Genomic DNA, 71,406 nt, shown 5'->3' with positions numbered 1-71,406 from the left:
TGTCTTCCCGCAAAATCTAAAAGCGATACATTTCTTTTCTGCTTCAAACGCAATCGAGCCCCAGATTACTTTCAGTTTAACTTCATCTGAAATTCAACGTGCTTACAGTGAGATGGAGCACATCTGGTTACGTCTGGTGTTTGTGGTTGGCCTGTATAGCCTGGTCTTCATCATCTGTTCTTTTTGAGGAAAAATACATCATTGCTGGCCAGCAGCCACACTGTGAAGCCGCCTATACATTTGTCCACTGCTGCTGAGCAGACTGGTAGACCCGGACCCATGTAAACCCTGATAAAGTGAAGTAATGTCAACAAAGTTGCTAGCAACAAGAAAAAGGGAATATGAGCTGATGTTATACACCTCCTTGTAACACCAGTATTGATCCTGTAGCTATTGACAAAATGCAGCTTCTTTACAACAGTCCATGTAGTACAGATGGAGGGTCTTCTTTGTTTGGGTTGCTTCTTCAGCATCCATTATATGACTCAAACAAAAATAATTTAAATTGCGATGGAGTAACAAACTGTGCTGTTCCCATTTGAATGAGTTGTTGGCTTGATAGCTCAGTTCAATTAGGTGTAGAAGAAAAGGACGGTGGGGATAGAAATGTAATTGATTAGATCAAGAGATTTCCACTCCTGTCTCTGCTCCAGACAGTTACACAACTGAGTCTGCTGAGGATAAAGCACACCGAGCCAATGGGTCCATCATTACTCAACTCATGTTGTGTTTTTCAAAGCTACAGAACTTCATTTCAAAGTCCAGTTTCCAGTATGTCAGGCTGAAACTGAGGTAAATTATCCACACAAAAATGAAACGGAATATTTCTATTTGATGCTATGGTGCAGTCATTAAAAATATTGCTAAGTATCTGTAATACAGAGAACAAGTCAAAAAACCTGAAGCAGAATATAGGTTATATGAAGTGGTTTAGTAGCCTTAAAGAAACATCACCCGTCTACTGGTACATAACCCCCTAAAACTCTCCAGTGACGATTCTAGTGCACTGTGGGATGCAAACACATACAGGTACATTGTTTAATAATAATATTAAGGTGCAACAGTAGCATCGATAGGCTTACATCAATAATTTAGTCCACTGCACATACAGTGCATATTGAGAGATGTGACTCCTGCTGCCGTGGTAAGACCCTGTTGACACAGCGGGGGGAGCTAAAGTACCATTTTTAGCTCTGAGCCTCACATATGACAACAGAAAACACTGTCAAAATATGTCTATGCCCACAATATCTGGGATTTATCTTGAAAAACCGAGTTGTTTTTTTTTATTCGAGAGAAGGCAAACATCGCTACAGCTCATATCTTCAAAACAATCTTAATTTGATAAACAGAACTACAGGTGAGAGGAAACATGTATTTTTGCTGGTGAACTGTCCCTTTTTAAGCTGAGTGAAGCAATTTTCAAGTCAAGTAAAAGGTGTCGCTGATACAGTAGCAAACACACATGATTCATACATTTTATAGTTGACTCTCAGCTGCTTGTATTATCTACCTTAGACAGCTGTTTCCATTAAGAAAGTGCTGATAAGTCCACTGCATATACCTGCTGGCCAAACCGCAGCTACAACACCAATGCATATTTGCCTTAACAGTATCCAGGTTCCAAAATATGACTCACAATACATTTTGAATTCAATTTATTTTTGTATAGCCCAAAATTACAAATTTGCCCCAGAGGGCTTTGCAATCTGTGCACATATGACATCCTCTGTCCCGGAACCCTCCCATCGGAACAGGAAGAACTCCCCCAAAAAAACCTTTCATAACATTCAAACTACATTAATATGATGAGCACACAAAAATGTAAATGTTGTGCAGTTTTACTTTATGATGATGACAGGATGACTTTTCTGCTACCAGAATTAGCTACCTAATACGACTGATATTTTTGAGGATTAGTGTACCCTCATTAATATAATGTATGGTAACAACATCCCTAAAGAAGCCATGAGCCACTAACCACATCAATAAGTCATGCTTATGCCGTCATGCTGTTTCACTATCCTCTCCCATTTTGATTATCTCCCAATGGAATTACAATTCATTGACAAAAACAATACGCTGGTCACCGAAAGACTACCGTTAATCAAATGATAATGCATATGGATGGATAGAAACAGACATGAGGAGTGACATAAGTGCTTTCTCTTATTAAAGCCAAAAGACCAGAGCATCAGCAAAGAAAGATTCATTGAATTAGTTTTAAAGCTCTTGTTCATTTGAATTGATCTACAGGCAAGTAGCCTCCTCCTGAGGGTACAGCAGATCAATAACATCAGACAGTGAAAGAAAACATTTTTGATTTATTGCTTAATGCACCATGAATAGCTGACTAAAAATGGACAGGTAAAGCTAATATATCAGTCCCTCGGCTCCTCACGTACGCACAAAGTAAATCAGTGAAGACGTGGTCAATAGGAAGGGTTCTTCAAAACATGAACAATTAGGCTGCTTGCTGCAAACAAAGACAGGTTGGGGGGGGGGAGGAACTCCTCATCTCTCTAATAAGAAACCCGATATCAGTTTCCTGCTCAACCCATAACACAAACATCTGCATCCCTCTGCGACTGTAGCTCAGACCACATTAAACGTCCCGGTTAAAACAAAGTTAAATGTACTTCACACGTCACTTTCTCCATTTCACATGTGCTTGATATTTATTTGTAAATTTTAGCATCCAGTATAATCTACCACTAAACACTTTGTTTGACTACTGACAGTCGACAGAGTAGTATTGACATTTAAACAGGCTGATAAAATGGGACATTATGTCCATTACATATCCATTTAGCAACATTGTTAGACAGATGAAAAATCTGAAAAAGGATTTTACAGTAAGGGGGCAAACCTCCAACAACTTTGTCTACATTTGGGGTGAGAGAGGGAACATTCAGGTAACATGTGCCCCATTGGCTAGCTCATGGGCGCCGCTCTGCAGTGCGCTCAGAAAGTGATTCCAGCTGATAACGCCATCCCCACCAAGCCGTAGCACCCACCCTCCGGTTGGCGCTCAGGTAAACACTGTTAGCTCTGTCAGCACTTTCACAGGTGTTTGCAATGTTAGCACTGTTAGCTGCAAGTCGCCGGCTCAGCCGTCGCCATGTTAAGAGCCGTTGAGAGGTAATGCTCCCAATCTCGAATATAGCACCTTTAACCGCTGCATATTTTACTTACAACATATTTAATTTGGCAATGAAGTTTCAGCATTAATTAGGCCTACATCCTAATATTTACAAATATCTACAAAAGCTCTGGTTATTACTTTATTTTCTAGTTATGAATTGTTATTAATAGAAAAAGCAGCAACAGTATGAAAAACATATAATACTGATTTCTTATTATGTATACATTTCGAAAATGTTTTAAGTGATATGACTTTAAATGATACCACTGGTGTTAACAATATCACAATGACATAATCAAGTACATCAGATCAGCTAGGCTGCTAGCATAGAAGGACTTCATGTACAGATGTTCACTGCAAACATGTACAACATTGAAAAGTACTGTGGAGGCTGTTTCAGTTGCCAGAAAGTTGCAAACTAATTATTTTGTATTATATATTTAATAGATATGATATTAAATCCTTGCCTATAATAGTGACAATTTCAGCATTTGCATGTGTTTTTACATGCTTCAAAGGCTTTTACTCAAATCTGAAAAACTTTGATGGTTGAAGGAGTATCTAAATACCCACTCACAATTAATACTGCGTATAGACCAAGCAGGTTAGTTGGGATAGAAATGTTTTTAACTTTTTTTTATGTCCGAAATGGGGCTAGACAAGGTTATATATATATATATATATATATATATAGATGTCTTGTGCAGAGAAAGGTGGAGTTTTGTCTTTTTTTTTTTATGTTAGCGGATGATTTGTTTTGTAGGGAAGGGAGAGGGTATTGTATTTTACATTTTTTATGAAGGTACTCTCAAGGATGTAGTTTTCAGAAGTGGGGGAGACACATTGAAGTGAAAAGAAAACATATTTATACAAAAAATCTAAATGGTCATATTACTCAAAATCATGTTTAGTTTAATTTATAGATTCACATACAGTCTGATAGATAATGCTGAATTTGCATCTTAACTACAAAGAGCCCGGTAGTATTTAAATACTTTATATGGAGTAGTATCAGAATTTTGACCAACATTAATTGTAAGTAAAAATATTGACTGTAAGCAACCTGCGAGGTTAAGCCAAACATCTGCAGAAAGTAATAACTGATACTCATTGCTCTGAGTGCATGGTAATAACGGGAGGCGACTCAGACGGGTGTATAACATTTTTTTTATCATCTGGCACAGGGTGGCTGGACAGTGTGAGAAAGAAAATCAACCTGGAACAATAACAGTGAGGGAGGCATGTCATTAACAGAGTTCCAAGGGTTGAATCAGCTGTGCTCAATTTTAAGATTGAATTCATTTGATACATCAGAAGGAACAACCTGAAAAATTAAAAAGAAACAAGCCAGACAAACCGCATCAACAGACTGGGAATACCCACCATAGTTCAGACAGAAATACTTGTGAGTTGACAAGTGTTGATTGAAATGAGGGCTACTGACCTTCCTTTGTCGCAGTGTTAGTAATGTCAGTTTAGTCACTTTGAGTTCAAGGCCCTTATTTAAATGTTTAAGAAGTTTCCTTCAAACACTTTTTATTATTTTCAACATAACTCAAAATGCCCACACAAAAAAACAAATACAAACATTTCCACAAAATGAGTCACAATAAAGCTTCTTTGACTGAGCACAAACTTAGACATTTGTTGATACGCAATCTGTACAAAACCGGTCAACTTTTGTTTGTGTCTCTCGGCCTCTGGGGCGTCTCGACCCGGAAGTGAGCGGCTGGTAACACTTCCACACTGACAAAAAGGCCTCCCTGTAATTGTTGTTCAACCACCCATACAGGATGGGATTGACAAACGTCGAGCACATCGCCACAATATGGAACATGGTGAAAAGCAGCTTGAAGTCCTTCATATACAACACGGTGCTGTCGAATTCAACCGCCAACTGGAACGCATGGAAAGGCAACCAGCTGACTGCGAAGACTACCACCACGGTCAGCAGCATCTTCGTGGTCTTCTTGTGTTGCTTTTGACGGTCATTTCGACCTCCGCAAGTCATGCGATTCTTCAGCTTATTCCAGATCCGGATGTAGGCAAAGCAGTTGATGGCCAGAGGTAGACCGTATTGAACGAGAAGCGCCGATATGCTGTAGATGCTTCCGTTCGTGCTGCTGCCCGGCCACTTCTCCATACACACCTGAATAGACTCTTCCGGTGAAAGGTAGACCGTCTCGTACTCCCTGAAGATGGCGAGCGGGCTGGCCAACAGGGCGCTGACGGCCCACGTGATGACGATGACCACAGCGCACATGTCTTTGGATATCTTGGTCTCCATGTGGTAGACAATGGTCCTGTGGCGGTCCAGGGCGATGACGTTCAAGGTGATGGTGGACACGTGCACTGCGATGCCTTGAGCAAAGGGCAGCATGAAGCACAACACCTGACCTAACTTCCACTCGACTTCCAGAGTGTAGACGAGGGTAAAAGGCAAACACAGCGTGTTCACCAGCAAGTCTGCCACAGCCAGGTTTACAATGAAGAAATTGGTGACAGTCCGGAGAGTCTTAAACCTGAAGACAACATATATCACCAAGGAGTTTCCAATGACTCCAAACAATATGATTGTGCTGTAAGCAAGGATGAGAATAACTTGAACTCCAACCAGCTTAGTGCTGTCGTCTAGCTTCCGAAAGATCCCGTTCTTTACGGTGCCGACAGTTGAGCAGCAGTTGGAAGAATTAAGTCCAAGTTGTGAATCTTCTACTTGAGTGGCGTTGACTTGATCTGCTGTGTCCATGGCGAACAGTCCCCATAAGTCACTCTGTGAAAAGATGGACATCACTTTCAGCAATGGACACACATGATGTGAGCTTATTTATTAATTTAATGGCAACATTCTGGCAAAAATGTTTTAACTATCTCTTTAAAAACAATAAGGTGGCATCCAGAATATATAAACAATGTTGTTGTTTTTTTGGAACATTTGAAAAGCATTGCAACTAATGAATAAGTATTCTGCCTTCAGAGAGCAGTCACACTATTTGCAATATGTGTACATTTCAACGGAGTTGAAGATGCTAAGTTGGAGTATGGAATGGTAGGAATTGGGCGTATTTGACGGACAGCTTATGTTAGATGACAGATGGTTGGGACATGTGCAAAGGAGAGATGTTGGGTATATGGGGAGAAGGATGCTAAAGATGGAGCTGCCAGGCCAGAGGAGAAGAGCTTTATAGATGTGGTGACGGTGGACATGCAGGTGATTGGATAGAGGAAGATGCAGAAGACAGGAGAAGGAGAAGAAGATTTCAATTGATTCTCAATATCTAACTTGCATTACAGTGGAAGATCAACTATGATTTATGTTAAAACCACATGTTCACAAGACTTTTAAGATGTGATAGGTGTATTAAAAATGTGTTTTTAATGCTGAAAGATTCATCATAATCTATAGATTAAACATATTCACCATCTCTGGACAGCACATTGTTTGTTTGTGAATTTGAAGTCTTAAAAAGAACTCAACACACTGCAAGTGATGCCTGCAGGAGACTGATCCTAGAGCTGATTTCTAAGCAACCGGGGGGATTTTGCTGGAATGGCCACATTTTCCAATCCATAGGTCGCTATCAACAAATAAAACTCGAACAAAACATCTATGACATAATACTGCCCTCCAAACTCCACTATCACTGTCAAGAAGCATGATGCATTTTTTTTTTTACTGTGGATTTTCTCTTTAAAAGATATTGGACGATCACTCTGCAGGTATATGAACCACAGATATGTTCACTTAATACATCTTGTGAAATAAATCTGAATCTGTGAATTTTAAGAGTGAGGACGAATGACAACTGGTTGCTGAACAGGAAATCTTACATTAGTAACTAACCTTAACAGGAGCGAAGAGCAACGTGACGTGGATCAGAAGCTCTAACAAGCAAGTGTTTCCCTAATTGTCCGGATCAAAAGATCAGATGCCAGATCAACACGCTTTTTTTACTCACCTCCATCTGCAGAGATTTTCAGATTCCTCTAATTGCTTCGTCCTGTGGTAAAGTTTGGTGACAGCTAAACCGACGGATTAATCTTCTTCAAGGAGGATAAACATGCGCTCAACGACAGCAAAGCGCGCACAGTTTGCCAGTGCGCTCTGCAGCCCGTTACGTTGGGGGTGCATTACAGTACCTGCCCTGCGAGGCTGTGAGAGAACAACAAAGGAGGGAGGCTGTGTAAAAGAGAGGAAGCAAGTCCTTCCTCGACCAACATCCTCCACCCGCGAGATGATTGCTCTTTGCCTCACAATGGGTCGGTTTGGTACTTTCATTCTAGTATACGCCTCTGCTCGTGCTGAATGGAGAGGGGTATATATAAGACAGAGGGTTGTAATTAATACTGTAAATTGAGCATTTGTCTTGGACTCTCACTTAATAACCAACAGTGTAAAGAAAGTCAATCTAATCCAATTGAGAGATGTTTCAAACAAGAATCAAATGCGGTTGAATCTGCCTGTGCAGAGCAATTCTTCGGTAAGGAGCAACAGGGGTTTGATGATAACTTCCTGCTGATTAAAAGAAAAAAATAACTTAGAAGTCAAAGCACAAACTGCTTCATATGTCATCAAGTAGAAATTCAAAACATGATTACATGAATACATGATTGTTCTACATTTCTTTGGAGAAATAGCGTGATTGCCAGCAGATAATGCAAACATAATGTCACCTAAAGGCCTGATTAAATTTGACTCTTGAAGAGGGGGTCGAATACATGAGTGCACACGTCTGTGTTTGCTTCTTTCCAACGTTTTGGGCACTGTGGCTGGTAATTCGGCTCATGATTAGATCACCACTGTTACAAGCCAAGACACCATGTGGCCGTTGGAAATTGAGTTACTGTCATGCAGCCTCCTTGGCAAAAGCTCAATTAGCCCATAATGCAACGACACAGATGGTGAAGTAATGATAAAAAACAGGAATCCCTGACTAGAAGGGCATGTCAAGAGTGTCCCCAATGATTTTAGGAGGCGGAGTGGACTGTAAATGATGTCCTTGTTTTCATGTGAATGTCAGCACACAAACATATTGTTCCGTTGTCAATAAAGAATCACAACAATGTGTTTTTAAGCTTTCAGCTCTTTAACTACCGTTTATAGTCAACATTTTTTACTGACCACTTTCAACACAATTTTACATTTTCTATGTGTTTTTTCCTTCAATTCTAGGACGCTATTGTTCATGACTCATGATCTCACCGAAGTAATCCAACTATATTGTAGCCTTGATGTTCCCTGTGATGGACACGACCCAAGAAAGTGAGAGTCTGCTAATAGATATTTTCTAATAGAAAAGAATGGAAACCAATCGATGTCTGGAATGGTTAAAAAAAGACGTAAGTTTGTATGAAACATGTTGTCTCAGAGAGACAGAAGTCCTTCAACCTGATTTAACTGATTTTTTTTTTTACCAATGGAGGCAGCAGAACAAGCTGTAAACACGCATTTTAACTATATATAGTGAACATGTTCGCAAATATTTGCCTATGCTCACATCCAGAAGACATGAGGTACATTTTAATTCGTTTTCATTCACTTCATTCATTTGGATTCATAGTTTTCTGTAACTCTAATAATCACTATCCTTTTTGGTCAACTCCTGAGAACAAACATCTGGCTGGTAAGGCCAATTGTCCTAACTATGTTTTGCACTCAGCGGCTCACATTACCTCAGTCTTGAAAAGGGAGAAGTGAGCGAAGGGGGATCCAGTTGGTTCCAATCTGCACCGACGCCACTAGATGTCGCTGAAGCACACACTGTCCCTTTAAGAGTCAATCAAAATGGTAAAACCAAAGCAATGAGGTGAAAGACATTAAAAAAGGGGATTATTCTCTGTCTGTTCATCACTGAAAGTGATTTTCATATTACACATAGTCATTTGAACGTTTTTTTTGAAAGACACTTATTAATAAGAGCAGCTTTAATGTATTTTCCTTGGCTTGATGTTGAGAATGGATCCAACACATTTTTACTCCCAAATCGTCAACTACTGACGCTTGGTCAGTGGCTCTGAGCTTCAAACTATGACGCTCTATGTAGCCCTCTAGTATCAGTTGTGGATGTGTCAGGGACGGAGTGTCAGTTTCCACTCGTTGCATCGTGTCTTTTTAAATCAACTTTGTCTTTATCTTTGAAGGAAGTTTGGTTTGGGCAACAATACCACTACACTAGGATTAAGAAAAGAGCGTGGTTGACTTTAACGTGACTGGCTCACTACTGAGTGACTAACAACTCACATGAGTCTCGTGCCTAACTACTCATGTGACAAAATATCACGGGACACGATCAGCGGTCTCCTGCATAAGTAATGTGTTAGGTTCACCTTTCCACCCCATCGGGCTCTCTATAATGACAAAGGTGGGTTTAAGTTGGACTTATCAGAATCGGTTTCATGCATCGGTAACAGACGCCGAGGGGCACTGACCAACTGTTGGCATTTGAAGAGTTGGGAGTTGGGAATGAAAAATAAGCATCCACACCGTTTATTCAGATTATGTAAAACTTAAGTCTATATTAAAGCGTTGCTGCTTGTTTTGTTGTCTTGGGAGGACAAGGACTCAGTTGTCCAAATTCAAACCCTTTTATAAATGATGTATTTAATTTTGATGTACATAAAATAAACAAGGCTTTATTTTGATACTGGCAGTAGAGACATTGAGGGTGGAGAGGAGAGATGACATGCAACACAATTACATGGACACCCCTTCTGTGGACAAATGTGCAGATATGTTATGACAGGCAATGAAGTGCAATGAAAGATTAAAGTTATTTTCTATTCATATGGATGAGCAGGTTTCACTTAATTAAGGGATGCCTAGGTGTGTTTACTTCAAACTTTATCTGTATCTCCAGACACACCAGAGTATTTTTTGAATCTAAATGAGATGGTCATGAGGCAACCTCAGGCATGACTGCTGGGAATTTGTAATCAAATACCAATAAAGCTTGGGCCTTTCTATTGACACACGCAGGGCTTCCGGTGTTGTTGGGCAGCATCCTCTCTGTCCAACTGTCCCATGAAGGTGGAGTCTACGTGGTCCAAGATCTAATAATAGGCTGCTATACAGTGTAGTTGAATCCACACAGTCCACATTCAAAAGCAGAACATTTAAGGGCAACACACACTTGGCTTATTCGTTTTAATCAGCTATGTGATCCTTGTATCTAAATAAAGAAAACACCATATGAATATTGATATGAAAATCAGAGTCCCTTCAGGGAATCCACGCTAAAGGCTGAAAGGTGCCAGTTTCAGAGGTGACAAAACTCAGTGACTCTTCAATCTCAGCAGGACTGTGCACCTGCAGTCTACTTAATAGAAATTGGGGGCTTGAGCCCATTACATCGCCCTCAGTTGAATCAATACACAGCGCTTCCCTGCAGGATAATAGTGTAAAGTGCAATGGCAAGGCAATTATCCTTAATTGGCGCTGGTCTTTTACCTGTGTTGCTCAGGTTCAAGGCAGAGATAAATTTAGACAGTTTGACCCCAGTGACTTCTTACATCGAGCAGGGACACATGTAGTGAGATGGAAAACATCCTGACATATTTTTGTTTTATCTGAGCGAAGAGCTTCTGATCATTTAGAATCTATTTCATATGTGGAGCAAGAGGTTCATACTTCGTCATGCAAATTGTAATAGACAAACACATGAACAAGATGGATCATCAAAACATTAAAAATGTCCAAATGGTTCCATTCATTTGAATAAAAAAGATGCGAAGAGCAAGATGTGCGTTATTTCTGTTGTACCTTTGTGTTTATCCATTATGTAATACACAATCAAACAAAGAGACTGAATTTTATGTTTTTATTTCTTGGCACTATACCCTAGAATCAATTAGTCATTAGGAAACGTGTGTGTCTGTGTGTGTGTGTATATATATATATATATATACACACACACAGTTGCTTTGTGTGTGTGCTTTACACTTCAAGACTGCAACGAGGCAAATCAGTCACTGAAAACAATACAAAAACAAAATGGAATAGATTTAATTTGATATAAGATAAAAGTATCGTACAATAAATGCAACAGGAAGCAGGTAGAAATACATGTTTAATGGACTGACAAACACATATGACATTTGTTGTTTACAATATATCTGAATTCTACTGTATTCCATTGAGAAACGTATTGCACTTTGTCCAGGGCAACCTTTTATATCACACTGAAGAGTAAAACATTCCTACAACATCCATGTTTCCATGTCCGTCTCTTCTTTACACATTTCTCTGTCTAAGTCCTCCTGAGTTCGCCACTGTGCTCAGTCAAAGTCTATAAAATCTATGAGTTACTGTTAAATGAGATTAATGTTGAATAGAGCCTGGTGAACATTAATGATGAGTAACTTAGGAAATTATACTATTAGGAGCAAACTATCAAGGCAAAGAAAATTAAAACATGCGTTCATATATCAAAAAAATCAACAATTATCCAAAGAAGGTAAAAAATAAAATACTGACGTTCTTATTATAGTGAACACCTTTGTTTCCCAATGACTTAAGTCATGCAGCTGAACCATAGGACTTCATTTCTGCTCCCGCCAGCGTGTTAAATGAGTCTTTCTCATGAGCCGTCCCACCCGAGGTCGTTAGGCTGCCATCCAGATGGTAAATGAGATGAGCAGGGTCGGTAAAACTGTCAGTGGTGTCACGCAGCCCACGTACAGCATGGCTCCTACACCACACAGTGCAGTCAAATAGGCACTCATCCTGCTGCACACAATCTTCCGTACTGCTGTGCAGAACTATAAGAAAGAGTGTGAGAATTAGTCAGTGTTTTGAGGCTCGATTAATCACACAAATTGTCAGTGCATGTGGAGGTCTGCCGTCAAGGGGAAAGGTCTTCATTAGCTCCAGAACGGCAGTCATTTGGGCCTGAAGTAAAACACTAGATGGAGCTACTCGCCTGATGAATAAGTGAAGCCAATTTTCACTCCAGTGGACTGAAGCAAACAACTGTGCTGTGAGATTTCAGGTTTAACGCCACTGAGTAATCACACACTATCATAAGAACATTGACTGTGGATTAACCCCACTTCACGTCACTAAATGTAAATACTAAATCCATGGGAGGAAAAACTGACGGCATTGCAAATGCTACACGTGCATTGAACCTAAAAGCTTTGGCTTTTGCATGTGACCTTTCTTATTCAGTAAGTCTCTAGGATGCAAAGAGTCACACACTTGACTTGGCCTGACACACAATTAAAGATTCACCTAATCACTCTTAAATCATTGCTAAAAAAAAAGCTGTTGACAAGCTGTTCAGCCTTAACATAAAAAATGATTTATATACATTCATAAACTAAATTAATTGATTAAAAGTACATTAATTGATCTTATATTAAAGTATAGGTACATTTTTTTTTTTTTGCAAATCTGCTCTAAAACAATACTAACTCCTCTTTATATCCTTAAATAATTGGTAGCCGGCCGTGAAGAGATTCCTTCTTAACGTATTTACAATGTAAGTGTTTGAGGACAAAATCTACCGCCCTGGTTTCAATTTACACTGCAAAAACATCGTAGCTCAGCAAGAAAAGTTTGTCAAGGGAAACAAAATAAGGGAATTTTTTAATAAAAATAAACTTACTGAACCACAATAAACCACTACTTTTGGAAGTTACCTTCTTAGAATGACAAACTCAGACTGTTAGAGCCTCATGTTAGCTTTGGTTGTACATTGCAATGCATTTTTTCATGTGATGAGGACTGTGGAATTTGCTCGGAAAAATGATGTTTTAGTCTTTCTACTGACAGGCGAACAGAGACCCTACCTGGTACGTCTGGTAGCTGATGGCCATGCCATATCTGCAGTACATGACATAGTGTTCACAGTTGTACCACAGTAAGCTGTATGTGACTGAGCCCAGGTATTTCTCAGCCCTTCTGGCCACCTCTTCCCCGTCCAAAGGAGGCTGGCTGCACACTTTGTCCATGTGGTTGATCAGAATCTCAGAGCCATAACCAAAATCTGCCACAGAGTCCACTCTGACGCTGGCAACCTTAGTGATAACCCCCAGCAGGAGGCGGTTATTTGTTACCAGCGTTGCAATTGCAGATTTATTCTTAGAAAACACAGGCAGGATGTCCGGGATGAGATGAGCCACTCGATTGTCCCCCAGGTAGATGCCAAAATGTGTGAATAACGTCCTGGGGACTTCTAATAAATCACCACGCTTGTAAAGGGACAGGTCATATTTAGAGTCCTCCTCCTTTTTGGAAGCTACGTAGAAAAAGTTGAGTAGCTGGTAAAGGAACATGATGGCAGTGTGCTGCAAAGTGCCGTGAGACCCGTTTTATTTCAGTCGGTATTGGGAGGGGCGTTTGGTAGGATTAGATATTGGTCAACGTTTCAGTAAGATTTTGACAGAAATAAAGGAGCTTTCTCTAATCACTTGGCTGTGTTGTTGCTTTTTAAAACGCAGGTCTTGTTGTATTCGGGTCAAGGGTCCTCATTAAGAAGGCTGCCTTGGCTGCAAGTTAAATCCTCATTTAAAAGGTCATTGAGCCGTCACACTCAAATAAAAAGCCTTTGTTTTTCGTCGACTAGATTACTCTGCAGCCCTTTAAATGCTTTTCATCGTTATTCAGCACTTTCTTGGATATTTAAAAATATATATATGCAGTATATATACAGTATATATTGATTGAAATGTCAGTCAGTACAGACGAGGTGAAAAAGACTCAGCAGTTTATTGACACTGCTTTCATGTGATTGATTGAAATGTTGCCATTATTACTCAGCATGTTTTCCAGAGTATCTACAGTGTAGATTGTACACATGCTGTGTTACTGTTTTACTGCTAATTCAGGGCTCTGCTTTCACTGGCGTGTGGTTGGAGATGTATGGAGAGTCACTCACACAAGGTACACAAGTAAAAAATAAATTGTTTTATTAAACATTTGTCATATTTACAACATTATATTGAGGACACTACTTTAAAATACCCATCATACTGTATATACATTAAGATATTACTGTAGTCAATGCACCACTGTTCTGCATATACATTGTTTTTGTCACTCAAATGTTAGCAAAAATGAATCGCGAACTATATTGTTATATCAAAAATGTTATGTATTTCCCCACACTTTTATGAGAGGGCAGATATAAGTCATATAGCAAACTATTATTGCATTTATGAAAACATGAAACATTGTCTACACAATCAAATGAAAGTATAGTTGTAAAGCAGACTCATGAGGCATCGAGGGCACCGCACTGACCGGTTTCAGGTCAGCCCAGGCCAAATATAAGTTCAGGTGCAGGTTCTTTGTGTTGAACACCTTTAACCAGCCATCCACAGAGTGAAGGGAATAAGGACTGTGGGTAATGTAGTTGAGGGTGCCATGCCGAAACAGACGATGGAGATCATTCCAAGCAGGCCGGTGACAATCACGCTGCGCTGGTCTCTGATGATTGATTTCAAGCACTCACAGAACTACAAAGGAAAGACAAAGAGTTCATTATTCACTGCATATTGTTCTTTATTGTGTGTATTACCTATATAATGCACTTGACTAGGCTAAATCTGTGTATAGCCCTACAATAATCATGTCGTTCACATGATCACGACAGCACTTAAGACAGATGTTTTAATTCTGCACTCATTCACAGAAAAGTGTTAAGAATGATTTACCTTCTCCGTTTGCCGGCTCGCTGCAGATCCGTATCTGCAATGTGTCGCAAAGTGTTCGCAGTTATACCACAGCAGACTGTACGGAACTGCTCCGATGAGTTCCTCCGCTCTCTCTGACACGTCTTCATTGGGGAACGCTCGATTCTTCATCAACTTATCCATGTGGTTGATCCGTATTTTGGAGCCGTACGCAAAGTCCTCTAATGCGTCCACGCGCACCGTGGCACACCTGTAGATGCAGCCGAGGATGAGTCTCTTGTTTGAAATGACGGAGCTGATGAGCTCCTTGTCGTTTGAAAACGCCGGCAGGATGTCGGGGATCAGGTGAGCGACTTTGTTGTCGCCTAAATAAATGCCGTAGTGGGTGAAAACGGTTCTGGGGACCTCCAGCAGGTCTCCTCTTCGGAGGGGCTGCGGGGGACCGCGCTGCGCGTGCCGCTCGCGGTCCTCACCGGCGTCCGCCCAGCTGGCCTCAAAAAGTTTGAAGATGGAGAATAGAGAGAGTTTCTCCACCAGGAATGTCAGCAGCTGCAGCATCTTGAGAGTTTTAGGGGGAAGTATCCTAAAGTGCTCGAGTGAAGTGAGCTTTTTATCCTCACTGGCACGAGGAGGAGAGAAAGCTCCGAGGAAATCACGAGGACACGATTGTACACGAGTGCGACCTATTATATATGTTTTCTCATTAATTATATCCAACCGGAGGCACATTGCTTTCCTATACATACTTGAATTAATCGGCTCACGAATTGGAGCAAAGAACAGAATGAATATGGGTCAGTTTAGTTTAAAGAAGCACGTTTAAAGAACTAAAGCAAGGCAATAATACAAATAAGAGTAATAGAATATATATTCATAACATGGATGGAAAATGAAACTTACCTCTAATCATCATTTCCAACATTAACAGGCAGATTTGTTTAGAGAAAAAGCTCTGATAAACCAATTGTAGGCTACCACCTGGCCAACACATGGCAGATACAGTTGACACCTGTAGCTGAAATACTGGAGCATTTGTCAGTTTAAGAGTCAAATAGCTCCCTCTGATGTTGTGGAGACCAAAACCAGAGCTAAGAAGAGAGTGAATATTGGACTTGCATTAGTAAGAAAGCCCAATAGTGTGTTTTAGTGTCCATTTTTTTTTAGTTTCAAAATATCTCAAGCATTTCATGATAAGGCTGCGTTGAAATCATAAAAATAGATTTCTTGGGATTTCTTAGAATTACAGGACGAACATTTTCTTAGGTACAGCTAAACTCTATGAGAACATGGATAAGTGGATGACTGATTATTGACCACATGATTTAATCATTTTGATACAATAATAAATGTAAGTTATTAATCCATACATCAGGGATCACATTTTCTCTTTTGGGTTTGTTAATGAATTGATAGTAGGTTGATTTCCTGAGAGATTATTGCTATTACAGGGGTGGAAGAAGCAATCACTATAGTAAAAGTACCAATTCTGCACTGTAAAATATATTAAAGTACTTGAGTAAATGTACTTAGTAACTTTCCACCACTGATCTTTAAAAGCTCAAAGCATAAGGCCATAACACATGTAAACATTGTTAGGTGCTGCAAAATGTAAACAAATAAAATAAAATAAGAGTAAAAACCAACACTTTCATTATTGCTAAACTGATGGTTGCCATTTTATTTTTTTGTTTGTTTGTTTTTCGAAGTTTTGTTTAACCTTTTGGTGATTTGACTGTGTGAAATAAATTCCTAATTAGACTATTGAGCCGATTAGCCTCCAGACAATGACAATGTGCAGAGGACTTTGTTGACCCACAGTGGCTCGTCTGTTCTGTCCCATCATCAATCCAGGATCAGTGTTGGGAAAAATCAGAGTGTGCTGGATGGTCTGCACCTTCTCATATGAGATAGAACATTCCTTTCACCAGATTACCTTAATCCTGTTGGCTTCAGTCACATACTTATCATTTGACTCAGAAAATACTTTGAGAAAGCCTTTTTCATCTCGTGTCTATGAATTCGTTAAATTTCCTTACCAAAACCCTGGCAAAAGGGATACATATATTTGCTGTATATATTTAATTTGCTGCTTTTTTTAGTATGAGAAAACTAGTTTGTCCCACAAAGCAAAGCAATCTGCAAAATAACTAACTAGAGCTATCAGATAAATGTAGTCAAGTAAAAAGTTTGTGTAATTGAGTAGATGAATTAAGTAAAAAAAAATAGAAATATTCAAGTAAAATAGCATAACCTTGTACTTCTCAGGGTAACAATGACATTAGCATGGAATTTAAACATGTGGTTTTACCTAATATCTTTTTTTTAATTATTCTTTTTATTTTATGTTATTTTAAAGGAGCTGTATTTAACATTCTGAGCATTAATATAGCAGCAAACAATTATAATCGGTGTAAAATATAGTGGACTAGTCTACCTGCAGACAATGAAGTCATTCTCCCTCTGTGTGTGTTGTAATCTGAGCTTTTCCTTGCTTAGTTGACATAGCTGGGTCAAGCCAAGTGCATATAACATGATGTGTCTGTGCAGGACCCAATTAACATGCACCCCAAAATGGGTGTTAACATGGAAGCCAAGCAGAGAACGATTCATTAATATGGCAGTGCTAATAGTAAGGTATCCAGGTCAACTAAGTTCCTTTTGTAAAACAATCATTGAAAACCAGAGACATCCCAAAGTCATTCATGGTGTGTGAACAACCTCGTTGTATGTTTTTCCTTCAGTCAGCTGAATCGATTTACCGTCTGTAACCACAGGTTAAACCCTAAGGTGGCATTACAACAAACCTTTGCCCTCTGTCATTGGGGAGATTTACACCATGGTCAAATGGCTCCAGACTTATAGTTGTTACCTATGGGGGACCCTAACAAGGCTCTTTAAATGTAATTCCTGGTCAGACTTGTGAACTATGCTGACTTTGTTCTTCGGCCTCAAAAACTGAAGCTGATTACTGATGGACGTATTTCCCAAGTCTTCAAGAAATATAAAGACGTGGCAACATATTACAATATAAACTAATAAACTTTGTCTTGCTTTTCTGTTGTTTTGTGTCCTGATACAGTACACACAATGTAAGCATCAGTGTCTGATTGCATCAAACAACAACAACAACCCAAAATGCATCCATCGTGGACACAGCGTTCACAGAGAGTGCCCGTGTCTTCATGGCACTTAGAGAAAGAAAGAAATACTTTCCATCTGGTGTTTTTTTCCACAAAGAGGCCAGTTCAGCAAAAGTTCAGCCCTGTTTTGGTTCATGAGCCTGGCAGTTCATTCTCAGGTCAGCGAGGTTTTGTATCCGTCCTGGGCCTGTTTTTTCCACATCATAAAACCAGGTCACACAGAGGTAGTTTAGGTACCATTTATCATCTAACGTCAACATGGGGCCCACAGATGAAGCCTTAGTAAGATTTATTTCATCACATGTATCTCCACTGTTTGTTTTGATGTAATAAAAAGATGTTACCTGAAGTAATTGCCTGAACTATTATGAATAGCTATATGCATGTGGTTGTAATTTAACTGTGCAGCACACTGTTCAACATATTGAACACCAGTGGCCTTGAACAGTATGGAACTGCAAACATTCCTCAGTCACAAAAGCAAAACATTGCACTTGATACCACCCTCATTTTCACCCAGCAGTGCTGAAGAACGTTGAAGTGAAAGATTCGTTAACCTGTTGATATTTCGACCTTAAAACAGCAGACAAAGATTTCTCTTTTGAATGTGAGCTTCTTGCTAAAAAAAAAAATGAAGCCTCAAACTCATCTGATACAATAGACGAGGTGTATTTCTATTTAGTGTGACTCAGACAAGCACAACAGCATGAAACCATGAGCTCTGGTGAAGGATGGATTACTGAAGGGTCCAATAGTATCAGGGGCAAGAGACACACAACAACTACAAAGAATTGCAAATCAGCTGCAGAAACAGAAATCAACTATATAGAGACACAAAGGACCACCAAATGACACAAAGATACAAACAACTAAAAGATTTGCAATACAGTTGCAGAGACAAAGAGACTACAAAAAGACACAAATGTCCACAAAGAGACACAATGTGTAGAATGTAAACTCTGAGGTTGCTGAGCCCCTCAAGAACATGACCTCAGTGTCCTGAATAATGAGAAATAATTATAAAAAGTATTGTGGAATCTTCAGGAAAAAGCTATGTGAAAATACTCACCCTTCTTGCAGATTAGCATAACATTCCTAATGAGATTATTCCAGATTTCCCCCCTTACTTCTGTTGTTTTCGTCCATCGATCTGTCTCGTGTCTCGAGTGTTTTGCTCCAGTTCTCTAAACAATAGGTCAGCTGCACATTTACTTCTTAAAACTTAAGCCTGTGTAAAACATTCTTTGTTTTCTCAGAGAGAAAAGAAACGCTGACGCTCATTTTCCTGCAGACTGCAGAAAGCAATGTAATACTCTTCTGTGTCTAACATGTAAACTAACCAAGAAGAACAATTTTTATAAAGGTTGATTTTGTATTATCTGTTGATAACTCCACCAGTGATTCAGTTGTCTTCCTTATGTGCAACAAAGACATTTACACACAGCTTTTCAGCTGAATTCATGTCTTAATATTCAGTGTACCAATTATATTCTATAGTTGTAAGTCGTATTTAGCTTTATCTCACAGAAAATGTCCTTGCAAACAGTCAAATGTCTCTCAATTCATTCCTAATTGTGCATGTATGTTTTCTCTTAACCTGAACTACAAAATTGGGTTCTGAATGCTCATAAAGTCTTCAATTTGAAGGTGTGCTCTCTGAGCGTTATGTTTGGATGGCTGTGGTTCCACTCCCACTAGTGGTTTTACCTCACAGTGCAGCCAAGTTTCAAATAAGAGGTCGACATCATCCACCGAAGTTGTAGAGCATAACAAGTGAAGAAGCAAAACAGGTTTTGCAAAAAATATAAAAAATAAGATGAATAAATCATAACCACACACCACAAGCAAAAAGAGAATTAGTGTCTCACCAATGATACCTCTACTGTTGCAAGTAGCAACTTTTTTGAGTACTGTGTATTTGACCCACCCGACTTGGCGTGAAATTACCACTTTGTTCAAGTAACTTTCGGTCAAGGTGAAAGGAAACATAGACGGTCGGTCGGGAGCAGGAAGCTAACAGAAGTCTCCTGTGTCGAAGTCTGACATTTTGTCTTGGAAGGACAGTTTCAAAAGTTTGTACATACTATCTAAAATGTATGACCTAGGTCAATTTACAATATCATCATACTGACTTACTAATGTGACTTTATTTTGAGTTACATGTGAGAGGCCTACAGATTTATTTTTCTTCTGAATTTTTCATTTTTTTATTTACCTGGCAGAAATGGGCCAGTTTCAGATGTCCTATAATGATATTTAACAGACTTCTGCTAGCCATTTAAATTGATTTATGCTGAGGGCTTGTTTTACAAACAATGTGCCCATCCAGTTTTCGTTGCCACATATTTATTGACAACACACTGACGTTAATGTTTTACGGGGACATGTCGTTATAACCACATTTTGTCCACAAGAAATGACTCATGCTGTCTTTTTTTCTTTGATTTTTATCATGTGATGAATAAGTATAGTAAATAGTCGTAGTTCTTAACTGGAATTAACTCTATTTGACTGACAGTCAAAGTCAATTAGAATAAAATGCCATCAAGAATTTGATCAAAAAGGCAACGATATACAAAGCTGAGTCATCATACTTGTTAACTTCCTTTGTCATAACCGGCACTGTGTTACACTCATACAGTTTATGTTAAAGCCACATGACGCTGTGTCCTGCTAGCTCAACTGCAGTCCTCATCAAATCTGGGAAATGATCAACGTTTGAGTCACAGTGTTGTCCCAACGCAGCGAGTGGGATGTTTGCGTATGAACCCCTTATCTCACAGTGAGCGGAGGACCTTGTTCAGATAAATATCCCACAGAGTCGAGCTGCTCGTCACTCTCCAAAGAAGACGAGATCACGACTGGTGTCCAAAGCAGCATGGCTCCATCTCTTCTTGCAACGGCAGGAGGACTCCTGCTACTTTTCTCCTTGTCATCGGCAGTAAGTCAATCAATTTAGATTTTTCACAGTTCACAGTTTCACTGCCACAGTTTGCTTGAGTGCAAACATCTAGATCATTGTGTTGTTGTTGTTTTTTTTGTGTAGCAAATCAGAGGAGACAACCTTGCAACATGCACCACAAATGACGGCTTTGTAAGTAGCTACAAATAATACAAAATAATAATGTATTTTTTTTCTGTATGGATTGTATGTGGCCAATAAATGTCTTTGTACTTGTACCCTATCTGAATTCAGGGAAAGTACTGTCCTACAACATGTGGAGTGACTGATTTCATGCTGAGGTACAGGGATGCAGTGGACGACGATTTGGATGAAATGCAAAAGCTACTTGACACAATTGCCAATTTGACCCAGGGGGCTGACGAAACAATTGTCTACATGAAAGATTCTTCTTTTTCAGCACAAAAGAGTACCCAGCCAGGTAACACGCGTCACAGCTGTGTTTGAGTCCCCTTATTAATAGGACTAGATCATTTTGTCTGTTAGAGTTATTCACCTACTTTAAACTCCTCTGTACAAACTGTTAATATATTCAAAGTATTACAAAACAGAGGTAAGTGTTCTGAAACTGTGTTGAGATCATTAATGACACAGACTTTTTTATTTCAGACCCGTACCACAAAAAGTCATCAAGTATGCTGGAAGATATCGTTCGATTTGAAAAGACCATCACTGCACAGGAACAGCAAATATAGTAAGTTACCATCAGCAATGAAATCAAACCATTTGACATCAACCTTTATACCAAGTGGTGGAAAGTAACTCGGCACATATCCTGAAGTACGGTGCAATTTTGAGCTACTTCAATTTCACTCCATTTCGGAGGGAAATGTTGCACCTTTTATAATCAAATAAACATATTTGACAGCTGTAGTTAAAAATTATTTTTGAGATAGTGGTGTAAAAATATAGAAAGTACAAAAAATAAAAATGCTGGGTAACATGTATGTTGATGTTTGATGATGCGATGGTGTGTGTGTGCCTGTGTGTGTGTGTGTGTGTGTGTGTGTGTGTGTGTGTGTGTGTGTGTGTGTGTGTGTGTGTGTGTGTGTGTGTGTGTGTGTGTGCTCCATAGCTAGGAACTAGCGTGCACTAGGGTCATAATACTGTGTACTGTGGCCTGTCCTAACTAACTGTTTGCAGATTAGATTTTTTATTTTATCACTTTTTAAATTTTTTTATTTGATCAGTGTATAAATGATGAAGAATTGTTATAGATTGCACGTGAAGTGTTTCATACCCACGAAAACATCAGAAATAATATTCAGATAAAGCTAATGTTAATATAGAATATCAAAAAACACTGTGTACTTTTACTTCTGATACTTTGCCGTTCCTCGTCCCAGCCGCCCACACACCTTCAGGTCAATGCACGCCGACCGTCCTCGCCCACACAGTCAGGACTGAGCAGAGATCACGGGGCGATTTGCCGCCCACTCATAGACACTGGAACTCACACTCGCTCCTGACATTTAACAGAAAACACTTAACAATTGTCTTTAACGTCTTTTTTCCAAATTTGGGTCGTCATGGGTTCCTTCTATTTCATTTTTTTCCTGAATATATTTGAGCTTCATGTCTTGTACTTCTCACTGTGTAAGAAACTGAGACAGGATTCACTCAGGATACAGCTCGTACAACTCACATTTTCTCCCCTCTTTCCAGTGATCTTCAGTCTTTAATTTCATCCAACGAGAGGAGAATGTCAGACTTGAAACAACTCTCCATTCAGCTGCAGCAGAAATGCAGTGAGCCCTGCAAAGAATCGGTTGAGATCCAGCCTCTCACAGGAACAGGTAGAAAAAAAACAAGAAAAATGAAATTCATTGACCCTCAGGTCATTCCCATTTCACAAGAGGTTTCTCAATCATGCTTCATCTGAACCACATTTGTCCTTGTTCAGTGTTTAGTTAGGGACTAAAAATCAATACGGTGCATCAATGCAAAGTAAACAGATTTTTTTCAACATGAAATCTGTTGAGAACATATTTCAAATAAGTTAATTCTCAGGGTTATAATTCAAATAAATTTGGACACAATTATGTAAAAAATAAATCCAACAACCAAATATGTTTTTGTATTGATTTACAAAAGTCAGCACTAGTCTGGATGTATAAGGTTTTGTTGTGACATATTCAATATGATGTAGAACTAACTAACCTCTTTCTTCTTCATCTTCTTCCCTTTTTGTTCATCAGACTGCCAGGATATTGCAAACAAAGGTGCCACCATCACTGGCCTTTATTATGTGAAGCCAATAAAAGCCACTGAGCAGTTCCTGGTCTATTGTGAGATTGACAGCTTTGGACGCGGCTTTACAGTAATACAGAGGGTAAGCTTCACTTCACTTGTCTGTCTGTCTACATGTCTGTTTCCTGTCTGTTTTCACTGGCTCAAAATCAAATTTTCTCTGTGGATTAATAACATTGAACTGATTTGAATTGAACATATAAGGAAAATGGCTTTTTGCTGTCTTCACCTTGCACTGGATGGTTCCGATAGATCTTTTGTCAAAGAAATATAACTTATACTGAGAAAAGCAAGTTGTAATTTGCCAATCCTGAAAGAAACAAACAGATATCAGGGACCGGCTGAAATGTATTAGGGGCTGAATCATATGTTTAGATTAAAGCAAGTGTCATTACCACTTTCTTTGGATATCACTTCTTCACATCCACAGAGACGCGACGGCAGCCTGGACTTCAACAAGGACTGGATCCAGTACAAGAATGGCTTTGGCTATCTCTCACCAGATGACACCACGGAGTTCTGGCTCGGTAACGAGAAGATACATCTCCTGTCGACTGCTGAAGCCATGCCAACTGTGCTGAGGATAGAGCTTGTTGACTGGGATGGCAACAAAAAGTACATATGCACACAAACACACACACACGATAACAGATTATGTAGGAGGCGAGCAAAGGGACTCGCTGAAAGGGCAAACATGACCCGACGAGGAGGTTCCCTTTGAAGAAGAGAGACAATGACTCAACAGGTTACCAAAAACTGATCCCCCCCCTCTCCTCTTTTTGGCCTCTCAAGATATGCCGACTACACCCAGTTCAGTGTTGGAACAGAGATCGACATGTACCGTCTGCAATACGGCTACTACCTTGGCGGCGATGCTGGAGATGCTTTCAACGGCTTTGACTTTGGCGATGATCCCAGTGACAAGTTCTACACATCTCACAATGGCATGCAGTTCAGTACCTTCGACAAGGACAACGACAAGTTCGCGGGCAACTGTGCTCAGCAGGACGGCTCCGGCTGGTGGATGAACAGATGTCACGCTGCACATTTGAACGGCAAATACTACCAGGGTAAGACCACGTGGCTAAAACCAGTGCCAAGTCCTATAATTGGCCCCTATGCACATAAGATAAAACTCTCATCCACATACATAAATAAGTAAAAATCATTTCCAGTCTAAACTGTCTGTGTTCTCTCCGTCTAGGTGGCAGGTACACAGAAAAGGATGCAGGTGAATTCGGCTACGACAATGGCATTATTTGGGTTACATGGCACAACCGCTGGTACTCCCTGAAGGAGACCACCATGAAGATCATTCCCCTCAGCCGCCTCACAGCGGGCGGTGGACAGCAGGCTGGGGTCAAACAGTTTGCCGGACTTTCCTAAAAAGTGGACGCACAAGCTTTTTAACCTTTTTAGGGTGCAGTTAAGGTGTTCAGCACAACAGCACCGAAACTGCCTTAAAGGGAGAGTTCATCACAAAATCTAACATTTTCAAAATGTCATGTTTTTCCTCGCCTAGTTTTGGAGATATCGGCCATAGAGATTTCTGCCTTTTCTCAAATTTAATAGGACTATATAGCTCTCGGCTTGAGAAGCTCAAAGTGCCAAAAGATACATTTGAAAAACTCAACAGCAACGTCTCTTTCCATAAATCATAACCTGGTTACTCAAGATAATCCACAGACATTGTTGTGAGCACTTTAATGTGTGAAGTTCCATGAAACTGCTCACAACAAGGTCTGTAGATTGAAGAGTAGCACCACCTGTGAGAGGGAAAATATGTGTTCATGATTTTGGGATAAACTCTCCCCTTAAATGAAATGTCATGTCTCCATGGAACCTTTCTGGCTTGATGATGTGTAATGCTTGCGCATGTTTTACTGATCTGACGTAGCTGGACTCTGTTTGTCCTCAGTGTTGTTTTTAGCACTAAATAATGTCTTTTCTTAAAATGGTCGTTACAGCATGACCTTGGACTCAGTTGACACAACCAGTAGAGTTCATATGACAAGCAGCTGCTTGCAAAAAGAAGTCATCAAGAATGCTACAAGATATGTGTCTGAATTGACTCTGTAAAAACGTTGTCATCGTGCACCAGAGTGACCGGACATATACACCTGTATGTATGTATGAATGTACAATACAACAGTCTTGAAATAAACACCATCTTACATGTAAATAATGTGTCCGCTTCATTTGCTGAACAACAAATTCAACACCACTGTGGTAGAGTGTCAATATTAACTATTAAACTAACTAACTATTAAAATGATTAAAGTTTCACAAATGTAGTATTTACATTATGAGAATATTATGAATTAGAGGGTTTTTAGCTTTCTGATTGTATTATTATATTCTTATAGATCACACACACACACACACACACACACACACACACACACGAGAAAACAGCGTATTTGCTTTACATCAAAATGTGTTGCTTTTTGCATTATTGATCTTGCTTGAGGACCTTTTTAAGCAAATTAAATGGCAGGTTTAAAGGAAGCTATGGCTAAAATCAATTTGCTTTATAAGCAACAAAACACAAACAATGGCCTATTCACTCCATACAATGAATAATTGAAAAATATTGACCGAGGGAGTGATCCTCAAAGTGCTTTTAACAGGCACTTGGAACAATTCCAGTATAAGTTTAGGAAGTATGTAATTTAATTATCTAAACTGAAGTGCTCTTCAAAGAGACTCCTCATTGGAAAAAGAAAATCCTCTCCTTGAAAGAACGTTTAAACGTAGGGTAATGTGCTGCTCAGCATTGACCTTTATTTATTTGGACAACAAATTAGTGAGGGTTGTTTTTTATTTTCCTCACTAATACCTTAAGGTTACGCTGCCTCAACAGGTTATACACAATAGGAAAACATTTCTGTGGCCAACCCTCAAAGATGATTAGTCAATATAACTTTCAGTATCACTCAGGACACCAAGTTCTCATCAGGGCATACCGTGTTTATTTTGAACCACATTTGGACAGTTTTATGTACTTTGCATCGAGTACTAGTACTTGTCCTCATGCATCATCACACTCACCTCAATAACGACATGTGGAGTCCAAATTCCATCTGTGGAGCAGACGGTTGTGTCAAATAAGAAATACCTTTTAGCATGGCATAATATAGGGGAGTGTAATTGTGCAAAAAGGCTGATTTGGGGCCCCCCTCACTCTCCAAAGTCCCTAAAGTCAAAGAGTGTTTTTCAAAATTGGTCTCACATTAATCACAGTAACAGTTGCAAGAAGAATTTTAGTCCTAAACCAGATTGTTTGGTTATAGTCCTACAATGCAACGGTGTGGCCACCCACACACTTTGCACCAACTACGTTTGGTTTTTGGGCTATAGGATTATATAACCATTAATCAATGTACTCTGTTAGGCAAACATGGCTTGGAACAGGAGGCAAGGAAACCAAACTTTGGCCTGTTGTGCTCACTACAAGTTACATTTATTGTATCAAAACGTACACACAATGATTGTTAGTGAAAAAAACTGTTAGTCGCCTAGTTTTGGAGATATCGGCCATAGAGATTTCTGCCTTTTCTCGGATTTCAGATATTGACTCTGCAAAAACTTTTTAAAAGTATTTTTAGTCCCAAACCAGATTGGTTTATGTCCTACAATGCAACGGCGTGGCCACCCACACACTCACACACTTTGCACCAACTATGTTAAGTTTTTGGGATTGGATAACCATTAATCAATGTACTCTGTTAGGCAAACATGGCTCGGTACAAGAGGCAGGTAAACCAAACTTTGGCCTGTTGGCACTGCAAGTTACATTCATTGTATCAAAACTTACACACAATGATTATTACTGAAAAAAACTAAATGTGATTTATTTAATCATGTCATAACACTATCTTTTGCAAGCGTATTTTTAAAAACATGTGTTTTGGTTGTTTTGCAAAATTGCATTGGCTTACACCTCCTGGCCGGCAGGTGGCGGCAACAAACTTCCAGATGCGGTTGGTACTGTTTACTTCCGGGTCTTACGGTCACCGGCTTCTGTGTTGATGGCCATGTTTTCAGGATTGTGATACATTTTTGAGAGCGACCAAACAATAATCCGAAAAGAAAAGTAGTTTCTTCAGCTGTGGTGTTTACTCCGTGTTGATACCACCACGATGGCCGAGGTAAGCCGAGGTTGGAAGTCTTATGCTGGCTTTTTATTTTGCTCCCGCTCAGGCCTCTCCAGAACGTATACGGTGTCGGGCCCGGCTAATTGCTGGATAGCGTTACGTCCACGATGCGATTTATTGTCCGTATAACCTATATTTAAGGAGTAAAGCCATTTACAAATGTTTGCCGGTTTTGTGTAAGTAAAATACAATGTTATAAAATGGCTATTTCATTGTGCAGGATGTCCAGAAGCACTCAGTCCACACTCTGGTCTTCAGATCTCTCAAAAGGACGCACGACATGTTTGTGTCCGACCATGCGAAGTCCATCGCACAGGATGAAGAAAGGTAACTCCATTTCCTCTGTTTCTACAAGTAGTGTTATATTTTATTATTCATACATCTTAAACTGGATTAAAAAAATGTACCTTTTTAATAATATTTATTCTTCTCGAAATAGCTATCATAGTAGCTGTTTGATAGTTATTTTAAAGATGTGTAACAAGGGAGAATGGACAGAAATAAGATGTCCCTTCTTAGCTTTCTACAAGCCTCAATGTTTGTTTACTTAACAAATAATGTGAGTTTATAAGAGGCACTTACACTCAGGGCTGAGCAACATCCTTAAAGATCATTGATCAGGACATTTGTCCAATATTACCTGTAAAATATAGGCTTGTCTGAGATATACATGTAATATATCGTGAGACTGTTTAATGGTAATATTGATCTTTTAATGGTTTGTCAGGTATTTCATTCTCTGGCTTAACCAATACAGATAAATTGTTTTTTTAATGTATATCAGTAATGATGCTCATTATGCCGAGTAGAGTGAGAAAATGATGCACAATTTCGTGTCTTGTATTTGCAGCCACAAGATGAAGATGGCTGTGAAGCTGAAAGCGGATTACAACGCAGTGTTACACATGCCTGTCCTGAAAGAAGGGGACAGGGTGTCACAGCTTCCTGGCAGTATGCTAGGCCACCAGAGCTACACACAGCCAGGTGAGTTCAGTTTGATAACAGTTGATTCTTGAGAAATACAGCCATGCAGACTTTTTATTCCTACGCCTCCAGTTTGGAGAAGGTTTTGTTATTTATTTGGACCGATTTTAAGAAAACGTCCCTGTTGTTGATGCTCATTTAAGGGGTTGTTTTTTTCAGGGGATGACCCAGAATACCTGATCACCGGGACACATGCTTATCCCTCTGGACCTGGTATGCGCTGTGCTATTCATTCAACCAAGCTGCATGCAGCCCGCTCATTGAACTGCGTCAGCATTATTCGAGTGTTTTTATAGCATCACTTTTCTCTCAATAGGCGTGGCCTTGACTGCTGACACGAAGATGCACAGGAATCCAAGTGAGGGAGGAGTCCACTCCATGGCGCTGGCTTTGCCACCATCACAAGCCAGGTAAACCTTTTGTCTCCTTCCACATTGTTTAAGTTACTGGTCCTAGTTTGGCGTAAACACTGAAGTTGAAGTTTCTCATCTTTCTAAACAATATCCACGTGTTGTTGGCTTTTAGGCAGGACGTCAGCCGCACTGCAGCCAGCGTTGGTGACATCCATCGACATGCAGGAGGAGCCGAGAGATCTCACCCCCAGTCGACTGCTGTGGTAGGTTGTAGTGTGTTCACACCTGATGAGATGTCTCGTTTACACGTGCTGTAAAATCCCTGAGAGAAGTGCAAAGCGGACACAGAATTCTTTCATTTCTTTTAGTCGCTGTTGGAGGGAGGCGGCACCAGAAATTCTACGCTCGCAAGGAAAGCACCAACCATGCCTAAACCCCAGTGGCATCCACCGTGGAAGCTGTTCCGGGTAACTACAAACACTTTTAACTTATCACACCGGCGACAAAACGAGGCCTGCGTCTGGGATGCGTCCTCTGCGTTATGTTGAACAGTCGTGTGTTTCATCTTGCAGGTCATCAGTGGTCATCTTGGCTGGGTGAGATCCATCGCGGTGGAGCCTGGAAATGAGTGGTTTGTCACGGGGTCTGCTGATAGAACCATAAAGGTGAGTAAAGCTGGAAATCACCATTTTAAAAAAAAATTATTTTGTGAATAAGATATCTGAAACAATAACACATGTAAACCACAAGGTTTATCCTTTTGTTTGTCTTGGTTTATAGAAACAATAAAGCTCCTTTTCAACCATGTGAGCAGTAGTTTGAGAAAGTAATCGTGACTCAAAGTCTTCTTTCTAACTCCAGAGCTTTTGACTACGCCTCATGGTCTTCATCAGCAAACTAAAGTTGGCTCAGTTGTCTCGAAATCGTAGAAACTGAGACACTTTAAACACTGATCAAGACTCATATGGTTAAATGAAAATCAACGAAAAACAAATATGACGTCTGAGCACCTTTTTAAAAATGTATATTTTCCCCTCACCTACCCTGGTAAATTATGTAATAATACGATATTTAATCTTTACAAATCGCCTGTGTGATTGATGAGGAATGTTTGTTAACAGAGTGTACAATGATGCTCCTGTTAACAGCTACATATCGCATGTTTTCTTTCAGCTTTTATTGTAATGGCCCCCTCGAGACACCACCTCTGGAAATGTTTGATAATGCTCCTACTACATCATGAATGCTGTTTGTCTCGATAGATCTGGGACCTGGCCAGTGGGAAACTGAAACTCTCCCTGACTGGACACATCAGTACAGTGCGTGGTGTGGCGGTCAGCAACCGTAGCCCTTACCTGTTCTCCTGTGGAGAAGACAAGCAAGTCAAGTGTTGGGATCTGGAGTACAACAAGGTATGACGTAATGTGAAAGAGTCAGTTGAGTCTTAAAACGCCATAAAAACGGATGATTTCTACGGTGGTTGGTATGGTCCTGATGATGTCAATTTGTGTATTAGGTCATCCGGCACTACCACGGACATCTTAGTGCTGTGTATGATATCGACCTGCATCCAACTATCGACGTGCTGGTGACGTGCAGCAGAGATTCCACCGCAAGGGTAAGCTCACACTCTGCATGTTCGCTGTTGAATGCAGCTGTTGCAAACTCTGACGAGCAATTTAGCCAAGTCATCCGACTCTCAGTCTCATAAGTAGTTCAGCATCTGCTGGATCAATTCATGCAACTGATCGGACTTCCTCTCTGTCCCCTGCAGGTGTGGGACATCAGGTCAAAAGCCAACGTGCACACACTAACCGGCCACACCAACACTGTGGCCACAGTGAGATGTCAGGCTGCAGAGCCACAAATCATCACCGGTAAGTTGAACGCCGTCATTGTGAAAGTTGCAGCTGATTGGTTGGTTTTTGAGCTGCTAATCTGACAACTGGTTGTCTTCTTGCAGGCAGCCACGATTCAACCATCCGACTGTGGGATTTGATCGCCGGGAAAACCCGAGCAACTCTGACGAACCACAAGAAGTCCGTCCGAACTCTGGCGCTGCACCCCAGACAGTAAGTTGCATAACCCGGACATTTGGTGTTCGATTAGTTAGCAGGGCTGTAGTCCAAGACCAGAGTAAATCAAGTCCTTTTCAAGACCATCATAGGCAGAAGTGTGTTTCCATTGCTAATCCTCTTCTCTCCTGCATAACCGCGCACATAGAGCTTAGATAAAAGAGCATTTAATGCAGGCAAATATCATAAATGGCAAATGTAGCAAGTTAAAAGCTTACAGGCCATTAAAACGCACTCAGTTGCGTTCTACCCGTCCATGGTGTTATTTTCCTTCTTAAACAGAATATTACAACTGTGCAGCTTCGGAATTCAAGTTTCTCTTTCTCCAAACCAAAACTAGCTTCATTTCTTATTTTACAGACTTAAAGCCTAATCGGTAAATAAATCAATGATAAAAACTGATAGTTGATCAAAGCCCTTTTTGAGTTATTAAGAACATCAAGATGTTTGACCGTAGCTTTTATAAAGTGCTTAACATGTCGTCATCCTCCTCCCCGTGTCCCACAGATACACGTTTGCCTCTGGCTCAGCGGACAACATCAAGCAGTGGATGTTCCCAGATGGCAACTTCATCCAGAACCTGTCGGGCCACAACGCCATCATCAACACTCTGGCTGTTAATTCTGACGGCGTGTTGGTGTCTGGAGGTATTCATAACGAGCTCCAGCGTCACTTGTTGTGTCTTCAAAAAAAAAAATATCTTCAACTTTTAATGCGGAATAATAGATTTATTTTCTTATTTGGGTTAGTGTCACAGGTACAGATGCAGGCGATTACAATACTGGATTAGAAACGCATTAAGATGATCCACATTTCTGTTCTCTCTCTTTAGCCGACAATGGAACCATCCACTTGTGGGATTGGAGAACCGGCTACAACTTCCAGCGGATCCATGCGGCTGTGCAGCCCGGATCTCTGGACAGCGAGTCGGGCATCTTCGCCTGCATGTTCGACAACTCTGAGAGCAGACTGATCACCGCCGAGGCCGACAAGACCATCAAAGTATACAAAGAGGACGACACCGCTGTAAGTTGTACCGTGATATTTAAAGTTTATGTTTTAGTGTTCATTTAAAGATCATTTAAAAACTCTTGTTTTCCTTTTTGCAGACGGAAGAAAGCCACCCAGTCAACTGGAAACCAGAAATCCTCAAGAGAAAACGATTTTAATCTATTTTCTCCTCTCGTCACAGTAACATTGTTTAAATTGTATTTCTACCAAACCGCTTGTTGTAGATACGCCCATCAATTCTGCTTGCTACTGCTTTTTCATAACAGCGAATGCGTCTTTGACGTCTTTATGTCCCTTTTTTTTTTTTTTATTCCAAAAACCATTTGCAGTCTTCATTGTACGCTTTTAGTCCAATAAAGTCGCCATTCTGAACTGCGAGGAACCTCCCAGAGTGTCTGTTCTTGATGATGACGGCTCTCTGATGGCTCTGGTCCGTCTCATCCGCCAACATCAGCCACTCTTCAGTCGCAGACGGACTGAGCTCCGAGTGGAGCTGATTGCTGCTGGGGTCGAACCCTGCAGAAGGGACATGTGGTGTGTTTTCGAAAGTTTTACAGACACTGAAACAAACTGCCCTTTTTTTCTGGTTTGCAATGTGAATTTTATTTCCGTTTAATAAAAACTACATTTTTCACATACGTTGCTGTTTTGTTTTCTTTGTTCAGTAAAGACATGTTTGCGTACTTACCCAGGTATCTGTTGGTGACAACGTTCCGGTAGTACTTGCAGCCGTTAGCCTTGATCTCCACCCAGTAACTATAATCTCCAGGTGTCTCAATGAGCCCCACTGTGTTTCTGGTGGCACCAGTTGGGTGGATTATCTGCTCATCATGCTCACCTGTGAAATACAAGGCACAACAGGAGGCTTGAGTTTCAAAGATTAAAAAGGTTCAACACAAGTACAAGAAATACACTAAGTGCTATCCAGCCATGTAGCGGCACTGATAACAATACAGGCACCTCGGCTCCGGGGGTTAAATTAATGAGCTGTGTGCTTCACTGCATGTAAGAGATTAGGATCATTCGTTTATGTGTCAATCAACATCAGCCTTGACTTAAAACATTGCTGTTCTAACTTATTAAAACTAAATGTTTAGCAAATATACACCTAGATATGAATGTGCTGAATTGTAATCTATTGAGATAATATCTGATCCCTGATCCAGCTGTTTGAGTCGGCATCACACCGATATCTGTATCGATGCATCTTTAGATATTTCAGCATCATGTTCACAATGTCCACCCTTAACCCTGCACATGTCACCCACCTCAGTGTGAACCGTTATTGAAGCTACTTTCTACCAAACAGTCAATGTGAAAACTTTTCCAGTGCGTCGGAAACACTTCAGAGCTGGCAGTTGGTCCATACTGAACTGTTTAGTTTAGTTTAGTTTAGCCGGGGCCGGAGGCGTTGTGTCTTTTCAGGTTGTCCGTCCGTCTGTCTCATTGTCAGGAATACTTTAAGGGAATTTCTTTATATTTGGCATCAACGTCCACTTGGACTAAAAGCATGAACTAAGTAGAATCTGGTGGGCAAAGGTCAATGTAATGTACGCTTTTGGCCATAGTTCAAGAATCGATATGCTAATTATGACAATTTCCCACACGTGCCTAGCGAGGCGGTTATTCTAGTTTATTTTGTGTCTCCTATCATATTTCGTGTTTACCTGACTCGTGGATGTAGAGCTTTGACAGAGCATGGCGAAACCCTCGGCCCGGTTTCTTCTTCAGGCGAGGTTTTGACGCTTCTGGTTGATCCACCACCTCTCTTGGAGGTTCTTCAACTGCCAGGAGGTGCCCGGCGTTAAACATGATCTCCTCCTCCAGAGACCTGAGACACATCTCAAAGTGCTCCTCGTCCCTCTCTGCATTTCTAAAAGGACACCGTTGATAGTAAGACGTGAAATATCTCTGTAGCAACATCAGTTTTCATCCATGTAACCTGTCGTGAGAGGATGAAGAGCGTCACCTGTCCTTTTTCTTTTTTACAAGGCCTCCTCACCTGAAGTCCACCCACAGCAGGCCTGCTGTGATCAGCCCCAGCCACTCGCTGGCCTCCCAGTTGTTGGTCAGCATGACCGGCACGATGATGACCTCCCTGGTGTCAGCATAGTTGAGCTCCTTCTTACAGCTGCGGGACGCCTGGTAGGCCGGAGTCATGAACGGGCAAATCACCACAGCCTCCTCCACACCTGCAGCCATCCTGAAAACACACACACACACAAGTGTTTTCATTCATCCAACTCATACATTTAACTTATCCCAATCCGTGGTTATGACTCCTATGTACTCACGCGTCGTTTATGTTCCCCGTCACCCCTCCTTCGATATCCATCCACACCGGCAGACCATCATCTTTGAGGCGGGCGTATATGTTTCTCACCAGAGCCTGGTCATCCCACTGGTAGGAGAGCATAATGTGAGATGGCATGTTCCCTCGTCTTCGTCTGTGAGAAAGCACTCTGTGGTGGAGTTTTTTGTGGAGTTGCTAGACGAACTGAGACAAAGGGAGACTCAGTAGCTATGCTGCTTGTTTACTCAGGTATACAGCTCAGGTTACCTCTGTCGCTTGGTTACAGTCGCTGGCAAACACCGATGGGAGGCTGCATGATGGCTACGAAGCCCCGCAGGACCAGTGGGGGCTGAGCAACGACGATCAAGGTGCTGATAGAGCTACATGACCAAATAATGAATGTGAAATGGAAGGATTCCTATAATTTGTTTATTTTTTTGAATCCGTTATTCTTTCAGTGTATTTTCTTTAGTATATTTTATAATAATTGAGAAAACCTTTTGAACCTTTTCCATGTTCTGTGTTTTTTTTAACTTGATATAATAAAAGAAATAACTGAATTTGTAATTCAGTTGATTTCTTGAAAATATATTCTATTTCTTTTCACGTATAATGATTTGATACGTTACAAAAATACTGTCTATTTAAAAGTAAAAAGCAATCACAACGTGATTTTCATTTTGAACAGTTTGATGTTGTGTTATGTCTACATCTTTATACATGTATTAGTTTATAGTTTTAGATTGTATTCGTATTATGCTTCATGTTTTATTAGGCGGATGTTGGTTAGTTTCAATGTTCTGTCACAATTTTAATGGCTATAGCCTCAAAAAAGGGTCATGACATCATGAGTGTGTGAAATAATGAAGATTTCAACACTAGTAGTAATATGCGTGCACTTATATGACTCTGAGATAAAGGACAGAGTCAAAGTTGAAAACTGTGTGCGAACCTTCCCTCTCTAACTTCATCAAAGAAATGCAAAAACTCATAACCTAAATATCCGTGTGCATGTACAACTTCAGTGTCACATACAAACGATTGTTTTTGTGCAGAAACTTATTGACAAATTCTTTCTGCAATATTTTTTCCCAGGTTTACAAAGACAACCACAGGTTTTAAAATCATTTCCAAGCATCAGTTCAGATGTTTAGAATACACACTTATGTGAGCCACAGATGTGCAAAAGGCCCACCACCTCTCCAACATCTTGATAATAAACTTTATTGTTGTCAAGCCTTTTTTTTATGTTTGTGTCCATATAGTCATTTCAGATCTCTTTGTGGTTGTTTTGTTTCTCTTTGTAGTTGTTTAATCCTTCTTTGTGGTCAATAGTCTCTTCCTGGTTGATACGCGTCTCTTTGAGTTGACATCTTTTAGGTGAAGTCCAGGGGGGCCTAACACTTTGGGGCCCTGGGCCTTTCAGTAACCCATCCATGATTTGAGCCCATAACTGTCCAGGTGAACTATATTGAATAAAAGATAGTGCTTGTGTTTCTGTTTGGGGTTGTGTTGCATCAACGACTTCCACAGTGCAGTGCCTGCAGTTGTCATTCTTTACCAGAAGAGGGTGCCACCCCAATACTAAATGGCAAGACTGAACCTCGTTAAACGGTTTATTTATCTGATTTATTCAAAGCATTTCACCAAAATCAGGCGGGCTGAATCACACATTGCATTTGCTCAACTTTCTTTCAGCAGCTCACTGTGCTCACTTTTGTTTTTTGTTGTCCCTGTTTTTAATTTTTTAAATATATTTTACTTTTTTTTTCTTTATATTTGTAAATTCTGTGTATGTACGTGGAGAGCAACGAAAGAACGGAGCGGAGTCAAATTCCGTGTATGCGTACATGGCCAATAAAGCTGATTCTGATGAGTTTCATCTTGAGTTCTACTTAACCTGCACACTTGATCTTCAACAGGTCAAACTCGGGATACTACGGCACGTTTCAGCACTGGAGGTAATCTCTCGGCCTCATTAAATCTTAAGCAATCAGGGCCACAGATGGAGCCGATCAGCGTGGGACGTGCAGCCTGCCAGGAGGTGTGTTCAGTGCGCACAGTTGGTGCTCTGTGGCCACTCGGTGCCACGATGTGTGAAGAGGCAGCCCAGGGGATTTGCGCTGCTAGATGCGTGGATATCTAGCCTCCAAAACCACGCAATTAAGCTGCTGAAATATAGTGATGGAAAATGACTGCTGGCTGTTTCCCCGCGCGCAAAAATGGACGGTGCGTTTACCTGTTGTCGTTTGGAGAAGTGTTCTGAAATGTGATTGAGAAGCGTGACTTTAACACGGTAATAATGTAGCCTAACTTCTACTCACAAACTAAGAGGTTAAAGCCATGCGGAAAGGAGCAATGGGTCGCGAAAGTGCTGCGACGTGGTTCCTTCGGACGCTCGCGCTGTCGCTGCTTTGCGCGCGGTCGCTCGGACAGGTGTTCAACCTGACGCTGTCTGTTAAAGAGGGCCTGCCCGCTAAAACCATCGTTGGAGATCTGGGAGCGGGGTTAAGCAGGCCAAGCACTGGATTCTTCATCTCAGAGAGCAGAGACTCTTACGTGTTCAGAGACTTGGAAATAGACGCAGACACGGGGATCATCTCCACGGCTGTGATTCTGGACAGAGAGAGCAGAGATAAATACGAGTTTGTGGCAGCCACTCTTACAGGGGAGATGATAAGAGTGAAACTAGAGGTGAAAGATGTGAACGACCATTCTCCTGTGTTTCCCTCGGAGGAGGTTGACTTGAAAATCTCAGAACTGAGCCCCCCGGGGAGTCGATTTCAGCTTGAGGGTGCTAAAGATGAAGATGAGGGTGAGTTCGGTACCCAGGGATACAGGATCACAGAGAGTGAGATGGGGGAGCTATTCCACCTGGAGTATCGCAGTGGATCTGAGGACCACCCGAGCCTGGATCTCATCCTCACAAGCAGACTAGACAGAGAAACACAGGACTTCTACTCCCTCGCCATTGAGGCCTTTGATGGTGGCGTCCCGGCCAGGACGGGGACTCTTCAGGTGAACATCCACGTCCTGGATGAGAACGACAATCCTCCCGTGTTCGACCAGACCGAATATCACGCCTCGCTGCCCGAGAACGCTCCAGTGACGTCTGCTGTGTGTCAGGTCCACGCCACCGACCTCGACCTGGGCGACAACGGCAGAATCACCTATGAGATCAACAGGCGGCAGAGTGACCCGAACGAGGTCTTCTCCATCAACGAAACCAGTGGGGTGGTGTATCTCAACAAGCCGCTTGATTATGAGACTCAGGCTTTTCACGAGCTGATCATCAGCGCCAGAGACAACGGGGCCCAGGCTGAGTACAGCAGCACGTTTATGGGAGTGAAGGTGCTTAACATCAACGATAACAGCCCCACCATCAGTGTGCTGTTTCTCAGCGAGACGGGAGACGCAGTGGTGTCGGAGGCTTCGGCGATCGGGGACTACGTTGCCCGGATCTCAGTGTCGGACCCCGATTTTAAGGAGGAGAGGGTCACCGTCACGCTTGAGGACGATGAAGGGAAGTTCACGCTGACGCAAACGGATGATTTTCTCTATGCTTTGTGTGTCAATGCAGAGCTAGACAGGGAAGAACAGGACCTGTATGAGTTGAAGGTGCTGGCATCAGATTTTGGGAGCCCACCTCTGAGCAGTGAGATGGTGTTCCTCCTGAGGGTGACTGACACCAATGATTGCCACCCAGCGTTTGAGAAGGATGTGTACATCATCAGTGTTTCCGAGGACGCCCCTCAGGGGAGCTCCCTCATCCAGATGCGGGCCCGAGATGCTGACGAGGGCGTCAACTCGGATGTCAGGTACTCGATCCCCAAGTCCAACCGGGACAGCCTGATCAGCATCGACCCGGAGTCGGGCCTGGTCACAACAGCTGCAGCTCTGGACAGAGAGACGCAGACGGAGGTTTGGTTCCTGGTGGTGGCGGCTGATGGAGGGGAACCGGCTCTGTCATCCACGGCTACAGTCACTGTGCTGGTGGAGGACGTCAACGACAACGAGCCTGTGTTCCAGCAGCAGCTGTACAACGTGTCCATACCAGAGCACAGTGACGTTGGGAGCTGCTTTTTACAAGTATGTTGGAGAATGACAAGTGAAGAAAGTGCACAAAAAAAATGTCTCACTTACCACATTGTGAATAGTAGTAGTGCCTTCACACCAGTACACTTTTCAAGTTTTTTTTGGGCTCATTTTTAAGCCTTTATTAAAAAGGGTGTAGTCAAAAGGTGACAGGAAATGAAGATGTAGGGAGAGGAATGACAATGGCATGCAACAAAGGCACCTGGGACACTAGAATTACATGGTCAGAGTCTGAAACTCTTAGGCCGCCCCGATGCCCCACACCCAATAAGATTTAAGTGATCATAATTTAACTTTGGGTGGTCGAAGCTCTAAAAATTATACTTCAAATGTTCAGCAACGATGTGTCTTTACAGAAACTCTGTCCTGCTTACGCTTTAGAATCCACAGAACATACTCTTAGCAGTTTTTATAGCGACTAGTTCGCTTTGGATTATTCAGAATAACTATGACAATGTTCCTGGGAAGAGATTATGCTTTTGAGATTTTTAAATGTCATTTTTCTGTGCTGTGAGCACAATAAAATGTCATTCACTTCAATGCTATTGGGGTGGAGGCAGAAATTGCTCAAAAACCCAGAGACTAACTGAAACAATTAGTCAATCGACAGAAAATGTATCTAAAATTAGCAGCCCTAAATGCAACCTGATTAAAACTGTGAAAATGTATTTGGGAATTTAAGTGAACTGACCCTTTGAATTATTTTAGTTTGTCTAGAGAACCGACTAGTTTGGTTTTACAAAAAGTTCAGGATTAGAGTGCAAACCAGAGCAATTTAAAAAAGTCTCCCGTGTGATCATTCAACATCTTATTCTCGCTGTCTCTCTTCTACACTACAGACAAAAGTACGCCTTCAGTCTGACGACACAAAGACACCAGTGTTCGTCCTAAACACACAGAACACAACAAACGCACCCTTTCCAGTTCGGCACTGTGACTTTAATGACAGTTGCGATGCCTGGTACCACTCATGCAGCCTGGCACAAGCTGAAGCCCATTACAAAAGATACACTTACCGATGCCTTTTCTGTAAACATAACAAACAGACTGAATATTGACTATATATACAGCATATCAATATTTTAGCAATTGCTGAAAAACAAATTCTGAAACTAGGGGCCTCTTTGTCGAAACTACACACGAAAACCAAAAACATTTTCACGAAATATGAAAAATATCTTGCATCACTTGCTAGAAAAAAAGATGTGCTAAGAGTAAAACACTTATCTAGAGTATTTGCCATTTTTATTTGCTGTAAATGTTTATTCTCAATACTCATATACTCATAACAGCATCAGACACAACTACTTTAACTGAAGATGCCATGAACTTAGTCACAAGCTCCGATTTGTAAGTGATCTAATTGATAACAGGTGTTTTCACAGGTGCATTCTGGGTGCAGGTGTTTGTTAATGGAGTGTGGTGTCTCAAAAGCTTTTAGTGTGTAATGGAGATAAGAGTGTGGAGTTATTTGCAAAAAGTGTGTTTTTAGAATTTTAAACTTAAAGCAGAACATGTGCTAATGGTTTAGCATACCTGGTCAATAAATAGGCAACATGAGTTATTTGTTTCAGTAATTGTTCAACAATTACCAGTTTGTGTGTTTTGGCAATTGCAAAAAAAGTTAAATCTTTATCCCCTGTAGACTGAAAAAGGACACTTATAAGCCTGAGTTTAAGAGTGTGTGTTGTTTTGCATACGCACTTAATCCCTTTACTTTTAGTTCCGCTTTAAATGTGAAGAACTCAGACTAAGCATACTCACCCTTACTGTGCAACAAATAGCCAACAGTGGATCTCCAGCTGGTGTATGAAAGAGCTCAGACTCTTCATCATGGCAGAGAAGTGAGATAAACGTGAGAGGTGAGAATGAAAGCAACTAGACTAGCTTTCATAATCAATTAAGATTTAGTTTCAGATTAACCATTTAGTATATAAAATGCCAAAAAATAGTGACAGATTCCTGTTGCAATTTCCCAAAGATAAAGGTGATTTTTTTTTTACCAACAGTCTAAAATGCAAAGATAATAAATGTACAATCATGTAGAATAGTTTTCTTGGCAGTCCTAAACCGATATAAAGTTGGTTCAAAGTCAGTTTGTTAGTCAGACCTTGACCCGTGTCTGTAAGAGTTCATAAACTCTGAGATGATATGATCTTTATGGCTGGAAAGTGAGCGCTCTATCCGGTCTCTTGTCAGGGGGCACGGTGAGACATGAAAGGATTTCTGTCCGATCTGAGGCGTGTCTTTGCTCTGCAGTTTAGCCGCCTCTTGTTTTTCATCTCAGTGATACTCTTCACCCTTTGATTGTGAGGATTTTTTTATGCTTTTATTATGTTGACCTTCTCTGGCAGAACAAGACGAGTATTATGATTCACGATTACGACGGAGGTTAAACCTTAACATTGACAGATGACGCTGACTTCAGTACGGCTCTTCTGTTGATAACAGATGTGCAATGACTGAACAACATTGTCTGTTTTAATTTAACAATGTAAATGAAAAACTGGGGAAGATATTGAAATATATATTGACACAGTCAAAAGCTCTGGAAAAAGCTAGTAAGCGGCCCTGTTGGGTTAAGAATGTTATCATAAAAGACTTACTACTATAAAATATGAAATAATATAAAATCTATAGATTATTATAATATAAGTCACAGTTTTTGTGGTTTTAAGGCATTTTTGTCTTGAGATTATTGATACTATATTTTTATATTGACTGTAGGAACATTAAGTTAATATTTTTAAGTCTTGTGTTATATCGGTATTGGTAATCGACCTGCCATTTAAAAGAAACCACAACAAAATCAACTAAAATATTGTCTGTTTCCTTGATATAGTATGCATGTATACGTGAATATTAATGGGGTGGACCACTGCTGCTTTAGCAGACATAAACTTTATTGTTTGAAGACAAAACTACGTGAAATATTATCCACGTTTAACACGCAAAACAGCTTTAAAACAGCAGGTTTATATGTTTGTATAGTATACACAGCAGATGCTCACAGTAAATAACACCCTCAAATAAGGCTTTACAAGTTTAGGCATTGGCCGTCATTTTACATGGACAAGTCACACAACTCCAAAATCCTTATTTATTTAACATGGGCAATGCATGTAGACATTGAATGCAGTAACAGGATGTTTGAGTGAAATCTATTTCGGATGACATAGGATTCCCTCCTCCTGATACTTGTATTTTTTCTTTAATGCTCCTCAGATGTTAATAACGGTGTTTTACCACTTTTTAGGTCGTCGCCACAGATGCAGACGGCCCCGAGTTTGGCGCACTGCTCTACTCTTTGTCTGACGGCTTTGACATGCAGGACAAACACCCTCTCTTCCAAATCCACCCACGGACTGGAGAGCTGTGTGTCTCTCAGGATATCGACCGAGACTCCGGGCAGACGGTCCACGACATTCTGATCAAAGCCGAAGATCCAGTGAGTGGACTTAATTTAGGAGCAATTAGTTTTGACGTACTGTTCTTACTTGAAGCGTCATCCTGCACTGTGATGGTGACAAGACAGCGAGGTTGCATTTTACTCGCAAACTGCAGCTTTGCATTACGTTTCTCAAACAAAACTCTCTTCTTTCCTCACTTTTCGAATGTCAGGGTGGCCTGAGCGCTCAAACCTACGTGCACATAGAGGTGGAAGACCTGAATGACAACGCTCCGGTGTTTAACCCTGATGAGTACACCATGAGCATCAGCAGCCACACACAGCCCGGCACAGAAATCCTCAACGTTATCGCCACCGACCGAGATTCTGGCAGCTTTGGACAGGTCACCTACGATGTCCTTCCTGGGGACATGTCCAGTTTGTTCACACTGGATAAACAAACAGGTAAGCTGTCTGTCCCAAGTCTGGTGGTTTGGGGGGGCAAAACACAACAACACTGGACGCAAGACATTAACAAAACTTTTAAAAAATCACAAAACCGCAAAGGTAGAGACAATAACTCTTGTTTGTCGTTGACTACCTGGGCCAACGGGTTTTTTTTTCCCGATTTTTAAATGTTTTCTAAAATGCTGTGTTTTAAGTAATGTCATTAAGTTTAGTGCAATGTTGTGTTTTTCCCCTCTGGGCTACCGAACCTTTGACATTTCACCAGTCAATGAGCCTTTCATAATCAAATCAAAACTCTGCCCAACATAATAACACAACAATTACACAACACTGTCAAATAAAGGTGAATACCCCCCCCCCCCCCCCCCCCCCCCTTTCCTCCTCCCGCAAAAAAACAGAGAGAGAGAGGTATGACATGCAAAAAAGCCCTCAAGACCTGATTTGAACCCAAGACGATGCGGTTATATGGCGTGAGCGTTAACCACTCGGCTACCAAGGAACTCTGGTTTTCAGGTGGATGGTTACACAGTTTTTATTCTAATTTGACTTGTCACAAAGATTTATTGAACTTGACTTGTCACAAAGAGCCACTCACGAGTCCTTAAGTAACTTGTGTGACTGGCAGTCCCAGCATTCAGGGATCAACAGCTACTTACATTGTGTAAGTCCCCGTGATCGCCAGTGTCACTACACAGCAGGGGGTGACGCAGAAGGCTCAAAGCTTTATATCCCCATGTGGCCGAGAGTAACGGAAGATTTGCGCACAGCCACGCTGTAATACTGAATAAAGCATTTTAAACAAGTAGAAAAAGACAACCATTTTCAAAAAAGTGTATTTTTAAGTAGTTCTACCTGCACCTGAATGCTTTTCCAAAGTGGATACTGTCTGAGCAGAAGTGTTGGTTCTCTGAAGTAGTGACGGGATTGAAAGGTGGATTTAGGTGTCAAAAATGAGTCACGTTCCCGACCCATCTGTCATCATGTCTGTCTGTTAACGCGGTAAACAAAGTATTGAGTAATGTTATTTCCAGTGCAGCATGTTGCAAAGTCTATTTTAAAGAATTAGTAAAATATCTCTCGTGGTCATTGTTTTTAATTTACGTGGCTGTTTTTTGACATTCAAATACATGTAGATGTATCTTAACTAGACTATCTGAACCTTTTCTTTACCCTGTTTTTGTCTAAATTGTATTTTTTTCACAACTGTTTATGTGCTACCTATTTTATATAAGGACGTTTTATTTTTCAGTGAAAGATACAACCAACAGTCAGTTGATGCATTAAAATTCTTTTTCCAAAAAGAAGAACAAATATTTGAAATCTGTAGATTACATTTGAGAAGCTGAACCAAGAAAATCATCAAAGTCATTTTTGCTTGAAAAATGACTTTGATGATCAAATGATTGAAACCGTTATTTTGCAGATCAACTAATCTTGGCACTAATTTTAATGAAACTTGTACCTGGTTAAATAAAGGGAAAATAAAGCAGAAAAAGTTAAATTCAATTCAGTGGTGTTGTTGAAATAAAAAAACTAAAAAGAAACTTGAAATCATTGTATCCCCTGTCTGAGCTGACTAATAAATGTAACCTTTTTCTGTCCCTGTAGGAATGCTCCTGCTGACCTCCACTCTGACCCACCTGGGTGCCGCCAGTGTGAAGCTCTCAATAACCGCACAGGACGGGGAGGGCTGGACCTCTGTCAGGCCCGCAGAGATCACCATCAATGTTTTACGCAGCGCTCAGGCTCCAGCTGTGTTCAAGAGGTCTCGCTACACCTTTACGGTGCCCGAGGACGCACCGCCAGGGACTCCTGTGGGGACAGTGGAGGCCATAAACCCAGCAGGTGAGTGCATACGTGTTTCCACAACCGCGTTTTCTGGTCTGAGAGCAGCTGGACGTGTGAAATGACTAAAATTCGGCATCGTCTGCAGGTAGTCACAATTACTAAACTGTGTTGTATCTGCACTCAATTTAACCGATCAAGTGTCAACCAGGAGTGATAATTTGTATTAAAATACTGCTTCTTTGTTACTTGCTCTGTAGCTGTGTAGGAGATTTCAAACTCTGACTCTCACAGAATCGAGTTTCTGAAATAAAAGTATGCTAATTAGGCAAAAGTATGCCTAGTTAGCTGTTAGTGGTTTGTGTTTGCAGTGTACCCATTGATGTACAGACAACTCGTCACTGGATTACTTTGATACTGAAGAAAACAAGTTCTGGAGTTAGAGTCTTTTTTTATATGCTTTTTAACGTGGATTTATGGATGTTTATTTGTCCTGAAATAACACTGAATTTGAAGTTATGTTTATCATGTCTGTGTTTTGAGGTTTGATGCAAATTAAAGCATTCCAGTGCTGTTTTTAAGGGCCTTATTTGCCTCCATGAGCTGCAGCTCCACCTGCTGACTGTGTTGAGAAGCAGCTGGCCCAAATCAGCGGGACAACTTCTTCTTGTTTGTAGAACACCAGCATGCATCTCCCATTTTATAGACCCTCTAGATCAGGGGTGTCAAAGTCATTGTTGCTCTGGGGCCGCATCGGCATCATGGTTGCCCCCAAAGGGCCGGTTGTCGGCGGGGGGGGGGGGGGGGGGGGGGGCCGGTGCTGCCACATACGCTGGTGGAGGTGTGTGCGCGCGGATCGGGGAGGAGCTCCGCCGTGCGCGATTTCCATTTTTTTTTTTTTTTGCTGGTAGATTCGCGGGCCACATAAAATGACGTGGCGGGCCGGATCCGGCCCGCGGGCCGTATGTTTGACACCCCTGCTCTAGATCAATACAATTCAACCTTAAAAGGAGTATTGGTGGATGAACATCTCCCTCTTCTAGTTAAGAAGCACTTGGATATTATTAATTTAAATAGTTTTTTTTGTTGTTGTTCCATTTCTTGTAAATATCCTGAAATGACCTGGAGACAGATGTAATCGCTGTCACCTCTCCTTGTGTGTCTGTGCACCAGTTTCCTCTCACAGTCCAAAGAAATACAGGTCACATCATTTGGAAAAAGAGATTAATTATTAATTTAAATGAAGAGGTTAAACAAATGTACTTTCATTATTATTTCTTCTTTTTTTCGAGTTTACCCAGTCCAGTTTAAACAAAAATAATAAAATAAGGTTAACGAACTGATTTAAAAGCCATATTTGTCAAACAGGACGTTGCAGGAATGCAGTATTAAAGCAGGATTTGTCAGATGACAGATGATTGTGACAAACACAATTGAGCGATCATTGTCATTGTTTAAATCTCCTTCCAGACATGAAGAGGCCAGCAGTAAAGAGGAGGTTTAATCATTAATCCTCCTTAAGCCACATGCACAGATGATAAAGGGTCAAAGACAATTGTACACTATATTTTGTATCGTTATTCTTAGAGTTCAAAGATGGTCATAAACTTAAATATACACCTGGACTGTGTAGGATTTATTGTTATTATAAATATATTTATCATAATAGCATTTGTTTAACGAGCGTTTATTTGATGTGTTTGAAGGTAAAAGTGAGTTTTACATATTGTAAATACAAATAGGCTAGACTAGAGGAGATAAAGATGCTTGCATTCTGCATATTTGATCTAACATAAACTAGATACTCCGGGATTATCCTTTTATTGTCCATTAGTTACGTGTCACTAACTCCACTTAGTCCCCCCAGCAGCTAAATCGCTCCACTCCACTAGACAGTCATTTAAGGTTGTCTCATCAATTAACAGATTAACGGAAACAACAGAATTGGGCCTGTTCGACAGGATCGGGTGCCCTTAAGCTCTCTGCGTGTTTCAGTGTTTTGTTAGTTACTGTTGAAGAGCACCAAACACTTGGAGGGGATTAAAGAGATCTTCTGAGCTGTACTGTAATTACTTAATGCTGCTTACTGTGTGTTCCTGTTGGTGTTCTTATGGTCATATTTTACTACATTGGACTACAAATGAATGTACTCATTGTAAGTTGAGTTTAGTTTATTTCTTTCTTTATTTCCCTTTCTTAATTTATTTGTTTCTTATTTTTCCTTTTATTTGTTTTCTTTTGCATTTAGTAGAACAGACCCTTTACTGTTGTGTTGATCATCTATTAATAAAAACTCTTTGCCTTTCCAGACTCAGAATCAGTGTCCTACCGAATCTCCTCTGGAGACCCTCAGGGTTTGTTCTCCGTTCACCCGAAGTCCGGCCTGATCAGCAACGTCAACCCTCTGGACCACGAGTCTCAGCCGTACGCCCTGCTGGTCCTTCAGGCCTACACTGACACCTCTCCGGTTTACAGCACCACACAGGTCAACATCACCGTTGCCGACATCAACGACAACGCTCCCGTTTTCCCCAAACTCGGCGACACCATCACAGTGTCTCAAAACACACACCCGGGCACAGTGTTGTTCATCGCTCATGCACACGACTACGACAGCGGTGCCAATGGGAGGGTGCAGTATCACCTGAAAAGTACTAAAAACGGGATGTTTGTTGTTGACCACAACCTCGGGACGGTCACATTGAATCAGAGTTTACAGGTGGGTCATCAGCAGAGGTACAGCCTGGAAATCGTGGCTAAAGATGAAGGGGAACTGTCCCTGAGCTCCACACTGACCCTCATGGTCAATGTGGACCGCACCGCTGCTGAAGACAGCCTGGCCTTCGAGACATTAGTCTACCAGGTGGAGATAGGTGAGGGCTACAGGAAAGATTCGAGGGTCATCCAGGCCAGGGCGCACCGTAGCCGGGGAGCTCACATGTCGAACTCGGGCCTCACCTACTCCCTGGAGGCAGAAGCCGGATTTCCTCCGGCTCCGTTTCGGATTCACCCAAAAACCGGATGGTTGTTTCTCTCCCACAATCTGGACTTTGAGACAGAATCCTCGTTTCGTTTTCGAGTGTTGGCCACAGCCGGGGAGGCCTCGCTAGCGAACGTGACGGCTACAGCCACGGTGATAGTGCTGGTGCTGGACATCAATGACAACCCACCGGTGTTCAGCAGCGAGGTCTACTACTTCACCGTGTCAGAGGGGTCGTCGCCTCAAGGCCTGGTGGGAACCGTCAAGGCCATGGATAAGGATTCTGGGAAAAACGCCCAGCTGTCGTACATCCTGCTCACAGATGGGAAGTTCTTTCGCATCAACACTAAAACAGGTATACATGGATATATATGAGTGCTTATGACTTATAAAATGTATGTTTTTGTTGTTTAAAGTGCAACCAAAGAGTCACATCGATAGCGCCACCTTGAGGTCGCATTAGGCTTTACTGTGCATCCTCACCTTTTTGTCCCTTCTCTGTACCCTTCCAGGTGAAATTATCAACTGGGTGGCTTTGGATCGGGAGCAGCACAGCCAGCACAGTCTGAAGGTGATGGTTACAGACCAGGGCCACCCTCGCCTCAATGCCACCGCCACCGTTCACATCCTGGTCACCGACATCAATGACAACACCCCACAGTTTACACACCTGCCTGCCAGCAAGGAGCTAAACGTTCAGGTAAACGTGTTAGAATCCTACCTGGATATTGTACTTCAAGAGATTGTGTGTTCCTGGTAGACGGACACATTTTTGATGGAGGTAAGAAAGATTTTCTTATAGATTTTAGCACTGTAAAAAAAGAAAATTCAGTGTGTACTTTTGTAAGAGCGGATTACTCAACATCTTTTATCACTCTTGAATTATTTCTTTTTCTTTTTCTCACACAAACATAGGGATGTAAAAAAAAAAAAAAAATACATCAGCAAACTTGCAGATATGCATCTTTAAAGTGTGCAATGTGGTTGACCGGTTGTTACATATCCAATCTAATTCACTTATTGCAGATATGGGCTGGTGTACCAGCTGGCTCCTTGGTGACAAACATGTTTGCCAAAGATTTAGATGCAGGAGAAAATGGAACAGTCACCTTCTCGTTGGTCACAGGTGAGTTACATACATTATGCACTTGCACTGTTACAATGTTATTGATGAGTTCCTAGGTATCACTATTTTGTGTTTCTCTCAGCTGATTTACAGGTTGAGGGTTTCGGACACTTTGAGATTGACAGTGAAAGTGGAGACATCCGAACAACGGAGCTGTTCACCGAGAACTCTGAGTCGTTCTACACTCTGAAAATAATGGCCAAGGACAGCGGAGTCCCACCTCTGGAGGACACTGCAGTCCTTCATGTGCAGGTACAGACATCGCTCGGGGGAGATAGCAGGTCAACAATAGACTATTTTTGACCACTCTAGAATTGATAAAAATGATCAGAAATCCCTCCAAAATACCACATTAAGACATCATGATCTTAAGGAACACCATGGAAAGAGTCATGCTGTGATTTGTTATCTAAAACTTTGGACATTTGGAGATTTCTGCAAGAATTGAGCTTTTCGGCAGTTGGACGGCGGGCACTGAAACTTCTCAGTACAGCTAGGGAAGCCATATATCCCCTAAATCCCCGAGGTCTCTAATTTGTGGTTGTAAAGGTTTATGAGGCTGTGATTATCAGGTCATTTAATACAGTGACGTCAAGTTTAAAAAAAAACGGTCTCACTATGTGAAATGGCCACTATGGGGACTAACATCATCTCACATGAATACAATCGGGCTCATTGGATCCACAAGAGTCACAGCTTTCTTCTCATACCCAAAGAAGAAAGGGTGTCCACACACTGAATACTGAAGGTTCCTAAATGTATGCATACATACTCTACAAAAACAACAGCTCCACCTCCATTCAGGGGACAACACGATTCAACAAAACAGCCATTGTATACATGTGAATATGAACAAAAGTCATCACCACACCTCGGAGATGTTGTTTAACAGGCATTTTGTTTGTTCTTACTACCTAATTCTTCCCAGTGGTTTAACTTGTTGTGTCGCATTTTTGCTGTGAGTTTTAAAACAGTATTTCACCCGCAGGTTCATGGATTAGAGGCTCTGTATGGCCACTCTGAACACCAAATTATGAGGCGTTTTACGGTGAAAGAGGACACTGAGCCAGCGACCGTTATCGGCTCTGCGGCTGTTTCGTATAAAGGGAGAGTCCACTATTCCATCTCTGAGGGCGACGGGAGCATTCACTTCGGCATCGACGGCTCCTCTGGTGACATTTATATCAACCAGCCGCTGGACTACGAGTCGGCCATGCAGTACCACCTCATGGTGCGAGCTGAAGATGTTGGACTCTCTCCCGGAGCGAACATGTCTGTGCTGGTCAGCGTGATAGTGGAGGATGTCAACGATCACACACCCTGGTTTCCAGACAAACTGGTGATGTTCGGCCTGCGGGAGGATGCCAAAGTCGGATCGCTGGCGTTCGCTTTTCACGCCAGGGATGCTGATGGGACTTTTCCTAACAGTGCCCTCTGCTACTCGCTGACCTTGGACCCTGAATTCAGCAGGTCTTCCTCACGCTTCCCCTTTCAGATAAACCCTCACACAGGGAGCCTGACTGTAACGGCACCTTTAGACCGCGAGACCAACCCCAGCTTTGCCTTCACTGTAACAGCCACAGACCAGGCGAAGAGGAAGGACGAGCGGAAACGGACGTCTGTCACGGCTCAGGTGTTCCTGCTGGATGTCAACGACAACAGGCCGGTGTTCATATCAGCGGACACAGTCCAGGTGATGGAGGATGCAGAAGTGGGGAGTCTGCTGCATCATTTTGTGGCCATAGATGGAGATCTCGGTGAAAACGGGGTCGTCTCCTACGTCATCATGGCTGGAAACAAGGAAGGATTCTTCACACTGGAGGAGAAAACGGGTAAGATTCTTATCTATAGATAAGACTGGGCCGATATATCGACAGATATTAGCTACGGTGATATTTGTGCTACTGTATATGTTGATGGTTAAGACAAATGAAATTGCAGTGCAGGACATTTTGAAGCAGTGTTTCCATTACACTGTTTTCCATCCAGTGCACTTGACAAGTTTAACTGTAAACCGGTATGTTGTTTTGTTTTATTGTATGTTACTCTAGACAGTTTAAAGCAAGATTAAAAGACACCTTCATCATATTCAAAGTTCATCTTCTTCCATCGTCTACAGGCCTCTTGTTTCTGTCGACCCCTCTGGATTACGAGACACAACGTTTCCACCGTCTGACCGTCCGTGCAGTCGACCACGGCCTGCCCTCGCTCTCCTCCACCCAGACTCTGACGGTGGAGGTGGGGGATGTGAATGACCAGACACCCGTCTTCAGTCAGAGCATCTACAACGCCAGCGTGGCGGAGAACAGAGACCCTGGAGAACCAGTGATCCGGGTCTCTGCCACTGACAATGATTCAGGTAATAATTATTAGAAGTTTGGGTGTTAATTATGTGTTTGTGAGTTAATGCTATCATATCAAAGTTAAAAATGGGAGAAAAGAATTCAGTTAATTGTTTGACACACTAAAATATAATCACTAGTCGCACTAAATATGTTCATAATAATAAGTAATCTACAGATTATCATTCAAATCATTTTATAATTGTTTGGCACATTAAATGTCAAAAGAAATTGAAAAATTCCCATTACAATTTCCAAAGACCCAAGATGATGGTCCAGATGTGCAACATTTAAAGACTAAAGATATCAGGTTTATAATCCCATTAGATGAATGATCGCACCAAATACTCACAATTGAGAAGCTGAAACCTTTTTGCATAAAAAATTACCCGAACAATTAAACGATTAACGAAACAGGTGTTGTTTTCAGTCAATTGAATAATTATTTAATCGACTCCTTCTTCTTATTTTTATAAAATCTTCCAGATATATTTTTAGTGTAAGGGAAAATCTCCAGACAAATATCTGACATTTTGAGTGGGAAATGTGATGTGATTAAAAGCTGTAGGGGAACAAATAGTAATTGAGTTAAGCTAAGTACACAAGTATTTTGATACATACATAAGTAAGCTTAGCACAAGTTACAGAATGTTTTCTCCTCGTTGATTATTTTCTGGATTGCTGGGCAAGCCTTTTAAGAAAAGTAAGGTTTTTATTCACTTTAATAAAAAGGACACTTACATCTCTAGTTTTTCTAATGTACTGGTTTTACAAATATACACACTGTATAAGTTTGGCTCGACATAAATGGGTTTTTTTCCAAGTCTGAGAAAATAAAGATTGATCTGAATGAATCGGAACACCCCAACAACACCTCGGCTCCTATTGATGGCAGAATAGAGGATGTTGAAATCCTTCTGTGAAGTGGAGATCGCAGTATGCCTCCAAAGAGCCTAGATGGCAGCACTAGCTTGTCTCCTTGAGGCCTAACGGCCTAAAACCACAGACTCAATATGCATAAAACCAAATAGTGCCAAATAAAAATAAGATTAAACACATGAAAAAGTAGCTAAACTCAAAAATAATGGTGTATTTTATCATAAATAATGAAGACATGAATAGTTTTAATAATAATAATAACAGTAATCATTTTTTATTTAAACCTGGAAATTCCCCTTAAACATTTCTCAGTTTTAAGCAGTAATAGTTTTATTGTCTTTAAAGCAAAGTACCACATGACAAATGGCTCACTCTGCCATGTTTTGGTTAAACGTCAGCGCTGCAGTGACTCAAGGTTGTCGTCTGTTTTGTTTCACTCCATTAACGGTTTAATTGAAACCAACCCCTGCCCCCTTTTTCTTCACGTGGTGTTCCATTTGTTTCTTTTTTCATGTGCTATATGTTCACTGTGCATCCCAGCAAATCTCATTCGTCTAACCCCATAATCACGTTCACAAATCTACACATCAGTCCTGTTTATTTAAACACGTTGTGCTCGGGGGGGCCTCCTGAATCCCACCTCATCTCGTCATGTTGACAGTGCGAGTCCTTTTAAATACTGGAGGTGGAGGGCATGTGGCAGGAGGATCTGTAACAAGAGGGGTTTTGATGTGAACTGGGGGTGAGAATTGTCCAAGAACAGCAAGCACACAGCTCCTCTGGGAGATTTGAAAAGGTCCTCTCTCATGATGATTTCCATAATCCAAGCCATCTGTGCCAATAGGCGCCGTGTTTTCATCTGTCTCCTCAAATCGCCTCGTCTGGCAGCTCAGCCCGCTCTCCCACCAGTCTTATTTGATTATCATTTCTGCTGCTTTTTTCCCCCACCAACGTTCCCCAAAGATGACCATTGTTTTGTGCCCGTGTCAGTCCCTGTATCTAGTTTCCATGTGTTGGAGTCAGTCAGAGGAGAAGTGCAATATCAACGAGTGTGACAGCTAAACTTTGTGTTACTCAGGATTTCACTTTGTTGCGCAAATGTTCAGATGTTCTGAGGGATTTTTAAAGAATAGCCGTGTTGTCCTCTGGGTCAAAAATGGGATTAAAAATACAACCCATATCTTAGGAAATGATCAAATATCTAATATCATTCCAAAGTTTCACAGTTGTGTGAACAAAAGAGCTTCTTGGCATTCATAAAGGGTCACACAACACAATTTTCAGACATCGAAAAAACACAGTTTCTAATGAAATGAGAGTCAATCCAGTTATAGAACCACTGGCAGTAATGTTGGTTTACTCAAATTACCAAAAAAAACACATTTTCTCACTTAGATCCAGGAAAAAACACAGAGCGAGCAAAGATTTTCATAGAGCAGTATTTCTTTGTGAGAAGGTTGTTCCACTGAAAACTGATCTCAGTGAGGAGAAGTAAGCCTTAATGACTGCATGATGCGGGTATTTTTTTTTATTTTTTATTTGTCACCGGCCTTTTTTTTTGTCTCCTGCGTTTTCCTCACCAGCTCTCACATTGTCTTGTATCCCTGAACACTGCATCCATTCACTGTCCAGTACAGGTAAACGGAGGACAGTTGTACAATTTCTATACAGTTCCTCTGATACTGAAATGATGTAAAACGCACATATTGCTCTGGAGCAGCTGCAATGACCACCACAGTTTGCATGCAACTTGACAATGTGTTGCTGCCAGAAGAAGAGCCGTGTACAAGCAGCGGGGCCGGACTACTGCAGCAAAGGGCTCTCAGATTATGGTTTCGCTCCTCTGTCCGTTTTTTTTTAAAGGTGATTCTGTGATTTACTGAACCTCGTGGTTCTGTTTTCAATATGACATTTGTTTGAAAGCACCTGATGAGGTGCTAAACTCAGCCCCGGGACTGATGTGAATGCTGAGATTGAAAGAAAACATGATTAAAGTATTATTTTAGTCGTTTTCCACACATTTTATGAAGTAAGGTTTTGTTTTGAGGTCTGTGACAGAGCTCACAGGGCGTGTTAAACAAACATTAACATACCGTGTTCCTCCCCCAGAGGAGAATGCCGTGGTGTGGTACAGTCTGTTGCCCGGCGCCGGCTACGAGCTCTTCAGCATCAACCCTTACACCGGTCTGATCACCACCACCTCCTACCTGGACCGAGAGCAGCAGCATCACTTCACTCTCAGAGGTACAACACAAACCTGTTACACCTGAGAGACACACAAGTGCGGATAGAAATAGTGCTCTGAAACACACTCTTGTCCTTGGCAAGCAGTTTGTCGTGATCATGTTTGTCACTTCACTTGTAATTTAATAAAATCAGAAACCCTGTTGAAGAGAAAGTCAAAAAGACATTGAGAAAACAGCTGAAATAAAGCACGCCTCTGCTAGTTTCATGAATACAATTTTAAGCTTATTACGCTTCATGGAAAACGAGCAGTGGTAATACATCACAACAAATTTAATGAGTTTGTTTAATTGAGTTTTTACAAGTTGGGAAAAGTAGTGACGATCCATCCCAATCAGGTGCTGCTAGGTAAAGAATAAAACTCTTCATAATCTCCAGATGGACAAGGTTTAGAGATTAAGTTTAAAGTTTGTGTTGACCAGCTAGACCTGTAGCATCAACGGCTGTGATCAGGATCTGCTGAAGGAAAAATCTTCTCCAGTGTGAAGCTCAACGACAACCAACTGTTTGAAAGCCTGTGATTCTAAGGGTTATAAAAATATCCCTCTAAAAATGTAAAGCTGCCATATAAATCCTCTATCAAACACAGACATTTCTCTCATTCTGTTTCTCATTCTCTGCCTTCTCTCTTGACATGCTTCACAGCCAAAGTCGTAAAGAGTTCGGGCTTTTGTATGACGGCAACATAATTCAGCAGATTGATTTATGTTAAGGAAGCGGTAGACTTTTAAAGAGCTGAGGTACAATATATCTAACCTCCACTGACTGCTCCCTCTGCCTTTTAAAGTGTTTGCTTTCACTCTCTCGTGGGCACACACGGCTATTACATTCACGCTATTCAGCCGCGTTTGATGATGAACTGCTTTCAGATGTTTTATTATAATATTTGTACAGTCAGCAGTATGATGAACAATTAAATATAATAACAGAAAAGCATGAAGGTCTTGAAGTTGTGCCAGAATCACGCAGGTCTGATTGGGAAATATTGAAATATGTGGGGACAATTTTCTCTGCCGGCAAATGAATTTGGAAAGAAATAGAAATTATTTTTAGCCATTATAAAAAGCTGTAGCAGTTTATGTAATGTTGACGGAATTGCTTTTTCATTCTTAGTCTGTACTGCTATTAAAAATCAGTTCAGTCCTTGTGGTGTTTCAAGACTGAAACTGCTGAGGAAAACGGTATATTACTGATTTCCCATGACTATCAAAATTAGATAAAATTCGACAGAGATTTCTGCAGTGAGCGTAAGGTGTGAATTTCTTTTGATTTATGTCTGCAGTCCAGGCTCGTGACAGCAGCACGCGGCCTCTCTCGGGTACGGTCACAGTGCTCTGCTCTGTGCTGGATGACAATGACAACCCTCCGGAGTTCATGCAGTCCTCCTTCCAGATCAGCCTGCCAGAAAACCTTCCTCCAGGGGTGGTCCACACTGCTCAGGCCTCTGATCCAGACCACGGAGAAAATGGAACTATACACTACTCCATTTTAGGTAAGGTGCCCCGGAGAGAGCTCTGTATATCAAGCTATTTGGATCATGATTTGGTAGTTTTGGCTACCATTTCTATCGGTAATGAAAATTGTTCTCGGCAAGCTAATCGCTGAGATCTGGGAACTCATCGACATTGTGAAAAAGAAATCCAAAAGGGGAAAGAAACTAAGCGATCATACAGGTTTTTAAACAAACGCTGAAGTAAGCCAAACTCATTTGGAAGATAAAAATGATGATAAAAAGTCATTACTTTGGTGAGTTAAATGTTACCATAATGGATAGAAATGAACCAGGAACATCCTATAATTTCTGTCTTTAGGCGAGGACTACAGAGGTCGCTTCACCATCAACAGCCACACAGGTGCCATAAGCACCACACAGGTCCTCGACCGTGAGGAAAGGCAGAATTACACACTTACCATACAGGCCCATGACTATGGCCCCACCCAGCTCAGGTCCTCCACCCAACTCCAGCTGGTGCTGCTGGACCAGAACGATAACTTTCCCTCCTTCACCCGTAAGAGCTACCACGCCTCTATCAGCGAGGGCCTACCTGCAGGAGCGGAGGTCCTGCGTGTTGGCGCCTTTGATCCCGACGAGGGGTCCAATGGGGACCTGACCTACTCTCTGACAGAGGACAGCAGCCAGGGGGCCTTCTCGGTGGACGCTTTCACCGGAGTGATCCGCACCACGAGGTCTCTGGACAGAGAGAGTCGGGCGCAATACACCCTCAGAGCTGTGGCTGCCGACGGCTGCGCCCAAGGGCCACTGAGCTCTGTGGCATCGCTGACCATACAGGTGGAGGACGTGAACGACAATGTGCCAGTCTGTGAGCAGAATCCCATCAACGCGTGGGTTTCCATGAGGACTCTACCCAACCAGATAGTTACAACGGTGACGGCAACAGACGGTGACCAGGGGGACAATGGGACTGTACAGTTTATGTTGTCTGATGAGGAAAACCTGTTTGACATCAACGGCGAGTCGGGGGAGATTTCATTGAGAAGACGAGTGAGAGCAGGTTTCTCTGGGAGGAAGCTGCAGGTTGTGGTTTCAGACAAAGGACAACCTGTTTTAACCTCCACCTGCCTGGTTTTCATTCATCTGAAAGGAGAACATGAAGGACTACAGTTCACAAACAAAGTGTACAACGCTACCATCAAAGAGAACAGTAGAGCTGGTAGGTTTTTCCCACCTCTATTCCTTCTGTTTTCATTGATGCCATTAAAAACCCTCATCGACCATTTTACTCTCTTTGTCAAGGCACTTGGATTGCAAAAGTGGAGGCCAATGACCAAACCAACAGCAGACAAAGGATCACCTACACCATATTTAGTGGCAGTGAGAATCATATTTTCTCCATCAACCGTCACACGGGTAAGAAACAAAACAAAAACATTGCCTTTGTTCCTTTTTTCCTTGAGTTCACTGGTGATGATTAGCAGATGGGATTCTTGTTATGTATCTGCAAGAAAGTCATGCATGCTTTCAACAATTGAGTTATGCTAATAGCACAAATTCTCATTCACTCATCCATTTTATTTTCCACTAAAGCATCCAGAAAATAACTTTTAATTTCCAGTCCTCGCAATTATTTATGTTTAACCCAAAATATTTTCTATTCCACTCATTTTGAGCAATTGTTATTTTCTGTGTTTCTTTTCAAAATGTCCTTTCAGTTTATCTGCTTCATCTGGTTGTTTATATACAAGAATTTCCTCAAGAATTATGATTGTTGCCTGCCTGATTTTATCATATTCTTACCCCAAACTCTTTTTTTGGATTTATGTTTCCATAAAGTAATGAGGTAGACACAGTTTCACTTCAATACACATTATTATACGGAGATAGGAACAAATACTTTTTTAGGCTTGCCAAAAAGTCTTAAAAGTGCTTCTGTCAACACCTTTTTTTAAAGACGAAAAGTCATGTTTTTCTTTCCATTACTGTGACTTCATTTTTCCCTGATCCGATTTAAAAAAAAACTAAAACTTGAAATACGTTGGGCTATACTAGTCTTTCATGTTGTGTTTGCACCGTTTTTGACTTACAGTGCCATATATGTTTTCCTCTCATCTAGGTGAGATCCGTGTGCAGAAGGACAACTCTCTGGACTATGAGGTGAGCCCTCAGATCCAACTGGTGGTGCTGGCTGACAACGGGCTGCAGACGGCTCACTGCAGGGTCTCCATCAGCCTGCTGGATATTAATGACAACGCGCCAGTGTTTGAACACAGCAACTACAGAACAGCTGTCTGGGAGGGGCAAGTGCACAACACCTACATCATGCAGGTAGACACTATAAATATTTATGCCCTCTTTCACATTGGAAATACCGTGCCGGTATGTCATATAATCAGTTGTGATTATTGCAGATAAGATTTTATTAATATTGATCACTTGTATGTATTTTCTGCAGGTGTTTGCGTCCGATGCTGACAGCGGGATAAACGGGCAGATTGAGTACTCCATTGTGTCCGGTAACGCCAACGAAGCATTCGTCTTAGACTCTGTTCGTGGGATTCTTGCTACCAAAGTCTTGCTCGACCGCGAGATCGCCTCCTCATACAAGTACGCTGACGTCACGTATTAAAAAGTATAATGGAAACATTTCCAGAATGTATGATAGTTGAGAACAAAGTGGATCTCTAAGTTTCTACTTACACCTGTCGTAGCTAGCCTCTGGGAAATTGTTGTCCGTATTCCAAGTAATCTGTATACTATCGGATATTTCAATGTAATCATCAAGCCATTTAACAACAGTTATTTTGTTTGCATTCAACAAACACATCCCATGAGTCTTTGCCATTGGCTCAGCTGTGGAAGCTGTAGAGTGCTAACAAAATAAGTTTAAATGGGAAGTCATTAAATGTAAAGTCAATGTGTGTGGTCACAGTGAGAGGGCCATTATGGCACTGCAGGGAGATCGCAAAATGGCTGCAGCGCTATTATGTTTGACGAATCATTGTTGCTCTCAAATTGCAGAACAATAAGTTCTTCGGGGCTCTTTCAGGTTCATCCATGGTTTACTAGTTTAATAAGTGAAACTGTCGACTGTAAATGAGTGAGAGGAAATGATCATGTGTTGCAAGTTTGATGAAATGGGCCAATGAGCAATTTTATTATGACAGTGCGCTGGCTATATCTTCTTTATTAGAAAGCTTTCTGACAGATTTCTTTGTTTTTTTTAAATAAGTCAAACATCTGCACAAGTAAAAGTAGAATTACTGATTTTAGAATTTACTGAAAAAGTACAAATACTTAAAATATCTGCTTAATTCTATTATTGCGACTCTATAATTCATACGTTTCCAGCCCAGCATAATACAATGATACTCCATCCATATTATGCAAAGTGGCATCATTTGTTTTCTGCCTTTTATATTACAGGCTGGTTCTGCAGGCAGCAGACAGGGGGAACCCTCCTCTCAGCAGCACCGCCACCATCAGGGTCCAAGTGGTGGACGTCAATGACAACGGCCCTGCCATCCCCCCCATGGAGCCTGTGGTTATAGCAGAGAGTAAGACCAGCCCCCTCTGCTCTCCGACTGCTTGCCATGATCAACACTCATTCACATATAAACACTGTCTATGTTCGTTATCTATTTAATGGACTTATTACGACGTTTTCTGTTTCACTTCAGATCTTCCGGCGGGTTACATGGTCACCCAGGTGACTGCGAACGACGTGGACCTGAGCTCAACCATCACCTACAGCTTTTTAGACAACAGTAGCACCAACTTCCCCTTTGCTATTGACCGATATACTGGTGTGGTCACCCTGTCTCGAGCCCTGGACTATGAGGAGCAGACAGAGTACACGTTGACAGTCTGGGCGTCTGATTCCCTCCACCAGACCACCGGAGAGGTCAAAGTTGAAGTGCTTGACGTCAATGACAATGCCCCAGTCTTCACCAAGGTCTCCTACCAGGTACAGATGAGATATTTATCAGTCAAAAGGTTCAAGGCCAACAGGCATGTCTTATTCAGGATGTATACATTGTAAATTAAGTTGTTTGTTAATGCTTTGATAAAGTGATTAAGAGGAACTTTTGGGTTGAAAGGTTGTAAAAGCCTTTGTGCCTGATGTACTCGCTCAGTATTTTTGTCTTTTTACCGTAATCCTTTATTAATGACTTACTAACATGTACTCCAGACTTGAGGGCTTATTGGAAACTAAGTGTTGAAAGACGTGCTTCAGTGATTTGGTCAGTAATTTCCGTAATGTTGGAGAATGCACATAAGGCAGATTTAGAAAAGAATAAACCAAATTGAAGCAGAGCAGGTTGATATATCCTGACTTTTAGTCCCTTGCATGGGTCCATCTACAGAAACACTGGATGCTACATTTCACATAATGGAAAAGTATCGCAGTTCCCCTTTTAATAAAAGGTCACAAGGTTCTCACGTTGATAAAGGGTTCCACCACTTTTGATAGTTGAACTTTTTAATTGATAATGTATGAAGTTTTTTCCAGATTTTCGGTGCAGTATTTTTACTCAGTTTAGTACATTTGAGGGGTCATAAAATAAAGAGTTAACTATAGACAAATTCTGCTGAAGAGATTTTTCAAACTTGGCAACCCAAGAGTTGCGGAGTTATAAAGCAATAATAAATGTTTATTAACCGTATAAGGAAGTGGTATCTGACTGGATATATAGAACATACATTATGATCTTGCTGCAGATGTGAATCATTATTTATTCTCTCTTGAAGGTGGAGATGTCGGAGTTGGTTTTAGCAGATACGTTAGTTTTGTCAGTGTCTGCTACCGACAGCGACTCTGGACTCAATGGGAAGATCACCTACAGACTGCTTTCATCTCCTTTACAAGGCTTTTACATAGAGCCAGACAATGGTAAGAACAGCTTCACTGATGGAAAAGACATCCTGCAATAGCTTTGATATAAATGTCTCGTTGACAGTAGAACCTCACTGTATGTATGTAGAGTATATTCATATATAGAAAAGTTGGAGGTTAAGAAGTCGGTAGAGGGTTAAAACAATGATCCAAGATGTATTGCACTTCTTCTGTAAAACAAATTACCCCAAGCTTTACAAGTTGTATGACTTATGACTGTATGGTGGTCTGATTTTCATATTCATCCCTCTTATTCTCTCCATTAAAATCAGTTTTTCTGGCATAGTTAAAGGGGCACATGCCAAAGAAAAGGGCACAGAGAAAGACTTTGTCTTATTCTGAGCAGTATTCAGTATCAAGGGTTACTGAGAGTTGTCATTCTGCCAGCAGCATTTCTCCAGTGTTTATATTTCTATAGTCTTGGATGTGTGAGTGAGTTCCTTGGACAGGGGGAGAGAGAAGCAGCAGAGAAGGCAATTAGAAAGCATTGAGATAAAGTGCTTCAGAGGAGCCATGCCTATCCTATTATCTCCCTTTTAAAAATGTCTAAACCAAAGAAAGAAGATAAATCGCACAGAGCTGAAATGGAACCACCCCTCCTCAGTTCTGGCCAGTCTTTTCCACTCAAGTGGGATTTATGGGCTTCTGTCATGTTTGAACTCCAAAGTCTAATATCAAAGAAATGTTTTTGCCCATATTTTGCCGTAAGGAGCTCAAATGGAAAGGGAAAATTGCATCAATGTTGACTCTCTAAATCCAGAACTTTAATATGGTGCTTTTGTGGTGCGGTGCCTCTCAGTTTTTCCAGACCTATTTGTTTCACAGACAACGAATGGTGCTGCTTTAGAGTAGAGCCTCAGAATTAATAAAGTCACCATGTAGAAAAGTTTAAGTGGCAATGAAGTGGAACAATAAATTGAATGGACAAACACTTTATTGTCATCCAAAAAGAACATTTGCTATTACAGTCTGCATATGGAATGCGTTAAAGAATAGTCACGCAGGAAATTATGTTGCATTGCGGTGTCTAATGACAAGCACAATTTAGATTTAACAGTCAGTATATTGTCATACAAAGAGACATGTTTTATAGTTACTTTTTCGAAAAAGAAACTAACCAGAAACAATCAGTGTATTTGTTAAACCATCTGTTAAATCAATCAAGAAGACTTTTATAGCTTTACATTGGTGAGACCAGATGTCAGGTCTTTCTAAGTTGTTCTAAGGAGTTTCATTGTAGAACAAAATCAACATGTTTGCATGAGGGCTTGATGTATCTGCAATATAATGGTTTGATAAAAGTGAAACAGTTTTTAGTATTAGTAATTTTTTTATCATTTAAATTTGATGTATTATTTCCTGTTAAATTTGTTCTGGTAAAAGTGTTTGCAAACAGTTTGCACATCCAGCAGACAGCATTCTTTTGGAGTCACGTCTATTACTACCCAACAATACTAAATAATACAATAGTCAATCATTTTTTAGCTATATTTTACTTTCTACCAACTCCTGAGAGAAATTTAACTTTAGATGGATATGGTGGAGCATTTAGGGTGCTAGATGCTCCCCTCCGGTCAACAGCAACAATTGGCTAAAAACAGCTAAAATCTCCATAGAACTGAGGTGTTATCTGTCTGTGGGTTTGTCACTATATCAGCAACTTTCACACTGTAAAGTCATTGGATCCTTTTTTTACTATTTAAAAATGGTTATTGCAGCTTCAGAAAAAAACCTATTTGCTTACTAACACATGATTTGTCTTGTAGGGTCTGTTTTCACCAATAAGCCCTTGAAGGCCATCACAAACAGCAACCTGATCCATCTTCTGGTCGAGGCCAGAGACGAAGGCGAACCTGTGCAGTGTACTGTCACCGCCATAGACGTGGTGATTCTGGACACCAACGACCATGCACCTTTGTTCCACCAGGACATCTACACGCTCACCGTCCCAGAGGACACGCCCACGGACACCACTCTGCTGACGCTGTCGGCAGAGGACCAAGACTGGAGCCCTGAAAACACCCACTTGGACTACGGCATCATCAGAGGAAATGAGGAAAGGCGATTTTGTCTGGAAGTAAAAATGGTTCAGGTTGAGAATCAGATGAGAAATGTAGGAAAACTTGTTCTGTGTAACCCTTTAGACCGTGAGACCACGGAGAGCTACGCACTGACAGTGAGCGTGTCAGATCGAGGAATGCCTCCACTGAACAGCTCTGCTGTTATTATGGTTACTGTGACAGACTGCAATGACAATGCCCCCGTCTTTTCCAGCACAGGATACCACGCTCAGGTGAGTGAAAACAGCCATGTAGGTACCAGGCTGGTCCAGGTCAGTGCTCAGGACCCTGACCTGGGAACTAACGGCCTGTTGCGGTACGACATTATCTCAGGGAACAGCAAAGGTCACCTTAAGCTCAACCGTCAATCTGGCCTTCTGGTGGTCAACCACTCGCTTGACTATGAGGAAGACTCAAAGTACACCCTCACCATCCGAGCATCTGATGGTGTTGAATCATCTGAACAACGCAAAGTGGCTTTTACAGTGGTCTTCATCACAGTGTTGGATGAAAATGACAACACTCCATACTTCATGTTCCCTACTGTTAACTGTTCTGTGCTGGAGAACCTCCCAGCGTTTACCCACACCTGTTCTCTCCATGCTGTTGACAATGATTTGGGCATCTACGGCCAGCTCTCCTACTCTATTCTGTCCTCCTGCTTCATGGACTATGGCAGTGGCAGCCCTGAGAAGAAGGAGGCCTTTGCCATTGACCCCTTAACCGGCGACATTCACACCAGACAGACGTTCGATTACGAACGCGAGACTGAGTACTGCTTTGTAGTGGAGGCCAGGGATAAAGGTGACAAAGCAGCTACGGTAAAAGTGCAGGTGACCATCAAGGGAGTGGATGAGTTCAGTCCCGTCTTCACCCAAAAGCGGTACCATTTCCTACTGCCAGAAAACGCCAAGCCTGGAGAGACAGTCGGTTACGTGATGGCGATGGACCATGATGGAGGGGTGGACGGGCTGGTGGAGTACTTCCTTGTGAGGTCATCGCCGTTTTTCTCAATAAACAAAACAATTGGTGCCATTTTCGTGTCAGGTCCTGTATATCGCAGAAGAGGCAGCCATGCCAGTGAGGACATGGTGGAGCTGGTCGTGTCTGCAGGTAGTCCCAAATTGGCCTCCAGGACCACCGCCTGCCTAGTTTTCGTCAATATCTCCAGCTCAGCCCAAGCACTCACCGGGGTGCCTCTTGATGCGCACATGCTCAGTTTGAGTGTCTCACTAATCATGTTCCTCCTTGTCCTCCTCCTTTTTGTGGGCTTGGTTCTCAGGTACAAGATCAAGGAAGCGGCAATCAAAAAGGCTGCTGCAATTGCTGCAAACTTGAACCATGGTACAAGCTCGTTTGGTAGATCCAGTAGCCAAAGTGCAATCTCTTTGCAGGAGATGAAACAGCCCAGCATCTTGGTGACCAAGAGTGACGTATCGATACCATACAACCAGTCAGACTCGAGCGGCCGTGGATCAGCAGAAGGGGAGACCGCTGAGGACCAGGAGATCAAGTGGATTAATCAGTACCCCTGCCGTAAAAGAGACAAATCTGTGCAAGGCAACCAGGCCACTGAGCTCCCAGACTCTGCTTTACCTGGGGACAATATCTCCTGCCACTCTATCGATGTAGGGCCAGAGCACATTTTATCTGTCAAAAAACGTTTAGTCACAGGGATGGCCAGCACAGAAAGTCTCCATCACTTCAAAGAGGAGGGAGGAGGTGAGGGGCTACTTCCTGCAATACTCAGGGTGAGGGATTTGGAGGATAGCATGAGGACAAGTGGGTATGCTCCCCTCTCGAAAGCCCATGCCTCTGCAGATTCTCTCTCTTCACTGATGTGTTTTGAGGAGCAGATGCAGGGCAGCTACAACTGGGACCATGTTTTGGACTGGGAGCCAAGCTTCCAGCCTCTGGCCTCGGTTTTCACCGATATCGGGATGCTCCCTGACGAGGAGCTTCAAGGCGGCCGCGAGGACTTGGCAGCAGAGGCAATCTGTCTCATGTACCCACCGCCTCTCATAACAGGAGTAGCTCATTCTGGCATTAGGACTGTTCCTCCGCGAAAACCGGGGCGCATGCCAAGTCTGAGAAGGAAGCCCTCTTACCCCAGATATGCGTATTCCCCCTTAGCAAGGAACACAGGACTTACCCCTTCCGCCATGACACCCACTTTCTCCCCATCACTGTCTTCTCTCACCATTAGAACTCCCAGTGCCTCACCAGTTGTCTCTGACACCGGGGTGGGGGGTTTCAGGCTTGACTCAGGACCCCTTACTGCAAGCCTATTAGAGGCAGAAATCCAGGTATAGACACAAACTTTGATCAAGTTTATCTAAAATAATCTTTCATTTGCCATCTGAAGGTAATTCCTTTAGTATTTTAAAGAACTATAAGGGGCATAATTTAAGTAAAACTTTTTTTATTGACAACTTCGTTATTGTTTTAGACTCGTGGGTGTCATGGGTTTAGTCTGAAAAGGGCAATATCGGGCAAAGTTGTTATTTGAACATAATGTAGTCATTTAATTACTTGAAGTTGATTTCATAACTAAATTCTGTTATAAAATGTGTATCTGGAAAAGCCTGAACTCAGTTTTGCATTACATTCTTCTAATGCAGCACTTTGAATAAGAGCAATTAATTATTGAATGTCTTATTGTAAACATGTTTAATTGTGGAGAAAGTGAAACAATTTATTAATGTGGTTGGTTGCAGCTTCTAAATGGAAACCTTTCAAGGTTGGTTTAATAAGCAACCAATGTCTGTAGTTAATCTCCCTGGAATCATAAAAAACAAGATTTTAAATACAGACCCATTTTTGCCTCCCTCTTCTTTAATATGTTTTGCCAATAAACTGCCAGGAAAATTGCTTGTCCAACAGAACTTATTTTATTCCTTCAATCTAGGACCGTTCTTAATTTTATGTTATATTGTGTCTTTTAATTCTTTAAAAGTCAAGGCTAGTGCAGACAAAACTAAAATATATGATTGATTCTTCACTAACATTAATTCAGTACGGATTCAATAAATTGGATTTCATTGTCCTGTCACTGGTCAGCATTATAGCTGATTCTTCTCATAAACCAGTTCCAGATTCTGGCTGTTTTTACTTTTTTTTTGTCATGAACAGAAGTAGTCTGTTCCCTTCATGATTGCTTTTGTGTGTGCTAACTGTAGACTACAGACAACCTGTTAATAAACAGCACTTAATGTACAATTTCCAGAGAATTGTATGAGTTTAAATATTAATACATTTGCAAACAAGTCAGCAATAAAGAAACTTTCTTCTGAATTTTTCTTGGATTAAGTATTTAATGGTGTTGTTGTACTGCTTGTGGTACAGGATTTCTTAGTGTACATTACATTTACTAAAGTAAACAACAATAATTCAGATTTTTCTAAACTTTGGGAAAATAATAAAAGAACAAAGAAAACGGGTTAATAGATCAAGGACATTTTACCACACACAGCTGAGACGTGACTGCTACATAAAATATTGGAATTGAACTGTCTCTCTTTCAAATGTATCATATAATTGTATTTTACTTATAATGAGCATTTTCTCCTGAATTAATTTTTTCCATGGCCACTCTCTGTCATTTCAGTCATTCAGTATCCAAAGTGAAGCAATTCATACTGCATTTCAAATAGAAGATGGGAATGCCATGATTCAATTTCTGATCTTAACCTCGTGAACTTTGATGTTTTCCTTTAAAAATCGTTTTAAGTAGCGTAGAGTCAAAGTTTTGAAAACATTTTCATGTGGTAGAAAAACAACACTTTACAGGGAACTCTGGTTTTGAAGATTCATTGAGTCATGCTTGAGTGAAATATGATTTTTTTTTTTCATATTTATTTTGCTACTTTTTAAATAATTTGACACTTTCCCCTTATATCGATGTATCATTGCAGCTCATTTTAACATAACATCTTACATGCAGTATTAGTTCTCTTCATCAATTCCATCCAGTATTGGTTCAATTTATTTATTAATTATTGAAATAGCTGAGGAGATTCTTCCCACTATAGACATTCTTTAATGTTTGATGCTTGTAACAATGATCTGAATATCTAAGAATGTTGCCTCTCTCAGAAAAGTAAAGAAATATGAAGTGATTCAACATGGCTCCACTTGGTCTGCAGTTAATCCAAATGTGCTGGCCTCTGGGAACATATGAGCTGAGGAGCTAAATATTATCTTTCATGAAACTGTCTGATAAACAGCGAGGCCCTGAACGATACCAGCCAAGTGTGTCCTGCATGTAGCCACTGATCAGTACGTAATTATTTATTGACTCAGTTCAGCTCTGCGCTCCTATGTATTTGTGATTTCAGCAGGTCCTTGGCCTCGGGATTATAGGGTGATGGAAGAGATCTCTCACCATATTGAGGAAGGTCCTCAGCCTTCTTTGTTATGCTGTCACTCATGATTACACGCACCTCTCAGTTGATGCCACGTCCCGTCCCCCCCATGCCAGACCAGGGCCAAAAGTCTGAAAGTGAAAAAAATAAGATTTGAAACTGAAAATATAAAATCTGAAAGTGAAAAATATAAGACCTCAAATATCAAAATATATATGACAGTGAAAAAATTAAATGAATATGTTATTCAAAACAATTCCAGAACTGGTTTTGTTTGACTGTCCGAAGATGGAGCCAATGTAAAGCACAGGTTGTTTACTAGTCAGCTGCTGGGACATCTGTCACTCAAAGGGGAAAACGGGGTCTCCTTAATTGTATGCACGGGGTGAAACAGCGTTGTTTTATGGCTTTGGTTAAAATACTGTACTTCAGTTTGTTTCTCTCTCTTTGACATCCTGTCTGAGGTAAGAGGCTCTCATGAACTAGCTAACGTTAGCTATGGTTAGTTCCCATTTAGCTAGCACTTAATGTCATGTTAGACGACTTTTATTTAATCTAACACACAGACTGTATATAAGAAGCTATTATGCCGTGTTCACACCAAACGCGGCGCGAGTTATTCGCGGTTATTTGCGTTAGACGCGCCGGGGAGGGGGCGTGGCTTATCGCCGGGGAAACCGTTATTCACTTAAGCCATTTATTTCCATGTTTTGCGTTAGCCTGTTTCCCCTCTCACAACACACAGCTCGTCCACGAACTGACTAACGTCAGAGATGAAGAAGGCCAAAGGAGGTGGTGACGCTCTCCGGCAGAATGACTCTGCTGACCCAAGGAAAGGAGAACAACAGCAGCAGCAAAGTGACGGGTACGATGGTGACTGTGACTTCGCAGCTGACCTGCAAGACGAAAACAATGACCCCGGACTCAGGAGAGAGATACGGAGCAAGTACAGAGACTTCATCGACTCAGTGCAACGTAAGTAAGACTGACCGGCAGGTTGGGGATGCCAGCAAGAGGACGTTGATGTTGTTTTAACTTTATATGTTGACACGTCTTTGATGCATTTCCTTCCTGTGTGTTTCCCTCTCTAGAGAATAGGGAAGAGTTGCTGACACCCTCCAACAACAAGCTCTCAGAAGTTTTAGAAGAGGCTAACAAACTTTTTAAAGATGGTAGGTGTGATTAAAACCACAGAAATGTTGAATTTGGGCTGCAAACCATGTGACTAGGCCTTTTTGGCATGATTAGACCGCAGGGCTGTTTAATCGATACACGGAAAGTGTCGAGGCGAGCCGCAGCACTTTACATTTGGAGCAAATTCTTAATATTTAGCATCTTCATTGAAATAAATATGCATCGGAGGTTTGCACGTGTCGGATCGTGCTCCCCCCGGGTGTTCTGGTCTCGTCCCACAGTCCAAGCACATTCAGGTTAGGTTAATTGGCGACTCTTAAGTTTGCAAATATAACACTACAGTATTATGTAAATGAGAAATTCAGAGTCCAGAGTAACAATTCATACATTGTGCTCAGTGTGCTCTCCCTGTGTTCCCTGGCAGTCCAGAACGTGAGAGAAGCCGCTTTGGATGCCCACCTCCTTGTTGTGGCCACAAATCTGGGAAAGGAGAAAGCCAACCAACTGGCCGCCGAGGGCGCTGCTTTTGATACCACTGTTTTTGCCGAGCGACTTGTGAATGAGTTTCTTGTTTATACTATTATAAGCGCATACATACCCAAAATGTTGGTTGGGAGTTCCTTGCACACACAAACATGCACCACTGAGTGCTGTTACTTGTGAGAAGTATAGCGCTGGACCGATCGATCGACTCGGCCGGCGTTAAGGCTCTTCCCTTGGTTGAAACATACTTGCCGTCATTGTTTCGTTTAAAACTGGGGTGAAGGTCAATGAGGAGCAGTCAAATAAGCAACACGATTAACTTGAATCTGAATAGGTTTTGAATGTGAGCACACCAAGGCAGGGGTCATGTGGAGATCTCTCTTCTTCTCGGACAGCTGTCCTTCATGGGTCTCAACCGACTAGAGGACGGGGAGGACGGGCAGCAGAGCGGAGGGGCAGCTGGCGGCTACCTGCCCCCCGATGCTTGGCACAGAGTGGCCAGGAGAGCAGAGTCCTGTATCCAGGCAGCACCCACCTTCAACTACATGTAAGGCCTGCCTATGGAAACAACCACTTCTGATGACAAAACAACAAATTGTTATTCATTGAATTTCACAATTAGAAATCACAGGAGGACGTACATGTTTAGTCTACAATTATAAACTGTTGATTTACTGAGAGTTTACATTTTTATTTCTAGGTTGTTATTGCATTTTCCCTGGTTAATAACTGTCCTTCGGCACTATTTTCTGTCTCTTGACATTTTCATCCCCGTGGGACTCGTTTCATCAGGATGGGTTCGTTCCATGCGGAGCCGCCGCCTCCTCCTGCGAAGCGGAAGATAGAATGGAGGAAGGCTCACGGCAAGGAAGCCGAAAGGACGATGCCTACTCAGGTAGCTGAACGTATACACTAACGTTGCTGCACATGAAAACAAAACAAAAAAATGCAATCGTTTATTGATAGTAGATAAATCATTCTTCCGCCAATCAATGTAGTTCTTTAGCGACATAAGCATGCATAAAGATTGAGGTGATTATTACCATTTATCACCATTGATTGTGCGGTTGTTGAAGATGTGTTCGTGTTAGCACTCTTCTTTGCTGGTACATGGGTGTATCATAACCACATATGCATGAACCGTTATGCTCACTTTCCTCTAGCTGTTGTCACTTCACATCATTTCGTTACAGTGTAGCTCGGTTACTTGCTGAGTAACAAAGCGACACTGTAACTAAATTATATCGCTAGCATAGCTGAAGGAAATGTGAGCATAATAGGCTACAAATATAAGCATGCATGCTAGCTGAAGTAAGCCGGCATCGTTAAGTTACCGTAGATTGTTGGTGTAGTTTGTCCGCTTCGGATAGAACCGCTGGTGGACTGGTTGGCAGCAATGCCAGGTATTTCACTGACGTAACACCTGATTGGTTCCTGATACTTACGGCATTATGTTGATGTTGTCTGTCAGCTGAAGACAATGGAAGGCTCCCATCAAGAAGTGACAGAGAAAGACGTGGAGAGGATCCTGGGATACCTGAAGAGTTATCACCAAGATGATCGTGAGTTGAAAGCCGAGCTCACGGACATTAACATGTCATCGTTGTGTTTGTTATTGTTATTATTTGCTCATGTGTCCCTGTTTCTGTCACAGCAACGTCGCCGATATCGTATTACGAGTTTGTCATCGACCCCAACTCGTTTTCCCGGACAGTTGAGAACATTTTCCACACGTCTTTTCTAGTCAGGGTGAGCTGTTTGTTTAAATCGAGCTTCTCTGCCCTCCAGTGACTGTTGGTGTGACGACGTTTTTTTGTGTTTCAGGATGGGTTGGCACAGGTGTACATGGATGATGACAAATTGCCTTGTATAGGTGAGAGGATGTAATATTTTGTTGTATAATTCGGACCAGGGAATAACACAGTGTTTTGTGTCTCAGCACCTGTAGAGGAGGGAGAAGAGGGAGAGGTGGGAGCTGGAGAGTCATTCAGCAAGAATCAATGCATCGTCTCTATCAGCCTCAAAACGTGGAAGGTTAGCACGGTTTGGCCTTAATCTAGCAACGATACAAGACCCAGTTTTAACAAAGAAAAATCTTCTTTTGCGTCTTTGATCATGATTTTAATGTTCCGACTGTTTTTTCTTCCCCCTCAGGAGATCATAGAGGCCTACGACATCAAAGACGCAATGATTCAGCCTCCAAACACACAGAACGAGTGATGGACCCCGAACAGTTTTCCTTAGCTGAAACAAAACAATGTTGTTTTTAGGTGTGTTAATGCTTTTTTTAAATTTCTAAATAAAAAAGACAAATTGTTCTAAATGAAATGTTCTAAAGGCCAAATGTCAGTGAAGGTCACTCTTGTAAACACATAACATAGCGTCTTGAGATCCCAATTACTCAGTTGCAAGTTTTGTTTTAACTGTTTTTAGAAGTTTGAATAATAAAAAGAGAAATAAGAGAATGTTGGTACTGTTTTAATTGATTTATGGAATATGAGTGAATGCTATATTCAGTTTGAATGATATTTCAGTTGGGTTAACTGGTCAACCTCATGCATTAAAGGTGCTCAATATCAAATTCAGAGCATATCTGTAAAATTAAATAATACAGGAGTTGTTACCCCAGTAAGTTGACTTACTGCATAGCTGTGCCAACCTGCGTATCGTAGTCAAATTACTGAACAAATGGGAAATGTGGGCTGAATTTAGAGCTTCTGAACCAGGCTGATACAGGGACCCTCGTCAAGGCAGGGCCTCGACATTAAAGCAGAAACAACCTTAAGGCCCTTATCATGTCTCTTCATTTCCATTTCAATTGATAAAAGGACCACAAACCAGTTGGCACACATTGAACCTGGGGCTTTTGTAGCCCATAGGGGTCTTGGGCTCCTCTTTGGGCAGTTTGTAATCAAGCGCATCATTTTCACTTGAGTAAATGATACTGTTGGAGAGAACAGTGTCAAAAAAAGCACAGTCAAATTAGGATCGCGAAGCTCCACAATAATGTATACTCATCTGTATTAGATCATCACAAGGGTGAGCTCACAGATTCCCCATGAAGAAAAGATTATCATCTGTTAGTCCAATCTGATAAGCACTTGGAAGGGGAGGTCGTTTTGACAAATACAGCACGGCTGTGTTCTCGTCCTGGCTTGAGTTTCACATTTATCTCTGTTTGCATTCTACTGAGATATGTACTGGGCTCTAAACAAGTTCTGCATTGTGGTTTGTGGTTGTTTTTCTCAAGGAACGTCAGGCTGCGATGCACTGAAGGAATTTAGGTTAGATACACTTGGCGGAGAAACGTTTGGAGAGCGGGAAGGTGCAGTCGGAGTGACAGTGGATTTAATAATAATTAGTTTTAAAATGTTTTCATACCCGCAAAAATATGATTTGATGGAGTTGAAGAAATGCAAAAACAAGTGGTAAGTTTTAGTGTTTACTGTGTGTTAGCTCACTCTACATTTGTGTTTAGCTGAACTGGAAGTTTTTATATTGACGAATGTAAAATCGAATTAAACCAAATTGCAGCAGTCCGATCCTGGTTTGTTGTGTCTGGTGCCAGAGGTACAGTGGGTTGTAAGACTTTTACCTGAATAACAGTAAAAAAAAAAATGTATATGTGATGCAGATTTGCGACATGTGCTTTAGATTACAGATTCCACCTGTAAGTAAAGCTATAACAAGAGCCTCTGGGA

At 41.4% G+C, this 71,406-nt stretch overlaps 7 protein-coding genes across 7 annotated transcripts; 4 read left to right on the top strand and 3 right to left on the bottom strand.

Moving 5' to 3' along the window:
- Window positions 1-4,781: 4,781 nt before the first annotated feature.
- On the bottom strand, window positions 4,782-5,894 carry npy2r (neuropeptide Y receptor Y2; the record flags this gene model as incomplete). The annotated part of the gene is made up of 1 exon (XM_079159291.1): window positions 4,782-5,894. The coding sequence occupies one exon, from the start codon at window positions 5,892-5,894 to the stop codon at window positions 4,782-4,784; it is 1,113 nt and encodes a 370-aa protein (XP_079015417.1).
- A 5,852-nt stretch (window positions 5,895-11,746) lies between these two features.
- Window positions 11,747-13,420, bottom strand: LOC306695870 (lecithin retinol acyltransferase; the record flags this gene model as incomplete). Its single annotated transcript, XM_079159295.1, has 2 exons — window positions 11,747-11,902; window positions 12,935-13,420. 2 exons carry the CDS (start codon window positions 13,418-13,420, stop codon window positions 11,747-11,749), a joined length of 642 nt encoding a protein of 213 aa, XP_079015421.1.
- Window positions 13,421-14,449: 1,029 nt separating this feature from the next.
- lrata (lecithin retinol acyltransferase a) lies at window positions 14,450-15,352 on the bottom strand (the record flags this gene model as incomplete). Its single annotated transcript, XM_079159296.1, has 2 exons — window positions 14,801-15,352; window positions 14,450-14,602 (listed from the first exon to the last, which is right to left on the bottom strand). The coding sequence occupies exons 1-2, from the start codon at window positions 15,335-15,337 to the stop codon at window positions 14,450-14,452; spliced, it is 690 nt and encodes a 229-aa protein (XP_079015422.1). The 5' UTR covers window positions 15,338-15,352.
- A 5,401-nt stretch (window positions 15,353-20,753) lies between these two features.
- fgg (fibrinogen gamma chain) lies at window positions 20,754-25,316 on the top strand. The gene is made up of 9 exons (XM_079159290.1): window positions 20,754-20,860; window positions 20,966-21,013; window positions 21,116-21,302; window positions 21,491-21,575; window positions 22,547-22,677; window positions 23,080-23,213; window positions 23,562-23,746; window positions 23,924-24,201; window positions 24,336-25,316. Exons 1-9 carry the CDS (start codon window positions 20,798-20,800, stop codon window positions 24,515-24,517), a joined length of 1,293 nt encoding a protein of 430 aa, XP_079015416.1. The 5' UTR covers window positions 20,754-20,797; the 3' UTR covers window positions 24,518-25,316.
- A 1,838-nt stretch (window positions 25,317-27,154) lies between these two features.
- Window positions 27,155-32,349, top strand: plrg1 (pleiotropic regulator 1). Its single transcript, XM_079159285.1, has 15 exons — window positions 27,155-27,282; window positions 27,509-27,615; window positions 28,139-28,272; window positions 28,432-28,485; window positions 28,589-28,682; window positions 28,798-28,888; window positions 28,994-29,092; window positions 29,198-29,290; window positions 29,888-30,037; window positions 30,142-30,243; window positions 30,400-30,502; window positions 30,589-30,697; window positions 31,208-31,347; window positions 31,533-31,726; window positions 31,810-32,349. Exons 1-15 carry the CDS (start codon window positions 27,274-27,276, stop codon window positions 31,867-31,869), a joined length of 1,539 nt encoding a protein of 512 aa, XP_079015411.1. The 5' UTR covers window positions 27,155-27,273; the 3' UTR covers window positions 31,870-32,349.
- Window positions 32,350-36,347: 3,998 nt separating this feature from the next.
- Window positions 36,348-65,012, top strand: dchs2 (dachsous cadherin-related 2; the record flags this gene model as incomplete). The annotated part of the gene is made up of 20 exons (XM_079159927.1): window positions 36,348-38,093; window positions 41,356-41,547; window positions 41,721-41,952; window positions 43,564-43,800; window positions 46,050-47,075; window positions 47,233-47,420; window positions 47,747-47,846; window positions 47,929-48,098; window positions 48,835-49,678; window positions 49,966-50,205; window positions 53,177-53,311; window positions 54,594-54,803; window positions 55,123-55,983; window positions 56,067-56,180; window positions 56,884-57,095; window positions 57,223-57,374; window positions 58,194-58,324; window positions 58,448-58,734; window positions 59,520-59,661; window positions 61,431-65,012. The coding sequence occupies 20 exons, from the start codon at window positions 36,348-36,350 to the stop codon at window positions 64,034-64,036; spliced, it is 9,825 nt and encodes a 3,274-aa protein (XP_079016053.1). The 3' UTR covers window positions 64,037-65,012.
- A 1,849-nt stretch (window positions 65,013-66,861) lies between these two features.
- On the top strand, window positions 66,862-69,925 carry LOC306695869 (non-structural maintenance of chromosomes element 4 homolog A-like; the record flags this gene model as incomplete). Its single annotated transcript, XM_079159294.1, has 10 exons — window positions 66,862-67,063; window positions 67,180-67,260; window positions 67,647-67,777; window positions 68,101-68,252; window positions 68,498-68,600; window positions 69,177-69,267; window positions 69,360-69,454; window positions 69,530-69,578; window positions 69,645-69,739; window positions 69,860-69,925. The coding sequence occupies 10 exons, from the start codon at window positions 66,862-66,864 to the stop codon at window positions 69,923-69,925; spliced, it is 1,065 nt and encodes a 354-aa protein (XP_079015420.1).
- Window positions 69,926-71,406: the final 1,481 nt, after the last annotated feature.

Source organism: Pholis gunnellus (genome assembly GCF_910591455.1).
Source record: "Pholis gunnellus genome assembly, chromosome: 5".
NCBI lineage: Eukaryota > Metazoa > Chordata > Actinopteri > Perciformes > Pholidae > Pholis > Pholis gunnellus.
Note: the sequence above shows the minus strand (reverse complement) of the source record. Positions and strands in the feature narration are given on the sequence as shown.

What these genes read in the sequence shown, in the direction of transcription:
- fgg (XM_079159290.1), top strand. Translation starts at nt 20,798, where the DNA reads ATGGCTCCATCTCTTCTTGCAACGGCAGGAGGACTCCTGCTACTTTTC. An exon ending in CCAGCCTCTCACAGGAACAG is followed by an intron (nt 22,678 to 23,079) that starts GTAGAAAAAAAA and finishes TTTGTTCATCAG; the next exon opens with ACTGCCAGGATATTGCAAAC. An exon ending in GCTTTACAGTAATACAGAGG is followed by an intron (nt 23,214 to 23,561) that starts GTAAGCTTCACT and finishes TCACATCCACAG; the next exon opens with AGACGCGACGGCAGCCTGGA.
- plrg1 (XM_079159285.1), top strand. An exon ending in TGCTTATCCCTCTGGACCTG is followed by an intron (nt 28,486 to 28,588) that starts GTATGCGCTGTG and finishes TTCTCTCAATAG; the next exon opens with GCGTGGCCTTGACTGCTGAC. An exon ending in TTGCCACCATCACAAGCCAG is followed by an intron (nt 28,683 to 28,797) that starts GTAAACCTTTTG and finishes GTTGGCTTTTAG; the next exon opens with GCAGGACGTCAGCCGCACTG.